Source organism: Xiphophorus hellerii, chromosome 2 (genome assembly GCF_003331165.1).
Source record: "Xiphophorus hellerii strain 12219 chromosome 2, Xiphophorus_hellerii-4.1, whole genome shotgun sequence".
Taxonomy (NCBI): Eukaryota; Metazoa; Chordata; class Actinopteri; order Cyprinodontiformes; family Poeciliidae; genus Xiphophorus; species Xiphophorus hellerii.
In genome coordinates this window covers 28222447-28281805 of record NC_045673.1, presented here as the reverse complement: position 1 = coordinate 28281805, position 59359 = coordinate 28222447, and the positions used below count along the sequence as shown (strand labels likewise).

General features: G+C 39.4%; 3 protein-coding genes across 3 annotated transcripts; 1 reads left to right on the top strand and 2 right to left on the bottom strand.

Moving 5' to 3' along the window:
• Window positions 1–2522: 2522 nt before the first annotated feature.
• Window positions 2523–7264, bottom strand: LOC116707950 (cytosolic 5'-nucleotidase 1A). The gene is made up of 6 exons (XM_032545662.1): window positions 7104–7264; window positions 5033–5146; window positions 3961–4096; window positions 3747–3869; window positions 3397–3527; window positions 2523–3031 (listed from the first exon to the last, which is right to left on the bottom strand). The coding sequence occupies exons 1-6, from the start codon at window positions 7137–7139 to the stop codon at window positions 2786–2788; spliced, it is 786 nt and encodes a 261-aa protein (XP_032401553.1). The 5' UTR covers window positions 7140–7264; the 3' UTR covers window positions 2523–2785.
• Window positions 7265–7347: 83 nt separating this feature from the next.
• Window positions 7348–36986, top strand: LOC116707940 (GRAM domain-containing protein 4-like). The gene is made up of 19 exons (XM_032545649.1): window positions 7348–7558; window positions 14607–14837; window positions 14928–15033; window positions 17087–17207; window positions 17282–17349; window positions 17961–18093; window positions 18210–18235; window positions 18518–18609; window positions 20741–20832; window positions 24314–24362; window positions 24500–24571; window positions 25696–25739; window positions 25837–25946; window positions 27395–27549; window positions 31490–31637; window positions 31772–31865; window positions 32065–32155; window positions 32480–32548; window positions 33041–36986. The coding sequence occupies exons 2-19, from the start codon at window positions 14652–14654 to the stop codon at window positions 33146–33148; spliced, it is 1764 nt and encodes a 587-aa protein (XP_032401540.1). The 5' UTR covers window positions 7348–7558; window positions 14607–14651; the 3' UTR covers window positions 33149–36986.
• A 1634-nt stretch (window positions 36987–38620) lies between these two features.
• LOC116707916 (cadherin-related family member 5-like) lies at window positions 38621–54118 on the bottom strand. Its single transcript, XM_032545620.1, has 15 exons — window positions 53971–54118; window positions 49788–49954; window positions 49640–49690; window positions 48293–48382; window positions 48086–48178; window positions 47874–47975; window positions 44967–45152; window positions 44711–44801; window positions 44498–44595; window positions 42749–42952; window positions 42052–42162; window positions 41902–41968; window positions 41259–41447; window positions 40698–40864; window positions 38621–39451 (listed from the first exon to the last, which is right to left on the bottom strand). The coding sequence occupies exons 1-15, from the start codon at window positions 54059–54061 to the stop codon at window positions 38894–38896; spliced, it is 2265 nt and encodes a 754-aa protein (XP_032401511.1). The 5' UTR covers window positions 54062–54118; the 3' UTR covers window positions 38621–38893.
• Between the last annotated feature and the right edge of the window lie 5241 nt (window positions 54119–59359).

The window sequence follows — 59359 nt, the reverse complement described above, 5'->3', positions numbered from 1 at the left end:
AAAACAATTTCCCATGTTGGAGCAACTCTTGGAATGTGGTTGTGCAATGTAAAAAACTTTCAACTTTAGGGGAAGCTGAAAGATACATATAAGTAGCCTCACCTAGGCCTGTTTACTGTCTGCCACGTATTCTTAAGAAGTGCATGTACAAATGAGGAACATTTACTGATAATTATCCCACCAAAGAGCAGGACATAGGTGTCTTCCAGGTCGAGCACAGACAAAGGGAGCTGAGGAGACAAGTCGTGGCGAGGACAGCCATGTTTTAGACCACTAAAGAACAGCAGGGGGTGTCTCTCAGACTCACCAAGAACAGTACAAACAACTGATGCTGAGACAAGTCGTAGGACGACGAGCAAAGAGAAGTGACTTTCTGGCTGAGTACAGACAAAGGCTAACGTAGCAAGCCGTTCAAACCACTAGGGTAACCCTGGTTTAGACCAAGTATAAAGTATGGGGGTAGAGGAAGCAGGTTGGGTTGACCACTCAAAGAGCAGAAGATAGGTGAGGTGGCAAGTCTAATTATCCCACGAAAAGAGCAGGAGGAGATAGGTGTCTTTCAGGCTGAGTACAAAAACAGGAAGGAAGGAAGGAGGGGGGAGGGAGGAAGCAGGCGATAAAGAATTATAATAAGCCAATAACACCTGCTCTATCTCATGACTTCAAGCGCTACCACCTACAGCGGGCAGAGGTGTCAAATTCATTAACATATAAACCCCTCCCCCCTCCCCAACACCCCCCTTCCCCTAATTATTCATAACCTGTCATATTGAAGTTTTATGGGAGGGTGTATCTATCATCTCTTGAGAGAAAGTATATGTTAGATTTATTTATTAGTATCTTCAAAATCATAAGTTTACATACATTTGCTCGTTGTGTGTTTGGTAGTATTGAAATTGAACTGTATGACCTTTTAGGTGTTCTTCCTCCACCTTCTCACTACAGGTTGATGAAATAATGACTAATTTCTACAGAAACAACTGCTGGAACCAATCAGGTTTATAGGCTACCCCACTCACACACACCATTTCAGATCTTCCCACAAATTCTCTACAGGCTTGACATCAGTCTTTATATATTGCTATTATATTTCCACACAATCTTCTATTTTATGAAGTTCACCAGTTTCTAATGCAGCAAAACAGACCAACATCATAATACTGCCACACGCCCATACTTCCCAGCTGGGATGGTCTTCCCCCTTTTTCTTCCAAACGCAAGAATTGTCATTATGGCCAAAGGAGAAAGTGCACAGGCCAACCCAAATGTTCAGTTAATCCATCAGACGTTCTCAGCGCTATAACATAGTCTGGGATTTCCATTCTTGCTTTAATAGATTGTAATCAATCTGTAAACTTTTGATTTGTAAGAGATTCATAAATAAATCTATTTTTATTAAAGAACCCAGAACCAGCTTTAAATTTATTTTTTTTTTACATCTTTTTAAATATTTGTTAAAACTGTCACCATGTAGTGATAGTATGATAATGCACAGATATGTGAAAAGCAGTGTTGTATAAAGTACTGAAATCTCAGAGTCAAGTAAAAGTACAAGTACCTCTCCAAAATACGACTTTGGTAAAAGTCGAAGTCACTGACTGAAATGTTACTTGAGTAAAAATCTTAAAGTATCTGAAACGTCTTGTACTTAAGTATGGAAATTACTGTAAAAATGGATGTACTCAAGTAATGTAATGAAAAGTACAAGTAAAAAGTAAAACAAGGCAAGTGTGAATGACATTTCTTATATTTTGGTAAACTTGTCAAATAAACTTAAAATAATGTACCCAACCAAGTGCAGGCAAAATGAAACCTGCTAATAAATTGTTCCAGTTTTAAAGAGTAGCACATGTTAATGGTTTGTGGTTTTGAACTTGCATGCCTTTCCTATATTCGTTAAATTTAGTCTAAATTGCTATCGCTATGGCTTCTGTCCCCCATTGAACTAGGGTGACCAGACGTCCTCTTTTTCCCGGACATGTCCTACTTTGCAGACCTAAAAAGATGTCCGGGGGGAATTTAAAAATTGTCCGGGATTTTGGTCAACTGCCTCAAACACATTACATAGCTTACAGTGCATTATAGGGCACGGCGCTGCGTGTCACGTAATCCCTGAGCCGCGTCAGTGCGGGCAGCACTCTTCTGTGTTCCTCCCTCCCGCGCGCTGTACGGTGTTCTGATTTCTGATTTCCCCAACACTGGGAGAAGCGAAACAGGTGTATCCTATTGGAGGTGATGAACAAGCCCAGGCAAGCAGGCTACGGACTTTGTTCGGTAGCCTACTTGCTAATCAGTAGGTGGGGTCAAAACACTTTGTTTCTCTCTCTCGCTTTTTTGTAACGAGTAACTAAACCACACATTGAAAATGTATCGGAGTAAAAGTACGCAATTAAGGTCGGAAATATAGTGAAGTAAAAGTGAAAGTCATCAAAAATTTTCATACTCGAGGAAAGTATGAAGTACTCCAAAATATACTTAAGTAAAGTAGTGAAGTATTTTTACTTCGTTACTATACAACACTGGTGAAAAGATTGAGCTTCTCCACCTCCTGCCTGAAAAAAAAACAAAACAATACACCCAATCAAAAGCGACCAATCAGAGTAGCATCACAGTCATCTTTTACCCAGAATGGAGGTTTAGGTTTTATCAAGCAACACAGTTCAGCTGTGTTGAACCTCCTTTGCATTTGTATACCTTTACGAACTTCACCGATTGTCTAATGCTGAGTTAAGTGATATCCACAAAATGTTCTCGAAGTTTCTGTGACATCCAGGCGAAGAGACAATCAGCCCTCCAGCAGGCTGAATCCATCGCTGAGCAGAAAGTGAGGTCGGAGCAGCGACAGGATGGGGCCACGCGGGGCCCCACCCAGGCAGTACGCTTCGTCCACGCTGACGCCCAGGGACCGAAGTGATTTTAGGGCACAGCAGCAGCTGTCTTTGCCACCATGTGATGTTACAAGAGTGAAGCAAAGAGGGCTGTCAAACACACCGAACTTCTGCCTCATCTGGCCTAAATGAGCTAAAAAGTTCTGTTGAGACAAAAGAAGAAGAAGAAAAAATCATTTTCAACTCAGTTTTCTGGGTAGACCTGCTGAAGATAACACACAGTGCCTACTCACACCCTCTTGTGGCTGTAATGTGAAAAAAAATTAAAACATATATTTAATTGGGGTTTTATAAGACTGAGCCGCCCCCCCCCCCAAAAAAAACCTTAGTGGTAAATAAAGAAAATCTAAGTTCTTTCATAGTTTACCTGTGAAGACCTCAGAGATTTGTCAGGCAAATTTAAATATACATACACACTTGTGGTAGTGATACAGGAAAATATGAAAAAGTAGAGCGAGTTTGAAACGTTACACAAGGCTCTGAAAAAGACACTTGTTAATGTTTGCACCTGAGCAGATTTTTTGCTTGCTTCTGTTGAACCCATGTTGGGTTGGATGATGGCCTTCTCACAGAATAAAACTCTGAGCTGTTCTGATGGACAGGAAACCGAGTTCTTATCCAGCAGTGCGGAGGGAACACCTGGAGCAATCAAAAGCACGATAACAGCACGTTAATCAAAAACTAAATGATAGACCAGTCTCCAGGTTACACTGATAAATGGAAGTTTTAATGGCTAATGCTACAACAGATGCTACTGTTCGGAAATGTCTGTCACTTATTGGTAGTGTACTCTGTGTTTTTAATATGGCTTGTAGAAATGACTGGCGGAAGATGTCATACAAGAAAAGACTTACTGACCCTGGTGTGTTGCCTGCAAGGCTTCGTTTCCATCTGTCGTAAAGAAGAGCTGAACATTATTTTGCACGAGACTCTCGATGTAGTTGTCCTCTGCTGAAAAGCAGAACCTGCTGATTTCCAGACCTACAACGGAGCAACAATAAGGCGTTGGAAAGCAAAGTCATCGGAGTGTTGCAGTGGAGATGTAGAAAGAGTAAGACTGAGGTGAGACTACCGTGATGTCTGGTGCTGTTAATGATGCTGGAATTCTGCTGCTGCTGCCAGCTGTCCGTAGTGATCAAGATGACATCAAACAGCTGATGTTCAGCCGGATTTTTCTCCAGCAGACGCTCATTCACTCTCTGCAGAACCTGAGGAAAACCAAATATCGTCACCTCACCACCAAAGCCCGACTGCAATCTTCTTACTGTCAAGGAAACCAGTCGGTTTTCTTTTAAAAACACAAACACAGCCGTTTTGTTTTTGCTTTTCTGTCACAAACTGATGCTTGAAGAAGCAAACAGCCCCAAACCCCCTCACTGCGGTCACCATGCATGATGTTCAGTGTCTGAAATGCTGTTTTAGTTTCAGATTAGATGTGACAGAACCTACACACTCCAAAAAAGGTCACACGCTTTCTGTCTCGTCATCCCACAGAATATCTTCCAAAAAGCTCTGGCGGTTCGCCAAGACGTTTCTGGTAAATGTGAGATCTGTAAAAAAGGACTCAGTTGTGTGGGTTTTTTTTTTTTATGTTTTTGAGATTTATCCTGTTTGTCACAAATAATGACGGACATTGACAATCCAACCTGACAGAACCTTAGAGTGCAGAGAAGAGTGATAGAAAATACCCCTACAAAGGTGAGCAAGAAAACCTAAGGCTGTGATAGCTGGGAGGCAAACTTTTTTTTTTAAAGGTTTTATTGGCTCTAGTGGCCTTTATTTGATAGCTAATTGACAGGAAAGTGGGTAATGAGAGAAGGGGGAAGACATGCGGCAAAGGTCGCCAGGCCGGGAATCGAACCTGCGACAGCCGCGACGAGGACTAAGGCCTCCAAATGTGGGGCGTGCTAACCCGCTGCGCCACCACAGCACATTCCAGAACTTATATGTTTTCATTAAAAAAACACAAAAACAATCACTACAACATCTAGCAAAGTTAGTAAGAAAGAGCATAAAATTGTTGGGCACTTTTTCCCTCAAATCCATATTTCACTCTTAAATGGGTGAGTATGCTTGTATTGAAGACTGAAACAATTAAACTTAAATTGTTTTAAAGTTAATTACTACTTTTCATGACTTCTCACCTGCAGCAATGGAAGAGCCACGCCCAGCCTGTAAACTGTGCTGCCATCTTCAGCTTCTGGTCCAAAAACTGCAGCAAAGGTCACGGCAACAACCACCGCCTGGTCCACATCTTTCTGCAAGAAGAAGAATCTCACTATCAGACTGAAAATATGAGATGAATCTGCTCACCTCTTACTAAAGGCACAATTGCTGTTTCATGGTAGTTTTATTTCCGGGACGTGAACAGACACAATCTTAACTAAAAATCCAGAAAGACAGCGTTACGTAGAAGTTACGAATTGATCCGCTTGTTATCAAGTGAAATTAGTATTGCTTACCTACCTACGCAAAGCATGATTTAGAAAGAACTTGGTGATGAGCATAAAAATCATTGTCAGCAAACACAGTATTAAGAAATGTCCTTTACTTAGTCAGCAGGTTTATACACATCTCAGGTAAAGTCTAGGCCCACTGCTTCTTACATAACATTTCTAAATCCTGTAGGTTTCCTGGCAGCTTTTTAGAAACTCAAAAATTCACCTTTCTCTAAGATATTTATGAAACAGAAATCTAGAGAGTAGATAGGTCACTGTGTGGCATCAGTACCATATTCTACAGCCATGGTTTTCTTTCCTTTCTTTACCCTGGAGGGGTATCTTGAGTTGAGCAACTGTAAACTACGAACCATCTCGGTGGTTCTGGTGTAAAAGTTTATGCTGCATGATTTTATGCAGATTTAAATTGTCTTGTACCCTGAATAGAAAACAGGCCCAAAGCCTAATATGGGGATGGTGGTCTTTGAGTCAATCGCTGCGTATTTCTTTGTCTAAACACAGCGAGTCAAGTCGAAGCCAGTTCAACTTAAAACTTATCTGACCACCAAAACTTTTCATAGTCAGTTAGATGTTAGCTGGGGATATATTGTTCAGCACAACCACATATCTGAGAATGTAGTTATTTATTTTACTTTGACACAGCGCAGAGACACACTGGACCTTAAATCCTAAAAAAAAAAACATGCGATATGAGCAGAACAAAAGTTTGATTTTGTTTTTAATTGTGAAACATACAAACATGTAAAATGACACATTTTTATAACAACACATGTTGTCCGAATACGCTTATGTTTGCAAGACTCCGGGCCAGCGTTAGAACCGTCTTGCTGCAAGGCAATAGTGGTACCAACTGCAAAACTCTGCAGCCTACCCTTCACCTCCCCAATATCTAATTTAGAGACTTACAGTTAGTCCAGATATTTGAACACAGACACCTTTTTCCAATTTTGTAGGGTTCTGTAGGACCTTACGGTACATTACCATAACAAAAATTAAATAAAACAATTCCGATGCAGTTGAAGTGCAGCTTTCTCAAGCTTCATACACGTTATTTCTAACACCAATGCTCTTAAGAATGGTTGCCAAGGGCATCAGGGAGGAGTACTGTTTTTGGGAGTGTCTGAAAATGTAGGAGCTTCTTAAAGACACAGAGACCAATTTCAAGGTTGGTCTCTGTGTCAACCTTGAACTTGACACAGGTTGACACCCGTGTCAATTTCAGGTGTCATAATTTGATTTCAAATTATGACATCAAATTTCTTTAAAGTTATTTATACAGCATTTTTAAAACAACTGAAGGTAATATAGTTACTTGACTGTGCTATAAAATGTCACTGTGTGCCTGGAAAATTCATTATACTCCACCCTTTAAAACAATCAGCTAAGTTGTTCTCTTTTTATTCTCTCCTCTGCCCTTCTTTCTCCGAGTTGTTGAGTTTCTCTCGTAATTCCTGTTGCAGAAGTCTAATCGTGACATGCAAATACCCATGTGGGCCTATTTGTAATTCTATATTGACGCCTAGAAACACAATTCTACGAAGTGATTTACGGCTGCAGAGCAGTCAACAACAATGTACAACTTCCGCACTTTTTTTCCAGTACAACTCGGCATATTCAGTGTTACTGTAAATGTGACATAGAAGAAAATGTTGCAGAGGAGAAACAAAAAGACAAATCCCGAAACAATGATTAGAGCGATGACTATTTTTACCATGACTCTAGCAGGGATACGTGTTCTTCAGAGAAGTAAACGCACCTGCTTCACGTCGCTGTTCGTGACGGTAGAGACCATTCTCACTCCCTGTAGGACCTCACGGTTGTTGGTGTTTTCCCTCTTAATTCGTCCCGCTCCGCGAAAACCAAGAGTCCAGTTATTCTGCACGAAGATCCCCTTATTTTGGTTCCGCCTGGACCCAAGGCAGCACGTTTGCTTTAAGGAGCGCACGACTGCGTCACTTCCTGGCCAAACAATTGCCTCTCGTCCCGCCCATATCAGTGATTACTGTGTCAGGTGGAGGAGCTCCGCGCTGCTGTATGAACAAACGCCAACAATTGGATTCGTTTTCGGGGCAGAGGAGGCATTCAGGTTCGGAGCGGCTCTCACACTAGTTGTTCTGGTTCGGAGAGCCCGAGAAGCGGCTCTGACCTTGTTTTTAGTGGACTTGGAAAGCCCAGGAGAGTGGGAAAGTTTATTTTATCTTCGACTTTCTGGTAAGAAAAATATCTATTTTTTTCATACCTTTCTGCGCTAACACATTTCTGTTTGACTCGGTAACCTGTTCGGGTGTGTCCCGAACCCTGTGGACTGGCTGGGCTCCTTCAGCTCCTTCGGGGCTTAGATCCCCTGCAGCTGATTGGCTTTCACTAAGTTAAATAAGGGGTGGCCTTCAGGTGACGTAAAGAAAGTCAGTAAACAAAAAAAAAAGGCTTGCAAATGTGTTCGTTTTTATATTAAACTTTTCCTTTGTCATTTTTCTCAGTTAGCTGGGTCGATAAGGGAGCAAAACTTTATTAATAGAAATGCAAAGATTTCAGGAGCTACAGTTAAAGAGTAATATTTGAGCATTTTCTCTGACTCCCCGTTGTTTATAATACTTAGGAAAGAGGGAAAAACTCATGTGCAATTATTTATGCACATGGGTAGAAATGCTTTGTTTATTGATACGAAACTAAGTGTATAGCAACATTTTGCAAATTAAGGGTGCAAAGTGCCAAAGGGGTGAACTGACCCGGAGTCAGAGCAAAAATATTGAACTAGAGCACACGAATCCAAAGATTGTCTATGGTTTTTAAGACATTCCTAGTTTAGCATTAGTTATTAAGGTATAACACTAAATTCAAACCAGCAAGCGAGATGTATCATTGTTCATGAGAACAAGAAGAAAAGACTTTAACAATAGCTCTTTTTTTTCTGTCTTTACAATTATTACGTGTAATTACTGTAGGATGATCCAGTCTGGGTTTGAATCATCCATTTTTATATTTATCAAATACCAGAGCTTGACAAATGATGAAAAGCTTTGAAAATATCCCGCTTTTGTGATTTCACACATATAATAGAGGTTTCATAGATTTGAGGGAGAAATGTCCAGTTTACTTTTGATCAGTCTAAATATTTGAGATTTTAAGCAGAGGAATCCATTGCGATAATAGCTGAATAGAAAACCTGTAACCCAGCCCTTTAGTTAAGTTGGGACTAAAATCTTGAAAGCAGACCGTTTTTTTCTTCCATTAGCCAGAATGCTGCCACTCAAATGATTGAAAATGAGAGGAAGCTTTTACAACGCTTTTATAACCGAGAGCTGCCTTTTCAACATAAATATATGTAAGGCCTTTAATCAAAACGTTAAACCTTAAATTTTACACTTAGTAAGTAAATATTGAAGAAAAGTTTTCACCGAATTCTACTTGAATCTTTCCTCCTGTTGACAACCATGAATTCCTTTCATCCTGCTGTGATACAGCTGAAGTGTTATAACAATAAATGAATAGCCAAAGTAAAAATAGACTTGTTTTTGTGGTAGTGATTAAGTCTGAGTAAAGGAACTTCTCCCAGTCTAGGACTGGGAGACGTCCTATGGCTAAGGTGGCTTTGGTATTTAGGATTGTTCTGCTTCATTCAGGTCGTGATGACGCTCTCTAATTGTTATTAATCGTTTTGTTTATGTTATTTTAGCTAGCTTTGTGAACAGTGACTCTGGATGGATGTGTCTCTGATGCACGTGGCAATGAGACTGTTGGAAAAGAGATACTTTCCTTTTAGCTTATGGTCGAACCGTAACATTAAGGTTCTTCTAAAGTCTCAACACTATAATGTAACGATACCACATTCAGACACTGCAAGCACAGAAGTACTCTATACCGTGTTGCAATAAATCATAATCGCCATCTAAATGGGTTAATCCATTGACTTTTCTGCTGCTTATCCAGGTCAGGCCACATTAATAGAAAGCACTAAAAATGTGATATAAAATGATTAACACTGGCCGTCCAATACCATTCATTCTGTTCCACTTTACTTTCACACCACTGAAACCAAGACAGGTGGACACTACCGAGTTTTCAACAAGAACTTTTACTTGTTTCACAAATACACGTCTAAAGGCTGAAATCCCATTATGCTTTGGAAGTAAACATGAGCATTTCCATCAGTTTTGCTAAAGCAGTGTTTTGAAGTCTCTCAAAGCGTCTTCAGCTAAAGCTGTGAAAGTGAAGAAGATGCGATGTTCAGCACCTTTAGTTGATGAGACGTTCTAGGTCAAGTGACAGAGTTTCAATTGTTGCGGTTTTCTCATACCACAGTGTCATATTGTCAATGAAACTGAAACTTCAACGAAATTTAAAAGACAAGAGACTGTGGCACACTTTGAAGGTTTCACATAAGAGAATATTGTTCAATCGGTTTTCTAAGAGATCTAAAGTTAAGAGGCTGAGCAATGTTTGGCAGTGATGGCACAGATCACAGATCATCTATGTCTTCTCTCTACCACTATCCAAAGGTTTAGCAATCTCTGGTGTCTGGCAGTAATGTTTCTGCAGAACTTTGCAGACCTGGTCCTCAACTGGGCCAGTTTGGATTATGGTGTGTTAGAATACTGTCAGTGCACCAGTAATAGAAATCTGTGTGTTAGTATGAGAGACAGCAAGCTCAAATCGTGGCACCGGCAGCTATCGTGGCACTTCGGGTGACAGCTGCCATAAGGTGCCACGGGCTCGGCCCCGCTGGTCAGTATTCTAGAGTCTGTGCTGAGACTCCTCAGTCGCTGCATGTTCTCCTGTCTACAGTCGCCTGTGGTTCTCAGTGATGTCCTTAACCTTAGCAGCAGCTTGTTTTCTTGCCATCATGATTCTGTAGAAGGAAACATCACTACCTGACATGCAGCCAGAACTTGTGTAATCATCTGCTAGTGTAATTATGATGTTTGATTTATATTTGACTGTTCAAAGGTGAAGCGTAAATACAGCAGGTGGGATAGCACATACAGCTGGAGAGCTCTAGTGTTGGGATGACAGTCATGCATGCATACGGCCTGCCGTATGCCTGTCAAGAATCAAAAGCCCTGTTGCATAGAGACAGTGGGTATGCACTGTATGCAACGCATAGGGGTGCTGGACTAGAGGGGGCGCCAAAACGATGTGGGGAAATTTTTGGCATTTTCTGTATTTAACAGCTGTAAGAGCATGCATGAAATGATCAGTAATAGAGGAATCCCCTGTTCCCTCACCACCCCTCTCGTCGCCCCTCACACATACATATACAGGTAGCTTGAGAACGCGCTGAGGCTCGTTTTTTTTTTTTTCTAAATTTGAATGGTAGTAATGCACTACAACATAGAGCTAAATATGGGCGGCAGAAAAAAAAAACGCCAGGGCTCAAAACAGAATAAGGAAGAGGGGGAGGGATGAAGATGTTGGAGGGATGAAGAAAAGCTTTTCAAAGTGTCTGAAAGACAATTGATAAGTAATGTCAGCGTATCAACAGGAGGGCTGTAAATATTCAGGTTATCTTAAGCTAGCCTAAAATGACAGGTGACTGTTGTTTTGTTAGGGTTGTCCCATAAACCAAGGGTTCGTCTCGTATTTGATTGTTAATTGTTGTGTGCCGTATTGAACCGATATCGGGCGTAATTTGCTCCGTATTTCTATACATGTCTGATAAACACACCTGTCACACAGATCTCAACAATAATGATCAAAACATAACACAGGAAATATTACGGCCAGCTAAAATGTCGTGGCGGGACCTAAATAGGACCCCGGACGCTGTTGGCATGGTTGCCTAGAGACGGACACTGCGCAGCCGCAGTGAGCTACTTATCCCGCGTCTTTTTAAAATGTCCACCGATTCTCCACCGTCCTTAGAAGCAAAACCTCTGGCAAAAATACAGGCGTAAGTAGGAAGACACACATTCCAGGCTGAACAACTTCAGTGACGTTAAATAGGAGCGATTTAAAAAGAAAATGTGTTGGCGATATTTAGTGACGCTGAACACACCGACAACAGAATGGGTCAGGAGAGGAACCCTGCAGACCCGCCAGAACCTAAAGAACCAGACATCAGCGTCTCTTCATCCCTCAATCATCTCCTGAGACCGAAAAATATAAATGGCAATTTAAATAACAAATCATACTAATAGATTATTGGTAAATAAATAAATATTCTACATTAGTTTTCTTAGGGTTTTCTATGTAGGACATTTTTTAAAAATCTTTTGTAAATACAGTGTTTTGTGGTCGATATTATTTTATTAATGTGGGTTGCATGTTTTTACATCTGTTTACTCTTGAGGTCGGTGCCGCAGTCATTGATGATGTGAGTATTGGTTTTAGTCATGTGACATGAATAGGTGGATGCTAATTATCACTGCTGACAGAATGGTTTAGCTGCTGGTATAGTTTGTTAATGTCTGTTTTATTCTTAATGTGGTTGATTTTTATTAAAACTATCCAGCTTTGACCAGTTAGAGCTAGATTGATTCCAAGTTCTGCATCATTTAAATTTAAACGGCTCTTATCTCAGGTGGAATTAATGCTGATGTTTTTTACTTGCTTGTGAATTGTTATACTTACATTTTTTTGCAATAGTAATTTTGAACCTTTATTTATTATTTCTTTATTTTCAGAAACTGCTTCAATTTATTTGCTCCGTTGACATAATTCTTCAGTAAACCTACGTAAACACCTGATGACCAGCGTGCTTTCTGACCGAAACCCTGTAGTGGTCAGTTTACAAAATCCAGCAACAGAGGTCGAAATCCTCAACAACCCCACCGATGTGTGCTGTTGCTTAAGTTGAGGAAGTGGAGACTGGTGCCAAGGCAGCACCACAAAACACAGGCAGCAGCCACTGAGCGCCCTGGGCAGGCGCAGAGTTATCTAGTGCAGCTGGTTGACTGGGGGGAATGCTACTAGGTTTGGTACTGCTGTTGCACCTGGTCATTTCAAAAACAGCAGGACGGAAGGACCGATGCATGACACTGACACTGTGGGTCACGCTCCACGTATGCATGTCTGAATGTGGCTTCTGTTCAGTCTTGTTCAAGAATGAATTATTATGTCAGCAAGACCTGTTAGACAGCTCAGTGAGTTTTAAGGCTCACCACGCCTTCGTTCCTTACAGTCTGAGTTCCTTATCAGACTGTAAGGTAACAGTCTGATGAGGCATCACAGTCTAATGAGGCATCACAGTCTGATGAGGCATCACAGTCTGCCTCTTCAGACTGTGAGGAAGTTATTTCGCAGTTTTCCTCTCAATACACTCAACTCAGTCTGAGCCCAGAGAGGAGAGGAGCTGATTAAACCTTTTCTCCTCCCTTATCAAACAAAAGCACAGTTTAAGTCCTTATGCGTACAGGTCATTGTGTGGAGATTTGACTTTCCTTGAATAAATAGATTTCCTAAGTAGTTGGATGTAAAAAGAGCCTCGTACGAGGGTCAGGGAAACGGTTAGAAACAAAAGCAATTTTGGTAACACTTTATTTGACGGGTTGTGAATAATTCTGTCATGACAACGTCATAAACATGAGTGAATATTTATGACTATTGTCATAAAGTGTCATTCGGTAAATCATGACACTTTTAATACAAAGTTGACATTATTCAAAATGTCTTCGTTATGACAGCTTGACATTAACCAAGAAATCATGATCTGACTTAATTTTTTAATAAAAGTATTACTGATGAAACTTTAAATGTAGCTTTATGTTATTAAAGCTAAAGTTTAATCAGTAATACTTTTATAACACATTTATGTCAGATCATGATTTCTTGGTTAATGTCAAGTTGTCATAACAAAGACATTTTGAATAATGTCAACTTTGTATTAAAAGTGTCATGATTTACCGAATGACACTTTATGACAAGAGTCATAAAAATTCATGAAGACTCACTCATGTTGATGACAGCTGTTATGACAGTCTTACTCACAATCCGTCAAATAAAGTGTTACCGCAATTTCTTTCTGAGTTTTTTTTTTTTTTTTTCCGCAGTGTTTTCTTTCGTCCTCGTGTCAGCGGCTACAAAAATAAAAGTTCAGGCTCAACTTATGCTACATTCCAGTTACTTCAGAATTTACCACTCAGTGCTAGGTGTGAGATCACACCCAAGGTGACATCATTCCACTTAATGTAGTCAGAGAAATCGGGATTTCAGCAGTAGACACTGTGCATAACACCTATGAATATCATTTTAAGTTTATTTACCAAAAGCATAAACCAATTTGAGTTTAGAGTTGCAGGTACGATATGTAACTTTTACAAGTGTGTCTTGTAAAATATATATTTGCACCACTGCAAACATATATAGCTGCTCCTGCTTCATGTTCGGAGCATGTACGGTCCAGTTAAACTAGCCTTTTTTAAAGTTACACAAATAAATGTGACAAATTGTGACATGGTAAGAGTATCAAGTCATTGCTTGCTTATCCCAACAAGCCATTCTGTGATTTAACAGAATATTGTCTGAATTGCTCGTCACTTATTGTGGCTGATCGTTTCACTCAAAGATTACCACTGCTGTTTAAAAACAACTCATGTCCCCATTGATTTGTTCTTTGATTCATTTTTCTACACAGGATTGTCTTCCATGGTCTCAGAAGCCTTGTTGAGTTGAACAGGGTGTTGAGATTAACTACCCAAACCCCACAATGCGTTTAGTTTTGGTAAAACTATTATGTGGATCAACAAAACAAAAGTAGGACTTTTTGAAAGATGTTCATTCCTTAACATCTGGAGTGTAGCCAACACAGCAATAAAACATAGTGTGATGTTCTGGTGCTGCTTTGCAGCATTCACTGGATGACACCATTAATTCTGCGCTGTGGCAGAAGAATGCCAGTTCATTAGTTTGTGACCTTGAAGTGAGGCTCACTTGGGTTATGCAGCTGAACACTGTTCCAAAGCACAGCTCAGGTTGCCTCTGAATGGCTCAAAGAAAAAAAATATGTTGGAATAGCCTAGTCAAAGACCAGATTTAAGTCCAGTTGAGATGCTGTGATATGATTAAACATGCTGGATAGCAGAGCATTTTGTAAAGAACAGTGAGCTAAAAGATTCATGGATCATACTGTTTGATTGCAATTGTTGCTGCTGAGAGTGGAACAGTTATTTTGGGTATTTCAATTTGGTAAAATGTCTTTGATCTGAAACATCTCAGTGTCACTTAAAATGCATATCAATCTTAGAGATACCAAGTCGAAGACAAAATCTTCCTCCTTCTTAAGCTGTCTTGTTTACCCATCCTCCTCGTTTTGGCTACTCAGGCATTCGTCATGTTCCGATAGAGACCAGAATCCGCAGCGGCCAACATGCTGAGGCGTCTCGACAAAATCCGGTTTCGGGGCCAAAAACGGGAGGAGTTCCTTGACCCGACCGAGTCGCCCAACACATCGGACACAGAATGCAGTGACGACGTCGCGGTGAAAACACGCTGCTTGCCCAAAGAGCAAGAAGAGCTGAGAGAACCTGAGTTAGAACAGCAGATGGAAGCCCAGGTGCAGGAACACATGACAAAACTTTTGCCTTTGATCCAAAGATAAAACTGTCTCATGTCATGTTGCTTATTTTGTGTTTGTTTGCCAAAGGCTGGTCCTGGGTCATTTCTGGCAGGTGTTCAAGAAGAGCCAAAGACAGATTTGAACGAAGTGAAGGGCCTTCTAGAAATCGCTTTGTTAGAAAAACACTTCTTAAGTGAGTATATTATGAGTATATTATGCACTTTACTGAGCCATACAAAAGTATTCATATTCTGAGTTTTAAACAACAGAGTATTTTATTGGGATTTTTATGACACAATAATGCAAAGTAGTTCAGAATTGTAAAATGGAGGGTAAATAATACAAAGAAATGTCAAAGTATGGTATTCATTTGTATAAAGCGCTCCTGTACTCCTGTGCTCTGACAGCCCTAAGTAAAATCCAGTGACTACAGATGTGTATGAAATGACAGATTTGACCCTGTTGAAGGCAATATGCTCTGCAATATGTTGTAGCAGATATACAAAGCATGGCACATCTTTTAGATTTGTATTTGTGAACATTTTTGAAAACTGCATAATTTTCCTACCACGTCACAATTATTCAGTACTTTGTTGGTCTGCCACATAAACACTGTTAAAGCCCCTCTGTTTCCACCACTACCCCCAAAGGGGCTCTTTTAATTTGTAATTAGTCATCAATTAATTGCGGTATTTTACTGCCAGGTCGTAATGCACAAAGACAAAAAAATAAGTCAGACTTTCCTCAAGCTGTCCAGGAATTGTTTTGTACCAATGCTGCTGACTCAATGATCAGATCACATCACAGAAAACTCATCCCACAATACAACTGCATGCTGGGTAATCTGTCAATATTTGCCTTCTTTATGTAATGCTCCAACAGCTATTTATAACACTGCAGTCCTCATTGTGTTTCACATTGGCATGCACAGGCGCAGACACACATTACCTCTTTCTATCTTCACAAGGACTTTGAATTGATTCCATTCATGTTATATTAATTTCTATCCCTGGCCTTTATCCTAAACCTCACCATTAGCAGTGCATGCCTAGCCCTAAACTTAACCTTCAGTCTCTTGTGCATCACTTAGTTACAAGACTCAATACATTCAGTTTCAGAGTTTTCTCAGCCCACGTCGATGTAATGTTTCTACATTGAAGAAACTTTATTGGCAACGTGTAGATTTGTTTTGTTGCTTTTCATGAATTTCAGAGCTTACACAATGTTCATAATGTGTAGAATTTGATAAGACACTTTATTTTAAAAATGATTGATAGAACAAGGTACTTACTAAAGTATGAGATTCCCAGCAGCCTCTTGGATTCATTGATAAATGGGGTCAGCAATCTTCCTGCTACTCCTGGAAACCTGTCACTTTTATCAGGAAATGCAGCAGTAGTCCATAGAACAGAACCAACCTTCTTTATCAGGTAGTTTAGCCATTTAGCCCTGAAAATGGTAGAAGAAATGACGCTCTCCACAACAGACTTATAGAAGTTATGCAGCATCATAATGGAAACCGTAAAGGATATAAGCTTCTTCAGGAAGAACAGTCTGCACACAGTCTTTCAGTCTCAGATTGTGGTCTGTTAGTCAGGTAGTCATAAATCCAGGTGATTGCTGAGTCCTCCACCTGTGTCTTCTGGAGTTTCTGACAGAGTAGATCAGTCTCAATTGTGTTCAACTCCAACGCAGCAGTAAATTCACAACAAAATGGCCAAAAGAGAAATAATCAGTTTGCTACCTTTTGATGTTTAAACTTTAACCTGATTAAAATGCAGCAGATGGACCGTAGAGATGTAGAAATCAATGTTGAAAAACCTTTAAAGAACTCCAGTTTTGTAAAAAAAAAAATAAAAATAATAAATGAATACAATTCTTCACACTTTGCAAGAATACATACAGAAATAGGATACTAAGAGTTATTGCTCCTACGTCTACAAGGTGTTGGCTCATGCGGTGTACTTAGTTTACTATAACTTGAGTTTACCCGTTTTGTAATTGGCCAGCTTCTCGGTCCATCTCTTCCTCACATCACATGAAACTTGTTAATAAATCCTAACTGGGAGAGAAATCAGATTTACTCCCTTAATGTTCTACATAAAACATATGATACCTCACCTTTCATTTGCATGTTATTAACAACAGATTTTTCTCATTAGTTATAAGACATTTGGAGGAAAAAAAAAAAGAGTTTTCTAGGAGTAGGTTTTTCTTGTCTTCATTATGACTCGTCACTCTTTCAGAGGAGGAGCTGAAGAAACTGAAGGATGAGTCCCACATAGATTCACTGAAACAAGAACTGGAGAAAGAGCGATGCAAACGTATTGAGCTGGAACAGAAGGTCAATGAGGCCGTAAAATTAGGGTGAGTTGTTTTAAAAGACTTTCCAATCCAATTTTCCTTTTATTTATTGACTGACATTTTATCTCTCTCCTCAGAGTTGAGGATTCTCCATCTCAGTCAAGAAAACCTCCATCTCCTCAGCCTTCTCTAAGCAGCAGCACAGGTTAGAACTCCCACTCTTTGTTTTGTCTTTTTCATATTGTTTTAACCCTCCTGTTATGTTTGTTTCTGAGGTACAGCAATAATGTTTGTGGGTCAATTTGACCTGGGGAGTGTTTAAATCATGCAATAGGGTCAGAAACCAAAGAATTCCTCCAAAACATTTTTGTATCTGATTTTTAACTCCAATACTAACTATTTCAATCAATATTTGTGCAACGATGTCTTTTTATTTCTCAGAAATTAAGGATCAATGACGACAATTTACTCATTTGGACATAAAAAATAGAATTGGACATTTTTAAATCTTTTTTTGCACTTTAACCTGACTGCCGGGTCAAATTGAACTGAACAGTATCTATGTAAAAAGTAAACTTGGGGGTGGTGCAAATGTGTAAGATGAATAAATTTTCAATTTATATGTAGAGTGAACCTATTAAGACAAATAGAAAAAGTTTCATGCAAAAAAAATACTTCCAACTATTTAAAAAATAAATGTTTGAACTTTAAAACGGGCCAGTTTGACCCGGAACATAACAGGAGGATTAAGTCTGGAAAAAATCAATTTCCCTATCAGTTTTTGGAATCACTTAGTCAAACCTCGTATTTTCTTAGAAAAACATAAACAGACCCTATGGAGCAACTTCCTGAAATGGCTTTACAATCGTTTCGGAGTTTACATTGAAGACTTCCGCTTCCAGCCAGAAGAGACAACTGTGGAGACGGAGGAGCCACTAAGTGGAAGGAGGTAAGGAAAATGCTAGAAATGTCTCTGAAAGGAGCATTTAGAGTGAAAAGGTTCTAATGAAAGTTGTATTTATTTTAAATCAAAAATTGATCTGATCTGTTGTTAATGACCCCCAGGCTGACTGAAAACATGAGACGCCTCAGTGAGTATTTTTGTCTTTGATCTTTTCTGCAGATAATTAGGAGTATGGTAGAGTATTATTTTTGTGTAGAAGAAAAAAATAATATGCTTGCTGAAAGATAAAAATAATAAACTTTCGAAGTCCTTTGATGGATCCCTGTGGAACCCCACATACGGAACCTTTTGAGTACTTTTGGTTACACGCCCCCCCAGATGCTTTGCTATACAACATTTTCTTTTCACAAAAATTAGCAGGAAAACTGATGAGTCTGATATGCTTTTCTGCCTGACCTTGTGTTTTTAGAAAGAGGGTTCAGACCTGTGACAAACTTCATGAGGAACCTGTCTGCCTTATCCAGTTGGTACTCTGTGTACACGTCTGCCATTGCCTTCATTGTAAGTTCACACACAGACAATGTCTCCGTGTTCCACTAAGCACCATACACATCTATTAAATAATAGTGTACAGACATGACATATATTAAAATATATAATTCATAATGGTCTAATGCAAACCTATCACTGTATACTGTGATATACAGTAGTTGAAAAATATATCATGCTATAAAGGTTTCTTATCAATGGATATTGATGATTATTGATTAGGTTTTTTGTTTTTAACATGTAATTCTGCCAGATACTCGTGACCTTTCCTGCTTTTCCTCTCGAGCTGTTGTTCTCCTCCATTCACTCCATGCCGTTGTTTTTTTATTTTTATGAGACACGGTGGTGAAACCCAACATTGCTCCCGTCCATGTTACTCAACAGGTTGTTGCTAGGTAACCAAAGAGTGTGTGAGTTAGTTGATGCCAACCTTACTTAGCTGGCATTGAGAGGCTGAGCAGCTTAAGTCGTTCCCCTGGCTACATCCTCCAGAATGCTGTGCAGTTCTGAATTTAAGTTCAGTGAAATTACTGAAAATTCTATTGGCCGTATTTTCTATTGATATTAATCACTTATATATGGTGATATAAATTATTATTCATGTATTGCCCAGCCCTACTGACACTGTATGAAAATTTGTAACCTTGTATCTGTTGATGAAAAACTGCCAAGAACTCCATATTACCTCTTATATAGCTGCAGAGATTCATAGCTCAGGTGGGTGGATCTGTAGAAAGAACAACTTCCCATTTAAAGTTGTCCACCAACCTTGCAGGTAACATAACAATTTGGTGAAAGGTGTTTTAGTCAATTAAAACTGTTAGGTCTATTTTGGTTCCCAACCTGCAAAGAATCAACCAGAGACATATATTGCTTTTCTACAGAAGAGGGAAGTTTGAGCCAGACGCGGAGAACCGCCGTTAAACACTGTCTGGAATCAACTCCGCGGGTTCTCAGTCCCCAACTGCCTTTTATTATGATTAAAAAGAAGGAGGTTGGGCTTTTTCACACAGTCACACAAACAATTGATCAATAACCTTTACCACAAGCTGTTCTGGGACCTTCTGTGGACATGCTCTTACAAGGGCACGAAGCTGACCTTTACCAATCAGTTTCACAGGCAGCTGATAATACAGGCAGCTAACGACGAAAGCAGCTGATAACACAGGAATGTGTAAATGTTTCTAGCCTCCAGGCAAACATCCTAAAAACAGTCAATAGTGTATCACAAAAGAAAGGAGTCAAGTAAAAATCACACAGAATAATAATATGAAAACATAACCTTTCAAATAAACTCATAAGTAAATGAACCTAGATAATAATTCTTCTAACAGAAACGACTTCTTGCTTTTAAATTTTTTTCATTTAAAAGAGACTAAATGAAAGAAATAAAACAAACAAAAATCTACTTTCTTACACATACGCGGATGAGCACTAATGTGTTGAGGAAGACACCTCCTCTTTGGATGCCATGAGAGTAGAAGTTAGAATAGAAGATAGAAGTTACTTCGATACTTATGCATGGAACACGAGTGGCAGGATTGGGCTTTAGTATTGTTTTCATCAGCAGGGGCAGGGATGCTGACAAACAGGTTCACTTCATAATTTTTTATATGGAATAGAATTTGATCGAAATTTAACTGAATCCCATCCGATCGTACAGTCAGATCCATCCACATACAGCAGCATATATATGTGTATGAGGCGTATGTGGTGGCAACGGAGGTAGAAATCCGTCTTGTAATCGGTGGGTCGCTGGTTTGAGCCCTCGCCTCGTACGTCTCTGTTGTTGTGTCCTTGGGCTAGACACTTCATCCACCTTTCCTGCTGATGTTGGTCAGAGGGTCGATGCTGCTGCATAGCAGCCTCTCTTCTCTCAGACTGCCCTGCTGTGGTTCCGATCCAGTAACTTGTCATCATCAGTGTGTGAATGTTTGCGTGTATGGAAATGGATGATTTCATTGTAAAGCGTGTTTGAACTTTATAAGTCAGTTGTATAAGTCTTATGTCATTTCATTTAAATACCCAAATTACAGTACAACACAATAGAGTTAAAGCCAGTCAGTTGTATAATGGCAGTTCTTGTTCTGGAGAAGCTTTTAACACGGTGCCTTACAGAAACACTGGCTGTGTGTATTGACAGGTGTACATGTATGCAGCGTGGCATGGCTGGGCCATCCCCATGTTCCTGTTCCTCGCAATTCTCCGCCTTTCCCTGAATTATTTCATTTCCAGGTGAGCTCCCCCACACATTCAACCACTCTCATATTTAAAGACAGACCCGGACACAGAAACAACTTTGTGTTAAACTGCAAGTCATGCTCTTATTCAGAACAGAAACTTTACTACAGCAGTTCCGAAAGATCAAATAAAATCCTGGTTTAAAAAAATAAAATAAAAAAGTTTTAGTACTGACCCTTTAGTGGTTACTACTTTACTATGTTTTTAACCACAAGGAATTAAAAAATGAGTATTTCCATAAGAAACTACACAAGCACATTTCCTAACTCTTAAGTATTTATTAAAGATCTTATTTTTTCCATAAAAAAAATAAATTAAGGTTAATTGCAATGTGAACAAAAAGGTAAATGAAGAAAAAAAATTTCAAAAACAGAAAATTAAAAGAAAAAAATAATTAGGAAAATGTAAAATTAAATTAAAAACAATTAAATTAAAGGTAAAATGGCAATGTGAGCAAAGGTTTTTTTTCACTCCAGCCTGTTGGTTAGATGTGTCCAAGGAAAAGTGGTCCATGGCTACTGGTTGAAAGTCATGGAGATGGAGGTATTATAATTATTCTATATTAAATATTATACCTATATTATAGGTATTATATTTTGGGATGACGGTGGTAGAAGTTCGCCTTGCAATCGGTGAATCACTGATTCGATTCCTGGTCCGGCCGCCCTGGTCTTCTGTGTCCCACCTTACAGCCTCGCTTCTGTTAACCTGCCTTGGGCAGCTGGAGCTCCAGTAGCTCACCATCATCACATGTTGATGATGGTGAGCCCTTTGAGATTTCAATTGGAGATGTAAAGGGCTTTGTAAATAAAACAAATGATTAGTGTTATTAATAATAATCATCGTAATGGTAACAGCACACAACAAAACAAAGCTCTAAACTGTTGTTTTTTACTCAGCCAACCCTTTAAAAGTGTGTTTTACCTTCAGTATCCTTTAGGCTCTGTGACTGTTGTTTGGTGGTTGTTAATGTTCAGTTTAAAATGGCAAAATATTTACGATAAACCGTGGTGGTTTTTGTTTTGGTTTAAGTACATGAAGATTGTCAGTAGTCCAGCTATTAATCTGTTTCACACAGACATCTTTTTTCCCGCACAATTAGCACAGCACGCACCAGATGAACACAATCTATACCGCCATCTATGGCCTATATAGACATGCTCCAATTGCCATGGTGATGGTGCGCTGGAATTATTAGGTAATCGTGCAGCTCAAAGTGGATATGGCAAGGGGATACTTCTCAGCTATTATTGAAATATTTGTATTTTATATATTTTTTTAATGTTCTCTCATTGTATCTATGCCTCCTTTTCCCCACAGTCATTTTTGCGTGCCAGTTTGCTCATGCCTTTGAAACATGCTAAATATAGATGCAAAATCAGCACCCTCAATCTGTTTCTGGTTTGATGAAACACATTTGCAAATGCTCTTGCCAGGATTTTGCATTTTCTGATGATCAGCATTTGTTCTGCATATTGATGAGGCCAAACATGCTAAATGGATTATGCCTGCTATAGTGGTCATTTAGCTGACCGCCATATGTACCATTACATTCAATATCATTTCAGATTTGTGTGTAAATTTTGTTAATTTTGTCTTAAAAATTGAACTATTGTTAAAGGCCAATATCAAAATCCCATGTTAAACCTGCTATTTTATCAGTACTTACCAATATTTACCAACCATGAGACTGCTTCCCAATCCAGCCATCAGTATAATTTCAATTCTTTGCTCTTTTGTCAAACTCATCTTCTTGGGTATCTGAAATATAAAAGAAATATACATTTTACATTCTCCTATGATGGAAACTTATGGCCCCCACAAATGCTTCTGTTAAACACCACAACATTAACATTTAAAGCAGGGGTGTCAAACTCAATTTCACCAAGGGCCACTTCAGCATATTGGCCACCCTCAACGGGCCACATTGACGGTATAAATCAGGAATGCCCAAGTGCAGTCCTCCAGACTGCAACTTTTAGATGCATCCCTGCTAAAACATACCCCGGACAAAAAGTTGACTTCCCTCATTAGCAGCAACTCAGTTCTGTAGAGGCCTATGAATGAGTCAATGATCCAGGTGTGTTAGAGAAAGAACGCATCTAAAGTTGCAGAGTGATAGGTCTGGAAAACTAGACTTGGGCAACCCTAGCATAAATGTATGAAAATACAATGTTAAAAATAAATTAAACAACACTTCATATTGTTAAATAACTGATTTTATGTAATCAAGTTTTAAATATTACATTTGAGTTTGCATGGATGTAAAATTACTGCTCAGTTTAAAAATTACAATATTTTTAAACTGAGCAGATTAAAAATATGCTCAGTATTTTTAATCTGCTCAGCTAAACTTCGCTCTTTAGCTTGTTAGCTTGTCGATGTTTCAGTTTTATTCGCTGGGAAAATTAATCTTTGTCTGCTTTAAAGATAAGCAGACAAAGAATAAAAACAAGTTTTGATATTAACTCTCAACTTCATTCACAAAACGTTTTCGTTATTTATTACACAACGAACATGCATTTCACATAAGAACAAAACAATGAGGTGATGTTGCCTGTCCTTGAACACAACGCTGATCCCTCTTCACCCTGTCACCAACTCACACACATCCTCATTGTGTTGTGTTCTGTAAATAAACAAAACACAAGCAACATCAATAAACTATATGCATATTCCAGTATACTGAGTTTTGGTTTTACATTCATTCTATTTTAATTTAGTTTGTTTGTGCTTACCAATGTTTTCTGGCCGGATGTCTGGCACCGTTTTCCCCTGGTCAGTTCGTCCATGTCTGGTTTTAGTTCTTGTGCTGTGGCAATCCGCAAAATTTTCGTCAGTAATGCGCGATCTGTGCTTGGTCTTGTTTGAATGAATTATTGAAAACATCTGTTCGCACAGATAGGTTTTTCCAAACATGGACAAAACACGAGCTGCATGGAGTCGAAGGTGTGGCATCAAATCAGGGGGCAGTAGACGGCAAAAGTCCTCGATTGAAACATCACGGAGCTTCGCTCTTTAGCTTGTTAGCTTGTCGATGTTTCAGTTTTATTCGCTGGGAAAATTAATAATCAGCTTGAGGTGACTCTGCTGCACTCTAGTGGCGAGAAGCCGTAATGTTGGTTGGTAAGAATCGGAAGGCATTATGGGATATGTAGTTTGTAGTCAATTCGTGCTCAAAACCTATTTTAAGTCAATCAATAGGGCTGTAAAACGGTGGTGGGGGGGAGGGCCACATAAAATGACGTAGCGGGCCACATGTGGCCCGCGGGCCTTGAGTTTGACACATGTGATTTAAAGCATAAACAAATAACACATGGCCAATGTTTGAAATAATTAATTACCTTTACATCCAATGATGTGAGAACTAACTCGTTAATCTTTTAGCCTCTCATGATGTCAGCACTATTAAACTGGAATAAGTTTGAGGTGGTTTCTTGTTTAACTCTATGTTCCCATGACAAATTGCTCTCAGAGGCTGGAGGATCCAGTGGAGCATCGTGCCTGAAGTGTCTGAGCCATTGGTGAGGCATCTCTCTTTGCTCTATCAGGCACACTTATTATAAAAGTGTTGGTTTTTTTTCTTTGCGCCTACAGAAGTTGTTGATTGAATTAAAATTGTTGAGGCTGGTTCCTGGCTCATGGCTCTAATGTTTTCAAGGAACCTCCAAAAGAAGACTTGACTGTATCTGAGAAGTTCCAGCTGGTTCTCGATGTTGCTCAGAAAGCTCAGGTGAGTGACGATGCACTAAGAGATTGTGTAGGTCAGAACTGAAACCTCTTGTTAAAATATTTCACTCATCTCTACGTCTATCCAATCATTGTGAAGCTTTGATGTGTTGATGGCAACCAATTCTAGTTTAGGGTCCATGATATAACAAGATGTAAGAACAGCATTCAGAATATTTATGTTGCATCGTGGTTTTACTTTATTAAATAAAGAGCAGAGGATACATCACACCTTGGTAGTGTGCCCTGTTGTTGGTCCAGTTCTTCTGACAGCTGCACCTGCGTCTTCCAAACGGCTGGGAAGTTTTCATGACCTGGGCGACACCACTCTTTCCAAACCTCAGTAGTGTTTTCCAGAATTCGGTGAATCCTTCCCAAAGAACCTGTATGGTACTTCTGAGTGTGTCATGGTGTAGTTTTTGGAGACCAACCCTGACTGTTTCCAAGCGAGAGAAGAAGTCCCCCCTGAGTTTCAATGAAAAAAAGTCCTGAATTCCTGCAGGTGCACAAATCGTCCGCTGGTTTTACCCCTACGCCCTGCCTCACCTTTTTCGTTTGAATTCCGGTCCAGTACAGAGTCAGTCAGTGAGGTTCCCTTCACCGTCTAGCACATCGGACACAGAGGCTTCAAACATGGTGCTTCTTTACCTTGAGACTCTTGGAACCAGAAGAGCCGTTTTGGTGGATTTCTGATCAGGGTTATCAATTGAGAAATGAGGGTCATACTGTAAAGTTCAGTGAGGTTTTGGGTGATGTCATTCACAGCCAAATTCAGCAGATGTGTGATGTAGTACATATACTGTCCTTAAGGTTTCTGTTCCAGCACACCTGCTTGCAAATAAACTTAAATATCAGACATGTTCGAAAATTATCTGATTACAGTCGAGAGCCAATTTTCTGGGTGCTGTGGTGGCGCAAGGGTTAAGCACTACCCACATAAGGAGGCCTTAGTCTTCGACGCAGGTTCAATTCCCGGCTTGGTGAACTTTGCCGCATGTCTTCTCTCTCTCATTACCTGCTGTCTGTCTGAGCACTTTCAAATAAAGGCCACTAGAGCAAAAAACCTCTTAAAAAAGCCAATTTTTCCAGTCCATTTTGACTGTTGTTGTTTTTCTCACATCCACACAGAATCTTTTTGGAAGGATGGCCAACATCCTTGAGAAGATAAAAAAGTGAGTTTGTTTCCAAAGGTTGTTTCAAATAAAGCTGAAGTAAAAGTCATTGAATAGAGCTCTGTACTATACTGAATGTGTGTTTATGTGTGTTTAGTCTGTTCATGTGGGTCCAGCCAGAGCTGACTCAGAAGCTCTACATGGGACTGTGGGTGGCCTTTATCTCCTCGTGCCTGTTGCCTTACCAGCTGCTGGGCTTCTTCATAGGTACGTTATTAGAAACACAAACTAGGACCAGCACTCCACAGAGACTTTCAGAAAGACTCGGAAACATATCAAACTCAAAACTCATCTATTCAAACGAGCATTTTCACTTTGGTTAATCTACACAAATGTTCTTTTTAAACATTTTTGCTACAAATTGTATTGCTTTTTTTGTTGTTGTAAAGGTTACTTTATGTTACCTGAATGGTGCCTTTTTATACATCAGAATTTTTTGAGCTCTGCCAGTTTCAGAATTTCTCTGCACCACAAACTTTGAGTGTGAAAGCTACACACTGTTTAACGCAGCTTTCACACTCAAATGTGTGGCCAGGAGCTGGTTCCTCTGTGTGGCCTTATAATTGATGATGAGGGAAAGAGTTGGAACATTTCTAATAGTGTTACAGGTCCATTACAATAAAACGAGGCAGCTGGTCATTAAACTGAAACTCCTGAATTTGTATTTTTTCTATGTGTTCACCTGGTAATACAGAGCAAAGAAACTCAGTCAGAATGATCTATTTTTTCCTGGAGGGCAGCTCAAGTTGTCTTCTGCATCACCATGTTTCAGAAGTAAATATGGTGATTCAAGTTTGTACACATCCTTTGTTTCCAGTTTGCATTTCCAGCATTACAGCACACTCTTTGAACACCTCCCTGTGCCTTAAATAGATTCAAACACAGAAATGAAACTTGCCTTCCTCCAGGATCTGGGCCATATGACCAAATTTTCCAGACAATCTGATTTATTAGGCCCGAGCAGCAAAGCGCTGCGAAGGCCTATTGTTTTCATACTGTTTATTATTTCATGTTCTCCCTGCTGGAGAAGTTGTTCACACTGCTTGTTACACTGGGTTACAAAAAATATTTTTTGGAAGTTGTCTCTTTTTCCCCAACTGAATTAGGATTATTTTTGCACAGTTGAATCCAAAAATGACATCCATTTCTCTCAATCAGGTCAGGTCGCTAAATTGGTGGCATTTTTGTGACATTATCAGTTCATTCACATGAATATTTCTCATCCAAAAAAGCTTGTAGGAGAAAAAAAAAAAGGTTTTCTAAAAGAGTGTTATTAATTAAATGTTACAAACTTGGATTTCTGTAAATTGAATAATAAACACTACTAATGGTAAGTACATGTAAATTGAACATTACGTCTTCATTGTGTAAAATTCTCCGTCTCTTTTCTGTCCTGATGGAATCTCTCCTCCTGCTCATCATTCACTGATCCAGATTCTCAGCAAACCGATCCAGATGTGAGAACAAGTCCTGCATTTTGATGCTCATGTTGCTCCATAGTTCAGAAAGTTGACCTGATTGAGCAAAACCAATGTGATTTTTTTAAATTCAGCTCATCAAAATAACCCTAAAACGGTTGAAAAACCCCAGGCAATCTGTTGGCTGTTTACCAGTTGAATGATTTTTTTTTCTTTTCTTTTTTTTTTGCCCCTCAGGTGTTTATTTAGGTATCAAGTTCTTCATCATCGACTTCATCTTTAAAAGTTGTCCCAAGCTACGGCAGCGCTTTGACACCCCCTACATCATCTGGACCAACTTACCCACTGACCTGCAACTGAAGGAGCGCAACAACACCACCCTGAACAGACGGGTCAGTCCCAACTCTAAAACACACACACACACACACACACACACACCCCCCCCACACACACACACACACCTTGTGGGCTGCATCCAGCCTGGTAGAGCTCAGGTGGAAACCACATCACAGGAGGAGGAAACCGTCCGTTGTGAACTTCCTGTTTCCTCTCTGCTGCATGAGAAACCTGCGCAGCTGCTGTCACCTCTCAGTTTGTCTTTATTCTTTCCTCTCAGCTGTCTGAGTGTGAACAGGTAGGATCTGCTGTCTCCGTGTTGTACAGTCATACTGTAGAGGTCGGTGGTTGCTATAGGTACACATGTAGATCCATCAGCAGCAGATGCTATACATCTGATGTCCTCATTGACTGTGTGTGTTCTTGTGAGCTGCAGGGCAGATTCACAAGTATGCGGCATAGATTGTCCTTGTAGACCTACTAAAACATTTTGAACTTTTTCACATTTTGTCACAGCACAACCACAAACGATCAAAAAATATATATTTAAAAATTCTAAAGTGGGGCAAACATTTACAGTTGAAACCAGGTACTTGCGTACACCAAATAAAAAAACACTTTTTTTTTTCTTGTTTTCTGAAGTAAAATCGGAGCAAACTTCTCTTATTTTAGCTTGGTTAAAATAACCAAAATTATTTTGAATTGCTAAATTCCAGAAAACTTAGCAGGGAATTTTTTTTATGTCCATCAGTTTTCGGTACACCCTGGGTGGTTCTCCAGTTCACCGCAGGGTGTTTGACCTTTACTTTATAACTTAGGCTCAGTCATATTGCGAGTGAATGCAGAACATTTGAGAACATCAATCTGCAAATTATTTAGATTTTGTCTGGACTTCAAGACATGCATCATGTCTTGAAATTTGGAACAACAAACTTCCAGAAAATTGTAAAACAGCTGAAACACTGACTTCCTTTAAATCTAGACTAAAAACCCACCTGTTTAGGATTGTATTTGAAATGTAATCAATTACACATTTAATGATGGAACTTCACTTAATGTCATGGTTTGATTGTTGATTCTACAGTATGTTGAAATTGCACAAAAATCCTTGAAGGACGATGGAGTCCCAGAGCGAAATTCCGTGAGAGGTGTACGGAGCCTAGTGCCGGATGAAAACCGGCGAGTGACTGAGGGTCACTGCACGTAACACAAACCCTGTAAATTCTAGACACTAACAGGTACCATAGAATTGCACAAAAATCCGTGAGGGACGGCAGAGTCCCTGCTCGAAATTCCGTGAAAGAGATGTACGGAGCCTTGTGCCAGAAGCCCATTAAATGCTGTTTACATCGTTTTAAACTGTGTGATTGTGAGCGTGAGTGGGAATAAAAATAGCAACAGGTATTTTGTTCCATATAACACAGTAGGAGTGTAACAGGTAAACCTTCTATGGATGCAAACTCGACTAAAAACCCACCTGTTTGGAATTGTATTGAAACGTAATCAATTACAAATTTATTGATGGAACTTGACTTAATGTCGTGTTTTGATTGTTGATTCTGTGTTGCATTGTGTTTCTGTGTTTGATATGATGTAAAGCACTTTGAAATGCCTTGCTGCTGAAATGTGCTATACAAATAAAATTTGATTGATTTATTGATTGATTGATCATTCTTTGAGCTAAAGCGTCCCATAGTGTCTCTGGCTGAATGTTTAGGGTCGTGTTGCTGCAGCAAGTCAAACCTGCACTCCATTCTGAAGTTACTTACAGCCTCTAACGTCGTAGGGTGGATTTACCTCCTCCATTACACTTTACCCAGCTAACTAAAAAAAAAAAAAAAAAGCAACCCCACAGTATGACGCTGCCATCACCATGTTTGATTGTAGTGTTTGTGTTTTCATAGTGATGTGAGGTTTGTTTTCCTTCACACACAATGTACACATAGTGCAAACAGTCTTCTTTGGTCTTTTATGACCAGATCGTACGTAGCTTGTGGTAACTTCCAAACAGATCATCTTATTGTTCTTGAGTGTATCACTAATAAGTTATATTGTACAGGACTTATAGGGATATTGTTTTAGGACCTACACTGCACTTGGTTTTATTTAGAGGCATTAAAGCGAGAGGGGTTGAAATTCTTCTAAGTCTTTTGTTTTTGTAAAGGACTGGAAATTAAAACCTGGTTTTCTTCATTCCACTTCAGAGTCCTGCACTACTTTGTGAATGAAATAAAACAATAAAGTTTGTGGTTGTTATCTGACAAAAATGTGAAAAAGTTCAACGGAATTGACTAGTAGACAATTCTGCTATTGATTGTCTCCTTGCTTAGTAGATTTAGTCAGCCCTGAGGAGTAACGCTTAATCCTTCCAGTGACTTTTTTTCCCCAAACAGGCAACTAGTAACAAACCTAGCAACTTTTTTTTCTGTGATATTGCAGACAACATGTGACAGCACCAGTTATTGTACACCTCTGCTTTGCTCTGAGAGAGAACCGAGTGCTGCTCTTAGCCCCTCCCACCTCCTGACACAGCAGTCGGGTTGGAACCAACCAGATAATTTCACTCTTAACCAACAAGACTGACGTTAATTTGCCAAACTATACAAATATACAGAAAATGTCACAATTTGCAGGAAAACAAATATCACCATTAAAGACTGTTTAACTGCAAAAAAAAAAAAAAAAAGGTTATTTGGGGTTTAGTTACTCTTTAAATTGGTGGTTTCAAACGGGTTTCCTTGAGGACCAAAGTCCTGCAACTTCTAGATGTTTTTTTGTCCTACACACTTGAATTAAATGGTGAAACTGCCTCTATCATGCAGTCAAGTGCTACAGACCTCTGCTAATAACCTGCTAGAGCCAGTGAGCTGAAGCAGAGAGACATCTAAAAGTTGGGTTGCAGGAAACCTGCCAATGAAGACTGGAGTTTGAGGTCTCTGCCTTAAACTGTATTCTGTTCTTCTTTGCCCTTCTGGCTAGTCTTTTATTTTTCTCTTCTATTTCCTTCTCATATGTTAGCCCTGCTAAAGTTTCACATTCCATAAAAATTCCAAGTTAATCCCTGTGTCATTAAAACATAATTGAAGTTTATTATTATTTTTAAAAGTTTTTAATTGATTTGTTGATATTTGAGAATTAAGCTGCTAAATTAGAAATTACTGAGATGGATGCATCGTCCATTCATCCATCTCAGTAATGGGTTGCTAGAGGCAACCACAGACGTGTCTCCATGGTGACGTCCTTCAGCTAGTTGTGAGGGATCCTGAGGTGTTCTCAGTCCAGATGGGACAGAAATCCCTCCAGCGAGTTTCAGGTCCTCGAGAATCAATTAATATTGATTCCTTTAAATGTAGTAAATTAAATAAATCCTTAAAGAGTACTGAAACTTTTTATTTGAACAAAGACTGAAAAGACTAGTTTGGGATTTTTTTTTTTTACCCCTCCAGGGGGTCTTTTTGTGGGCTCTAGTGTCCCTTATATGACAGTAGGCTGACAGGAAACAGGGAAGGAGAGGGGGGAAGACATGCGGCAAATGTCGTCGGGTCCGGGAGTCGAACCCGCGACGGCCGCGTCGAGGACTCAAGGCCTCCAAATACGGGTCGCGCTAACCGCTACGCCACCACGGCACGCCCTAGTTTGGGATTTTTAAGCTGGTTTATATCTCCTACCTTTATGCTAATGTCCTGCTAGACATTAGCAGAAAAGTTGCTAACTATTGTTTGAATCAACTTGTTTAAATTGATAACTGGTAACGAAAAAAGTTTTCACCACTCCAAACTGTAGGCTTCTTTTTCTGACATAACAAAATACTCCGGTGCAATGCAGTTTTTCTCACCCTTACGTCAGAAACATGTCTAGTGAGTTCTAATTCACTAGTGTGGTCAGAAAGTTGGAAGAGGCAAACAATGACAGCAGTGATCACAGAAACGACACCTTGCTGAAACAGTACGAAGAACATCTGCTAATTCATTTCCCCCAATCATCCCTCCTGTTCAGGTTGCCCCAGCAGGGGGCCGAGGGAGCGTTGGCAATGCTGCTCCTCTCGGTGCCAGCAGAGAAGAAGATGGCGGCCGATACCACAGCACAAAGAGAGGAGCTTTTCACGAGGTTTTCAGCCTTCCGGAGAGTGAGCGCCCCCTGTCAGGTCAGACGAGGAACAGCTGCAGTCATTAACATCGTTTTTTATTGAATTCTGGCTGTTCAGCACCACATTTATTGGTAGAGCAGACACTATTAATCCGCTTCCAGGAGATTTGTAATTACTGCTTCATTTGTCAGTGTGTGAGAACGGCTGGCGCTGCTGCCTGATCAATAGAGACAGGAAGACACCAACAGACTACATCCGTCACGGAGTCCTGTATGTTACAGAGAAGTAAGACCCCCCCCCCCCCCTCATTTGAGTCACTCTCGCATATCTCTTACTGCTTTCATATGCTTATTCATAAATATGATTTTTAACCTTTGTGTAATCAAACACCAACAACAAATCTGATCATTTCACCTGAGAATTTGACAGAAACCATCAGGTTTTTGTTGAAAAATGTTTTTCTTGGTGTCCTCTGAATTTACAGCCACTTATGTTTCGAGAGCTCCAGCTCAAGATCCGGTTCTTCAAAGAGGAATAAAGTCATCAAACTGACCGACATCATTGAAATCCAAAAAGTAGGTGTTTGTTAAAGGTGACTGATAATTGTTGCTTCTTCTGCTTTTGTTGCCTGTGAAGTTTCTTTATTGGAAGTAAAGAAAATCAGTTCAGTCTTAAGCTGGTGAAACAATCCATTACTTACGGCCCACAGCTCAGATGCGACTGAGAAATAAAAAATGGAACAGATTCTTTAAAAGTTGTCACAGCATATCTACAATTACATTTTATAATAAATTTCATATCTATCGATCTATTGTCAGGTAAACTAGACAGACTATTTTGTAAATCGCAGAAAAAGATTAAACTTGTCATTTTATTTTATACTTCTGTCTTCCACACAGTATAAGGTTTTGTCAGTGCTACCTGGTTCAGGGATGGGGATCTCCATAGCAACGCCTACCACCCAAAAGGTATGAGTGCAAATGTTCTGTCCAAACTGATACTTTTGATCAATCATATAGTTTAGAAACCTCGAGGCGTCTTTGCTAAGGTGGCTGTTGTCCAAGTTAGGTAAATACTGGGATTACATATTGCACATTGCAAATGAATGCCAAAACATGGACTCTTATTGTGAAAAATTCTGAAAACAACCTTCCACTTCACAATGATGCACTGCTTTATGCTAGTCTGTCACATAAACTCCTAATAAAACGCAGGTCTGGATGCTTCTCTAACTCTCTGTATCAATCTGATAGTTTTACTCTCTTTAGAATAATAAAATAATTGCTAAGAAAAGCTTTAAAAATACATCCACTATGTAAGATTTTCATTACAGATACGGCTGAAGAAAATCTAGTTTAAAATACGTTTTTTTTTAGTTACGCCAGTTTAAAAAAAAAAAATTGTAAGAAAAGGTTCCTTAAACGCAATCTGATGCTCTTGTCTTGCTTGTTTCTTTGCAGCCGTTGGTGTTTGGTGCCATGATGCACAGAGACGAGGCGTTTGATGCCATCTTCTCCCAGCACTCAAAGATGGTTGAAAAAGCTCGAGCCAAAAATCCAGAGACGTAGTGTGGGGTCGTCCTCAGCGTACTGTTAAGAATCTTTGTTGCTGTCCTTCGCAGCATGTTTTTCAAAGTAACTTAAAGTACTCCAGTACAGCAAGTTCCCTGCTGTTGGAGGTGATCCACTGTCTGTGCAATCTGGATCAGCAGAACCTCGTCTTTTGTCTGCATATTGCAAGTACAATGTGACTCTGGAGCTGATGAGACTGCAGGTGGTTTCAAATTCAGCTGTGCAGTGTCCTCCACAAGACGGCATCCTTAAAGCACTAGAACAGTTTCCTTCTTCAACAGTGATTTTTTTAAAAGTTTTTTTAAACACATTCTGTCCTCTTGATTAGACTTCTGGTCTGTTGTTTATATTCAGATTCAGGGCGATGTAAATACTTTAAATTAGGGATTTTTTTTCTCCCTTTTTAGGAGAATGGATGTAGTTGGAGGTGTCATAGTGTGTAGGTGTATTAGCCACCCAGTTTGAAACCTTTACAGGTTCACGATTATGTTTTAGCCAATGTTTCTGGTCATGTCCATTTTAGGAATTATTGTTTGTTCAGATACCAGGAGGATTTCTGTGTTTTATCTGCTTTAAAATCCACAGAACCAGGACCTGCTCCAGTCGTCCGTTTACAGAGCTGCACAATAAACAAAAGGTTAAAATGGGTACAGGAACATGTCAGCAGTTTTCTCAGTAAATATATTTCTAATATTTTTTGCTGAGATGAAATTCATACAAGATTCAATTCATTTCAGCTCGTTTAAATCGTTTCCCAACAAGCATTTTCTCAAAGCATTTTGCAAAAAAAGAGTTAATTCACCCTCAACATTAAGACGGATTCGAATTTGATCGTAGATATCAAAAAACGCTGTCAGGTTCGGGTTATTTTTTTAAGCTGGTAAAAAGTTTTCTATCTTGGGAAACCTGACTTCATTCATTCATTCATTCCTGATGAATGAGGAGTGAATGAATGAAGGATGAATTGAGAAATGTACTGGAACCTTTTCGATAAGGATCTGAAGATGAAATTATTTTGGATTTCCAATAAGCACACCAACTCAAACCCCGAGAAATTTCATGTTAGTACATTAGGAACATTTTTACTGAGAAAAAAACCCACTTGTATCAAATCACAGTTGCCATCACAATATGAATGTGTGCCATAATGCAATCCCAAAGTGCTGCTTAAATTCCATATTTAGGACACTATAATATTTTACGTGTTACGTATTTGTGCTCCACATGCCCCTTAACAGATTCACTCAGAAGAACATTCACGACTGCTGGCACAAACACCTGATGAAAACTGTATTCCTAAAATGATGTTTACAGAGATGGAAGCAGACATAACCAATATTCAACAATAATAACTCATCTTCTGTCTCCCTGTGCTGCAGCCATGTCTGCTTGTGCTGAGCTGTCACATCAGTGTAGTTAGCTCGTTGCTTGGAGAAGCATTCTAGATCAAATATTTCAAACTCATAAAAAAGTAAAGGCTAATACCTCAACCACTGTTCATTTCGACGGCATATTTTGAATAAATTTTAGTCTTGATCTGAATTTAGGCTCAACAAAAACTGCACTTCATACTGGATTAGTTACAAGCTGCAGATGATTCTATCTTACGGGAAGATGCAAACACAATCAACCCCACATCAACGCCATGAGGTTTAAGAGGCGCATATAAAGTGGAAGAGCCTTGAAGGGGCAGTATTATGTAAAATTGACTTTTTTTGAGTTTTACATCATGTTATAATATTAATCCCTCATCAAAATCATACCTGGAGTGTTACTTTGATTTTTTTTTTTAAGCATATTCGAGAAATCCTTCAATCTTCAGTGGCAGCCATTCAGCTGGTGACGGTTCAGCAGTGACGAAAATCACGGGCCAATCAACAAATACAGTCCAGTGTGATGTAAATCACTGGGGCAGAACCGGTTAAAGCCACATCCATAGAGAAAGGCCTTTAAGTGTTGAACTCTTTGCGTAGACTCTGGCAGCAATCTTTAAAATATGGGCTTTATCTCAGTCAACCAAAAAGGAAAAGAAACTCTGGGTTTATTGTATGTTTTTAAAATTCCTTTCTTTTCTCCTATTTATTTTTTTTGCCCCAAACATAACCCTGTTTTTCAGACTGGACTAGTCAATGTTAGGTGCCTCTTTGTACAGTGTGTCATCAAAATGGAAACACTGGTTTGTTGAATATGTAAAAATAATAAAAAATTACTAGTGAAAACGGTCACACCGTCCTGTTATGGCATGGTCGACCCTCCTAGGAGGCATGCCCCACACTTTGAGAAACCCTGTGGACTGTGGAGCTGGACACTGGGCCACTGTTGAGGAAAGCAGGTTGTCTGATGTTAAAGAGGACAGCTTTCATCCTGACACGTTTGGATCAGGAAGGCAACACTCAGTCTAGAGCATCAAGGACTTTTTCCCTGCAGCTTTATGACACCATATGTCTGTGTGAGAGCAGCTGATCAATCTTAGAAGACTACTCAGATAGCAGCGTCAGCTTAATCCAATAAAAGCAGAAAGAGTGTACTAATGTTTTTCAACCACAGTTTTCCGTTTTGGCTTTTCTCTTTAATTAATAACGAGACGGTATAATCTGTTGACATTTAATAATTTAGAACGGTTAATTTGTCTTATCTTCTGAAGCATAACTGAAAGAGGTTATATTTTTTCTTTACCAAGACTCTACGTGTCACCCATAATACTCCTTAGGTTGTATTGTAAATAGGAATAGGAAACATGTAGTTATCTTTTTTCAGCTGTAATCTGAATTTCAGAAGTGTTAGGATGTCTGGATGTCTTTACAGAGGACTGGGACTGTGAGGATGGGAAGGTCACAGCCAACATTTGATCGTGTTCTTTTGTTCTAAATGATTACATATACACAGGAATTCACTTTAAATACATAGGTTAGATCACAACAAATGTGCAGTACAACTTTAAATAAAACAATTTTTTCAGTGTACTGGGTTGTGTAGGTTTAGGTTAAATAATCTAATCAGAAGTCACTAATTAAAAAACACAGTTATTTGGTTTTTTTTTTAATTAAAATCACTGACAATAAGAAATGTAAATTTTGTTCATTCTGACTGCTAAAAGTACGTTTTTATGTAGTGCTTTGTGTTGAGAAACGTGAGGGACAACTTTTTAAACGTGTACCAATGAAACGGCGCCTCCTACAGTTGCATAATGTCATGTTTATCAGTGGGTTCATCTGTGGGAATGAAAAAAACGGGACATTTCAGAGGGGAGAGGGAAGGGCTCTCACTCTGGTGACTCAGTCATCCATGAAAAAATAGGAATATGAAGTTAAAGCAAAAATTTTGTTCTGACGAAAAGGTTCAATGTTTATGTTTTGAAATAAGAATAAGAGCGACAATGTTTCCTGTGTTTTTGCTACCAGTTCCTGATGAGAAGATGTGATTACATGACATACATGAATCAGTGATATTTCTATGCCTTATGTTTGGTTTTCTTGAGCAAAATTAGATTTTCTTTCTGTTAGTTTTAATTTCCCTTGTTTTCCAGGTAAAAAAAAAAAGACAATTCTCAGATGCCAGTTTTTACTTGAACGCCTCGTTGCCTCGTTGAGACATTATTCTCAGACTTCCTGGTTTAGTGTTAAAACTTACCGCACTTTTTTTTGTGTGCTCTAGACTTTTAATATTGTGTATAATAAGTTTATAATGTTTAATGTGGTTAAACGTGTTTGTCTGGTGGTTTGGGGTTTTATATGTTGTACTGATTGGAACTGAGTAACATTTTGTAATGGATCCATCTCTGTGGTAAAAACTTGTACGTTTTTGTATTTAAGTAAAAATGGAAATTCTGCACACACACTGTGCTGCTGTGTGTTTGTTATGCAAATGAAATATTCCCATTATTATAAATCAATTTGACCTGGAATGATTTCCAATTTAATAACGCATACTTTCAGCAGGTTGAAGGAACTGCCATGAGTGAAAGGTTAGCATTTGCGTATGCAAATATTTTTATGGCTGAATGGGGAAACATCGACCCTGATGCATGTATAATGCATGTCATAATAAAAACCTTTGCATTATTTCAGGTACGTGGATGACACTGGAGGATTTTAATAATTTTTTTACACACCCTAAATAATCACAATGCTCTAATCAAATTAAAGTCATCCGCCGGCCTTACTGCAGTGGATTTCTTGGATACCGCAACTTTTACAGGTCCAAGTGTCATCACAGCATTCCAACTGGATATTAAAGTTTATTTCAAAACTACCGATACACATGCACCGTTATTTAAATCAAGCTTTCATCCAAGGCACGCGTTTGCTGGGTTACTCAGGTCGATCATAAAGGTTTAAAAGAACTTCCTCACCAGAATCAAATTTTTGTGAAGCAACTAGGGTGTTGTTTGCGTCTTCATCCACCAGAGGGGAGCAGAGATTCTTCCTGAGATGCTTGAAGTCCAAAACCGGCTGGTGAGTTTTGTGGCAGTTCCTTTTATCAGTACTTACTTACCTGCTAATATTAATGTGGTTAAAGGTATCAGAAAGCATTTGGTAGAGTTTAAAACTGTTAGTTTTAAGGCTGAAACACAGGAAGAGCAAAGCTGCTTTCAAGAGGAACAAAAACCTCAAGGACTGCCTGTTCATGCAAAGGTCAGGTCAGACCAACAGCCTGGGACCACTGGTCCTGTGCAAATCTTCACGCACCACAAATTGGTTTAAAACCAGTCGTATCCCTACTAATGGTCTGCAAACACAGAATTGTGAAATCTGTCAAATGAGGTTTGTGGATGACGCGTCAAGTACTTTTGCTAGCTCGACTTACGTTACATGCAACAAATGTGTTGCATAAAAAGTTGAGGAAACCACACATTTTACCAAATCAATAATTTAATGTACATAGTTTGGACTCATAAGAGTTTTGCAGTACAATCCTTCCTGGACCATGGGTCAGAGGAGGACGGTTCCTAAAATCTGATTGATCAGACTTGAAATAAGATCATCACTCAGGTTGAATGATGTGTGAATATTGGAATTTGGGGGCTGACGGCAGTAGGGCCCATGCAAAATGTATTTTTACATTTTGATTTTAACCCTAACCTTTATGGTATAAACACTCAGCTTTAGATTTCTCTTGTGGTTTTGTCGCGAATATAAATTGTTCCAATGCTATGCTAAGCATAACTCCTAAGCTTCTACTTCAGTCCCCTTCAAAGAATGTTATCTGATTATGATATTTGACATTTAGTTTTCGGTTTGTAAACCTTAACGGTAGCGGTTTCAGACAGGTGGCACTGACAGACGTAGCCATCTAGCCGTGCTGCGGTAGGAAAATCTGACGAGGTAGCACCGATCGTCAGAATACCAGACTTTTCTGAAAAGGTCAGGGTGTCTGAAAAGGTCAGGGTATGGCAGCGGCTGATTAAAGCCCAGCATCATTCAGAAAACATGTCTGATGCAAACAGTGAGCCGCTAAGAACAAATAGAGAACACTTTGCATGTATTTAATCTGGTTGTTCCGCAACAGTTTCTGCATGAAATTTTTTACACAAATAAAACATTCATTGACAACTTAACAAAACAAATCACCTTTTCAAATGCAATTCACACTTTTACATCAAAATATTTTTCTTTTACAGGGTGTTTTTCTGGTCCATATTCGATGCTATAGGCTGATAAGATTAACAGTTACATGGATGATAAGTCGATGTACATTTTTAATATGGCTGGTTCCTGTTATTAGCTCACGTTTCAGCCGTTCTCACAAATCAAAGTTAAGTTCGTCGTCATTCTCAGAATCATCTGCTGGATCATCGAACTTGACACCAAGACCACTATCCAGATCCGTTTCAGCAAACAAGACTTTTGGTGATTTTCGCTGCAAATTTTTATCTTTGTCTCCTCTGCTGTCGGACGATGGCTCCTCATCTTCATCATCGCTGTGTTCATCTTGATTTTCTGGGATGATGACCACTTCCTCCTTGGCATTGGGATCAATGTCCTCTTTAAACCAGACAGACTTGTATCCCTCCTCCACTCGCCTCTCTTTGGTCAGGATGGGTTTCACCTCTTTTTCATTGTCTGCCCGATCTGAGCCGCTGTCGCTGGCGTTGTCAGAAAATTGGGTCCGTTGTCGTGCTGAAGAGCTCTGGCTCGCTCCTTCGGAGTGAGTGTTCTCTACTGGCTTTGGTGGATCCCAGCTAGTTAATACGCCTTTTCCCTCTGGACCACCAGAGCCTGTGCTACTTCTGTCATCGTCGTTGTTTTGGAAAGCCTCGTTTGTGTATTGAATTCCTTCTTTTTGATTGGCTTCACCCAGCTGTGAAAGGACAAAAAAGGAAAAGAGTTGAGTCCCTTCACGTCAGCCTTTCGGTTTGTGAGCTAGTGACTGGATTTTTAGTCTCTGTGCCACTAAAAATGTTTTCCTTGTTTTGTTTTTTGGTTTGTAAAATATGTTTTAGTGAGAGGTTCACCCTGAAGTCGTCATAGTGAAAGTAGCAAAAAGTGTAAACTTGAGGCCTAACAGTGAAAGTCAGAGACATAATAAGGAGTAGACCCTGCATTGGCAGCTCGGGCGCAGGAAATACGGCGGCCATCTTTGAGTGGTCGTCTCTCCTAATTGGCTAAACCAAAACATCAGAAGAAGCCTCAGCACTGTGAGATATTTTTGTTGAAATTTATGGACTCTGAATGTGAGGGTTCGAGGAATAACTTTTCACAATTAAGATGAACATATTATTGTTTTATGAATAGAATGTTACTTACAGTCTGTCCACAAGCAGAATGCCAACAATATTAATAGGAATAATGTTTGGTGTAATACCAATGTTGTGTCCCAGCTATGAAGGCTCACCAAGATTTTGTCAATTTTAAAAAGTTTTTTTTAACTGACACAAGACCACTACTGTAGAAATATAACAAATATTACTTTTATAATATTCACCTGCAAATTTTACCATATTATTTACATGTAACCATCACAAAATACAAAGAACAGGATGTCTGACTGGAATAGTTTAATAGATTATATGTGTGTATGTGTGTGAGTTTGTTTGTGGGGACCCACTGCTCCTCGTGGGGGCCAGGCTTTGGCCCCCACGAGGGGAACCGTTGTTTTTGGGTCAGGGGTCAGATTTAGGACTAAGGTATGAATTGAGTTTTGGTTATGGTTAGGGAAAGGTTAAGGTTTAGGCTGTAGAAATGAATGGAACTCAATGGAAAGTCCCCACAAAGATAGCCATGCAAACGTGTGTGTGTGTGTGTGTGTGTGTTTTTGTCAGATGAAGTGCAGTCAGAGTGCAGCTTCTTTTCAGGTGTGCTCAATATTTGGGATGTAGTGACAGCAAAAAGGGAAAACTCCCCTTTATCAGGAAGCAACCTCCAGCAATCAATAGCTTCACCTGTCACTCTTCTGAAGACAACCTAAAATAAAGTTGTTACTTTTTGGTACCAAAACCCAACGTGCCTCAAAGAAAGCTCAACAAAGATCTCTGGTTGGTTCCTTGCTTTAGCAGTGCTCTTGCCCTGCCGCTCTTGGGGGCTGATTATGCTTTGTTTTTACTTACAGAGCTCCGAAACATGCTGGCCTCTTGGATCTTCTTCCAGGCTGCATTTCCCCTCCTCATGCGATAAACAAGCAACCCGATGACCAGCACACAGAGAAACAAAAGAACACCCAAGGTTGCCCCCAATGCAGCCATGTCCACAATTCCAAACTCACCAGCTGGTCCCACTGCAACAAAAGAAAGAAACATTACAAAGATTTTCTTAAGGATTGTTTGAAAAATAAATGATCAGTGCGATGCGAGTCATGTTTTAATTGTGTTTAAAATGAACAGAAGACATGGATTAGCAACAAAATGACTCATAACTCTGTCGTTACGCTGGCCTGGACTGTCCAACTATGACTATATTAAAAAACTGTGTTCTGTGATTGGTTTGCTTTAATGCCAACAAGACTGTTGTTTGTCCAAGGTGAAGGACATTGACCTGAACAAGAAATGGGACCCGATTTCAATTATGTTGGGGGCAACTACACCCTGAAAAGATCATCTGTCATCCTTCCAGGTTTCTGTAAAGTTCCTTGTTTTTCTTTTAATGCCTGCTGTTGAGACAAACATTACCACCTGGGCGAGCTGTGCTTGCAGTTGAGGCTCCTTCTGTGGGCCCAGTGGTGACGATGGTGTCAGCTGACAGAGTGGAGTCACTGGTGGGCATGATCTCTTTGGTTGTCTCGCTATCAGAGGTGGATTTCTCTATGGCTGTTGTGGTCATAGAGTCTGTAGTGCTCTGAGGCAACGTGGTGGTAGAGAGACCTGAGAGGACAACACACTTTGAAGCATATTTATTTCAATGCTTCACCATGGACATAAAGTACTTTTGATATGTTCCAAGAAAAATGTGGATTTCAGATTAAAACAAAACAAAAAAAACCAACAACAACAAATGAACCTAACAATACTGATGTGCTGAAAGTCATTGAGAGCAGTGCAAGTCAAATAATATTGTAAGAAAAAATGTAAACTTCCAAACAGTCACGTACTCTTCTTAATTTGGCTCCTTGTTTATGAGTAAGGACAGATTGTTATGAGGGCAGACCAACCACAGAACAAAACCATAGTGAATGTGACCAAACACAAATGTCAAATATTCCCTTTGTTTCTTCGAAATAAAAGAAAAACGGTTGTAGCAAGATTTTTGGGGGAATATTCACAATGAGCCAATCGAAAACCTAAGTGACATGTTTTATTAGACGACGTTTAGACCTACCCAACGTCAGTTCAACTCGGAGCTCTGCAGTAGCTGTTTCATCATTAGAAACGTCTGTTGCCACAACCTGGAACATATAATTGGACTTGAGCAGCCAATACAAAGAGATCCCAGTCAGCCTGGTTAGCATCCAACTTCCCTTAAAATTACCTGGATTGATACTGAGCTCTCTGGCAGAGCTTTGGTCAAGAACACGTAGCCACCAATAATAGCAAAATCACTGCTGCCTTTGATTGAGTAGGTGATGTTGGGGTTTATTCCCTGTTTGAAGAGATTGCAAAGACATGTCAAAACATTTATTGCCTTTACGGTGATCTCTGAGAAATTAGGAGATGAAAAAAGATGAGGAATTTGAAGTAAGCTCAGTTTAGGGAATATGCTGAATGCTTATAGACATTAGGTCCTGCAGTGTGGCAGGGGTTGTCATCTTTTCAGAAAGGCATCCCAGGGTTGAAGAAAATGTTCAAACGCATTCTTGTGTAGAAAGTTTTGTGAAAACAGTGATGTCACAGCTTCACTTTGAACGTTTTGTGTTGCGTCCTGCATGACAGCGCCCCATTGAGGCCTGCCGGAAATGATTCCATATTTATGAAGGGCAATTACAAATAAAAAAAGTGTTGAAAGAATGTCAATGTTTACGAGGCCTTTACAAGGGTTTCAGGTTTTTCCATGAAATCCACAAACCGTGTTTCCAAAAGCAACAAAGAAACACATCAAATTTCTAAAAGCAAGAATTAAAAATGAAATAGTAATACATATCAGTTGATGCCCACATCATAATGTTTTCTCTCCATTATAACGTCTCACGTTATCCACTTCAGCCAGAAGGAGTGGTGAAATGATTTACCCCAGCGCCAATGTAGTCCTCATCTGTAGCAATGATCTGTAACGGCTGGTCCTTGTTGGTCAGGTCCATTGCCATAGAGCCCACTGAAGTGATCAGACCTTCATATAAAGCCTTCTGAAACTCTGGAGCATGAAGGCTGTGCACTTGGACTCTGAACGTCACTGTTGTGGTTGCGAACTGATGAGTGTTTTTCGTCTGAGCAGCCTGTGTGGGAAACACATTCCGGTTAAAAAGGTTCTGAGGTCTCAAATATTAAGAGTTTCTATGAGGAGAGACTTAAAAGTAAACCGGTGGCAGTGGTCCTAAAAGATCTTTACTGCTTGAAACTGTGAAGTGATCGAATGAAACAGAGAACTGTGTTTAGTCATTTTATTCAGGAATAAAATGATTTGATTTGATCCAAGAATAAAATGACTAAATGCAGTAGTTTTTAATTTGATTGCTTCGCAGTTTCAAAACATTATTTGAACATGTTTCTTTGTTGAAGTTGAAATTCAATTTCATTGCAAAAGTAGATTCATGGAAATAATAGAGCTGTATGTTATGAAAGTTGACTTTGTTCAGTGGGAGAAACTTTAAAAAAATGATCACCTCAGCTTCCCAAAGTGACTTTGGTTTTAAGGGCATAACAGAACTGAGAGCCAGAGCTAATTTAGTATTAACTACATTTTAATTGATTCATTTAAAACAGACCTTCTGGTCAAAAAGCCAGTAAGACAAATGAATCCTGATGAAATCTGGGAGCTCACTGTGATTGTCATTTGTGTCCTATCCTGTATTGTCAGCTGAAGACTACAGACATCAACAAACTGCAACTTATAAAGAACTTATTCATGAGACTGACATAGTCATAAAGTATTAGCTAAAATAACCTTAGGAAAGTTTTGGCAACTCAACGTTTTACTCAATGTATTTAACTTTTAGGCCAAGAAACTGATAAGCAGCCCCGCATCATGGTGCAACCTCTAATGTATTTTTCTATGGTATTCTCCTACCATGTAGAAACCAGTCCCTTGTTCTACATTTTGCTTTGTACCAAGTGTCCAGTAGCTGTTCTGGACACTCAGCTACTGAGAAATGACTGATTACTCGAGGCGGGGCTCTGTTGAAGTTTTAAACTTTACCCAATCGCTATAATTTGGCTCTGATGTGTGTAATGTGCCAGTTCTACGTAATGAAGCTTACCAGAAATTGTCCGCGATGTAAACAACCGTCCCCAACTGTTGAGCCCAACGAGATGGCTGCTAATGCTAATTTAATCTTTGAAATATTTGGAAGAGTGGCCGACACAGACTGAATGGCTTCACTCACCTCCTCCACTGTCATTGTCAAGCTACAGGCAGAGCACATTTCTAAAACAACACAGAAAACTGCCGTCATCGTTTATAACTTCTCCATCTGTTTGGCCCGGTTGAAATTCTACTGGAGAAATCCAGCTCAGTGGGAGAGAGCCCAGATGGAGCAGTGAGTTTCAAATTGAGTGGAATTATGTAGGAAGGCAATGAACTCGCTGTCAATGTATTTTCTGAGGTTAGGTAGTAAATGAGTTTTTTTTTCTGAAACTAGGTCAAAATTTAAACACACATTTTTAACTGAGGCATTTCTTGGCGATTCATCATGGAAGAATCTGCAGGTTTTACCTGCTTTCTTTAATAAGATGCCAGAGGCTTTATTTTGGGTCAAAGTTACAACATTACAACTTGAATAGAAGACGCCTTTGTATTCTAGAGTTAGTTGAATTTACTGTACCAGAACTGTCAGTGCAATTTCCCCCACAACATCCGCTGGCCGCAGCATGGTGATGTTTCCAGTGTTTGGATTAATAGAAAACAGGTCGTCCTCTTTTCCTGAAACACAGATTCAAGAAGCTACTTCCTCTTTCTGATACAGATTGGCTATCAGAATAAGCTTTTTGTCACCACGTTTGTAAAACATGCTCATGTGACAAACCAGGTCGCTTACCAGAAAAGATGGAATAGGTTATCTCCTCTTTTATTCCTAAATCTCCATCAATGGCATAAAGAGGTCCGGGCTTCAAAGGCAACACTCCAGTCTATAAAGGAATTGACAATATAAAGGTATATCTTCACAAAGATTACATAAGGGTTGATAACTTCAGATAATTGCAAGAAAAATACAAAAAACAAAGCAGGCCAGAGAAATGTATTAGAGAATACTCCATATGTTCTCTATCATCATTTCCTAGGAAATGACTTACCTCTTGTTCGTTTAAGTAAATTTTGCCAGTGTAGCCTGTATTCAGGCAAATCACTGCTTCATTTATATCATGCCTGGCACAAGGTTCGAACCATGGAGGTCGGTTATCAATGTCTATGATGGAGATCAGGATGGTTGTGGTAGCAGTGAATGATGGCCCTTCAGGTGGAGAAGTCAGAGGTGTATCCTTGAAAGAGAGAGAGTACCATTCAGCCCACAATTATACATGCCCACGGCAGACTTAGATTCAAAATGATTTATATTCGCCCAAATAGTTTACTTCTATTAGGAAATGATTCAGGCAGCTCTCAAAGAATGAACTATGTAAAAGCAGGATCAGCTTTGTAAGACAAAAAACCAACAAAAACCCCAACTGAGCTGTTTTAATTTACATTTTATTATAAAAATAGGTTGAAAACAATTTATATCATTCTCAATAATCATCAGAAAATTGGCATTACTACAATTAGACCCTTCCTATAATCACTGAAAATATCTTTGTGTGTTTGGTGTTTTGCTGATTTATCTTTGGTAATGAGCTCCAAGTTTTAGAGGTATGAGTCTTTAGTTCCCTCTAGTCTTTAGTTCCCTCTAGTCTTTAGCTCCCTCTACTGCAGTGTTTCTCAATTCCGATCCTCGGAAATGCTCTGCATATTTTAGATGTTTCTGTTCCAGTACACCTGATTCAAACGATTGCGTGACCTCCTTTGCATGCCATCAAGTGCTGCAGAAGCTCGTTAATCACCCAGGTGTGTGGCCGAACGGAAACACCTAAAACAGTGGTGTCCAAAGTCGGTCCTGGAGGGCCGGCATCCTGCATGTTTTAGTTCTCTCCCTGGTTTTACGCCCCTGGAAGGCCTAAGAAGAGCATTGACATGCTGAACAGGTTGCTACCACCACCAGGGACTCATACCTCTAAAACATGCAGGATGTTTTAGTTCTCTCCCACTTTGGGCACCACTGATCTAAAAACATACAAGACAAGGTCCTCAAGAAACAATGTTTTGCAGAGAGAAGAGCCACCTGGTGTTTAAACATGGTGTTTGTTAAAGACATTTCATACAGAAGTCCAACACCAAAACACTGTTTAGGTTCAGATTAGGAAAGCCGTTCTTCCAGATCACAACCCTTCAGGTCACAAAGAGGAGAGATATTTGCTAGCTGGAGAAAGTTATAATCAAACTACTCAGTTGGGGGCCTGTGAGATTCCCTCACCAACATCTCTTACCCTGGGCAACTCGGGAGTAAGAAGGTACAATCCCTCTCATTGAGTTGGGTTTCAGAGATCAAGCCAAAAATTGGCATAGCAAGGCTCCCGGTCAGTCAACTTGCCAAGCATAGGGCCTCATGTATAAACTGAATGTTTTGTCTCTGATGAAGAAAATTGTCAATAGAAGGACCTGGAGGGTGCTTGTGTTCAGAGACCATAGTGATCTGCTCGGACATGTTGATGTTGGTTTATTAGCGTTTAGATTGTCCAGATTGATCATCCTGGAGCCCTCCGCAGAACTTAAAGAAGGAACCGCGTGTTTCTGGTCCAATTGGAGCCGGACCTTGACTGGTCCAGCTCCTTCATCCTTCAGTCGAGCTATGCCAGCTTTCTGAATGCGTCTTTATGAATAGAAAGCATTTCCATTCTGTCAGTGTACAACTTCTACACATGATTCCTCTATTTAAAATAAACTTCTACATTCCCCATTCACCGTAAAGGACTCTCTGTCACACCGTCTTTAAATCCCAGCTGAACGCTCTGCTGGTCATACAAGCATTTGCACTTGGATTTCTTTATTTTTCTTTTTGTTTCCTATTTGGAATTTTTTCTTTAAAATTTATTGTTTTTATTTTTTGTGAGATGACCTTACGTGGTCCGGGGACCACAGTTTGAGAAACACTGTTCTAGAACAGTGTTTCCCAGTAACGTGTTTCCCAGTACCAGTCCTCAGGGACCACAGCGCTGCATGTTTTTGGTGCTTGTCTTCTGCAACACACCTGGCCTGAATAAATGGCTGATTAACAGGCTTGTGGTGCACTTGATGGCCGAGGAAGAGGTTGTGCAATTTTTTGAATCAGGTGTACTGAGACAGACAAACATGAAATGTGCAGGGCAGTGGTCCTTGAGAACTGGCATTGAGAAACACTGCTCTAGAGAGTCGTTCTCCTGCACACAGCATATAGGATTTAAATGATACTTCTTCTTCACTTCTTTTCCTTGCAACTGGTTTAAAGCTGCATATTGCCACCTACCATATAGGGCTGGAGTGTGTAATTTTACAGCTTGTCAGCAGAACAAAATAAACACAAACCACAGGAAAGGCTTTAGAGAAATGTGGTGGAGTAAAAAGCATAATTTTTATTGTTAAAATCTATAAAAGGTGGAAAGTCAAACAGATAAAATGATTAAATATCTGCTGTTGCAAGAAAACTGAATTTATGCAGTTTTAATAAAATAATGCATGTTTATTTTTATTATTATTATTTTATTTTACAAACTTTAAAGGGGCAGCATTTTCCAGGCACAATCAAGTAACTACATTATCTTCAGTCGTTACATAACTTAAAAGGAATTTGACTTAGCAATACAGTGGCTTGAAAATGGGCCTCTGTCTCTTTAAGAAGCTCCTGCTCTTTCCCACACGTTTCTCAAATAAACCTTTACCAACATTCACATGAGTGTTGGAGTGAGAAATAGTTTGTATGATAAGATTCGGGGATATGCAGTTCCACCTAATTTTGCCAATTAGCAAATGTTGAAATTAGCTATGCTTGCTAATTGCTTGCTAGAAGTTTTGGAAAGAATATGTGGCATTCTGCTAAGCTTACGAAGCGTTTTGGAGAAAAGGGTCCGTTTCCTCAACTCTGTCTCAGCAATCCTAAAAACTGTCAGTGTTTGGTGAATAAAAATACTTACTTGGGCTTCCAGTATCAGTCGAACCTCTTTGACTTTATCATAATCAAGAGGCCTATTGACAAGGATTTCTGGTGTACTTTGCGACCTCAGCTTAAAGGCGTCCTACAGAAATCAAACAGCACAACAAAAATGCATAAGGTAATTTCTACAATGGCATGGAAATGTATATTAAATATATTTAAAATAAACATTTTAAAAGTAAAACATCATACAGGTTCAGACTCAGATTTCAGCGTGTAGTACAGCACAGTTCCATCAAGGTCAATGGCAGGAAACTGACCCACAATGGTGTCTATCCGAGCCAGCTGGATAGAAACAGACCACAAAAGATGGAATGTTAAAGGTCAGGAGAAATCTAGCTACAAACTGCGTGTCCTCAACAGTTATCTGCATTCTGCAGATGTTTGTCTAAATCTTACCTCTTCAACATTTTCCTGGTACAAGTCCTTCTCAAAAAATGGTTCGTTGTCGTTCACATCTTGCACAATTACCACGATAGTTTTTGAAATCTAGAAAGAAAGAAAAAAAAAACATTTAGATTTTTTTGTTTTGTTTATTGTCTTCTTCCTGTGAGCTACTGTAACAGCAATTGGCATGACGCTCTGTGACGCTTTGTCAGCACCTGGCCAACTGGCAGCTGCTATTTGTCCCGAAGCACGCGCCCCTTATCTGGAGGACCTGAACCTCCATCAACATTGCTGGGATTCATCATCGCCAATGCGCTACGGTCATAAAAATTTCGAGGAATATTATAGGAAGTCATGGTTGTCAGTGGGGAACATGCAATCCTGACAGCCATCACCCAGAGTGTTTAGAGGGCGGAATGCAATTTATTACATTTCCAAAGCCCAAACGAGTCTGGAATAATGCAAGAGGTGGATCAAGGCCTGCAGCCGACCTCATGAAACTGTAATCGACAGCAACTACCAGATGATTGTCTGCACAAAGGCAACTCCCATGTTTTTTGTCATAATGACACTAATGCATGGGGACGGAGTCGGCGTTGGGTCAATTAATAGGTAGTTCAAAAAGAATCAGAGAAAGAAAGTGTGTTATGATGATGAAAGTGTAGAACATTTAACTATTGCTACACTGCATCAACATGTTTGATTGTGCTTTATTTACATCCTAATTATTATTTTAATTCGTCACAGCTTCTTGCTATGCTAGTTTTTTTTTTACTAGTGTAAATGTGGAAGCTGTGATTGCCTTCTTGTTTCTGGTGAAACATTTAAATATTTTTCAGTTCAGTTTACTTATATGGCACCACATCACAACAAGTGGAATCTTTTTTTTTTTAAAAAAGTCATTCCAGCTCAATCATACATATAGTCCAATAAATCCCAGTTATCAATAAGTGAATTAAATTATTTAAAGGAGTTTAAAATGTTTTGTCCAAACCCAACAGACTGAATCAAACTCGATCCAACCGATGTACAGCTCACTGTGCAATGACAACACATCTAATCTAATTTCAGCTAGCCTAATTATAGATCAAATTAACTAATATTGTGAATAACTCAACATACCCAAGTAAAAGTTTGAAGAAAAGTCATGGAATTTGAGAAACTGCGAGACGTGACAAGGAGCTACTTCTAGTTTTAGGATTCTCTGAGAATACGGACCCTGTTCCTTACAGAGCTGAGAACGTCCTCACACAGACTTTAGCATTTGATAAATAAATAAAACATGACAAATAAAACAACTGCCTGTGCGCATAATATTAAAGCCGTTTGATTTTTTTAACAAACAGAAAATAGTCTCACCGATGCACTACCCAGAGTACATCTTATAACAACAGCATAGGTCTGTGTCTCCTGTAAAAAAAACAACAAAAAAAACATTATGACAAACATATATATTTATATATATATATATATAAATATATAGTGGTACAAATCTTGCACAAATTACCTCACGGTCCAACACTTCAGTCGCTATCAGCTGGTTTCCATTAATGCCAAATGGCACGTCTGTGCTTGTAATGGCAATTGTCTCTCCAGTTGTGATGGAAATTGTTGTCACAACATCACCAACATTGTTGTTTTCTTGAAACTGTACTGGGCTTTCAAAAGAACAACCTGTTGTGAGAGAAGCATATTCAGCAGGGACTGATGGAAAGACAGTTCTGGATGTCATATATACCGTAGAATACTGTTACTGTGGTTACAGTACTTTGAAGGGACATTCATGCTGTCATTATTATGAGGTTTACATAAAAAAAAATCTTTATGAGTTATTAACATCCCATAATAATCTATCAACATCACTGGTTAATAATCAAGCTCATTCCTTCAACAATAGAACTTGTGCAGCAGCTGCAGCCTGCAGCTCACACATTTGTTTTCTTTCACTCTTCATATGAGATAAAAAAAATTGTCGCTACGACTTGAATCTCAGACCATGTCAAGTCTTCGGGGCGCAAGTTCAGGTTGGTGAATCAAACGTGAGTCGCCATCTCTGATGGATAAATGGATAGATGAGCAAAGGAGTTGGTGATGCCAGAAGTCAGAGGAAAACACCCAGACTGGTTTGAGATTATAGAAATGACTGCCTGTATCAACCATGGTAGACAGATTATAATCTCTGAACAACATAGTTTGTTGTATAAACAGTTCAGGCTGCTGGTGGTACAATAATCTGGAAGGTATTTTCTTAACCCTGTTTTTGCCCATATTTACAAACTGAGCAAAGCTTTCTACGCCTTTATCAGTGTTTTCCAACGTTTAAGCGAGCGCCAGGCTTGCATCTCTCACTCTGCCATGTGTCTTCCTTATGTTTTGTCCAGGTACAATCAGGAGCAGCGCTACACATCGTCTGAGACAACGAGCTGAAATAAACAGGCTTCAGATTGAGAATGAGGAGATTGTGAATCAGAGCAACAAAGTCTTTGACTGTTCAAACTCTTTTCTGCTGGTGCTGAAAGTTAGCAAGAAGACGAATTGGGTGACAGATGGAAACTAAATTGGACTATAGTCAAATTTATGACTGAGGATAGATAGCAGAGTTAATGATTTACTAAATGTTTCTGTCATTTAGTTGAAATGTCCTGATTAATCAGAATTGATTGTTGATGCACTCTGAGGAATGTGGCTTGAGGGGAGAGGAGGGGAAAGGATACGTTCCTCTCGTTCCTTTAGGATGTTTAAACTAAATGCACAGAGAATGGCTTTAATTATGCCAGTTTTGTTTTATGTGCGTTGTTTTGCTATGTGAATGTAGATGAATGTGTACGTGTGTGTGTGTGTGCATGAACATATTGTTTACCTGTGTACCTGAGCCACAGATATCTGTAGGATGCCAGACAGGCACTGATAGAAAATACCAGAATTACTCGGTCAGATTCTGGCTGTAACCGGATTACGATCATTTGGCTGCTGAAACAGGTTTACTGTCCACTCACTTAACAAAGCACAGTTAATAATATGGTTTAAATCACCTTATTGGATCTAATTATTGTTCCCTAAATAATTGTTCCCTGCATAAACTACATATCACTCTCGCTTGCTCCTCTCCTTTTTCTGTCTCTCTGTATGCTCCTCATAAACATCCTGTTGCAATATAATGATGACAATATAAAAAATATATCAGAAGGAAGTCTCCATAATAAAGTCTTTGCTGTCTCCTTTCAGGGTTTATTTGGATACAGTGCAGTTAGTTAAGATGCATGCGATCACTCAGCATGCATTTAAATATCTGGACCTTGAAAACCAATAACCCAATACTAATGTTGATGCCAGGCTGAACAAACCTTTGTAATACCAAACCTTGTTATATTGCAGTTTTTGTTTATTACAGTTTGCACACTTTTAGCCCCCATTTAAGGCACAAAAGTGGGGGCTTATGTGCCCCAGTTTTGGGCATGGCCCCCCATAACCTTTTGTTATGGGGGGCCATGCACCCCTTGTTATGGGGGTGCATGGCCCCCCCCCTTGTTATTTTATATACACCGTGTTCCAAATTATTATGCAAATTGGATTAAAGTGTCAGAAATATTAAAATTTTTGTTGTGCTATTAAATTTATAGATGGTTTTGTGTGTCAGGGTTCTTTGAATCACTATCATTAATTTCAGAGAGCTGGTTGATTAGTTTGTCTGCTGAGCTCAATTAAAGGAAATCTACTTAAGAAGGATGTTCCACTTTATTAAGCAGGCCGCAGATTTCAAGCAATATGGGAAAGAGAAAGGATCTCTGCTGATGAAAATCATCAGACAGTGTAGTGTCGTATGAAAACATTAGATATTAACAAAAACTGAAGCGTTATCGTCCTGTGAAGAGATTTGTGGCTGATTCAGAACAAAGATGGGTTTGTACAGATAAAGGCAAAATGAGGAAGGTTTCTGTTAGATAAATTCATCCCTCTGGGAAGATATTCTGACATCCTGCAAAGAAATTCAAGCAGAAACTTTCCACAAACTCACAAGTTCAATGGATCAAGAATTGTGCTGTGATATCAAAGAAGGTTCTATGTTAACATGGAACTCGGTCTGTTAAGATGTTTTTGATTGAAACAGCTTTTGATTTTAGTACATGTGACCATTTAATGCTGCACATTCAAAGAATGACCTTTTGCAGTTCTTTATAATCCATAAAATGTTTAGAAAATCTGCTGTGCATAATAATTTGGAACAGTTCATTTTGAGTTTTTTATTTTTGAAAGAAATACTGTTCTCATGGGGAGCTTTGTTCAGTAAAATTTGATTTATACTGTAATAGTTCATGACTGGAAAATTATACTGACCATCATTTGCATTGACCATTTAGGAAAATCTCACTTGCATAATAATTTGGAACACGGTGTACTTATTGAAGTGAAAATGCATGCAAATATTAATACTCTAAACTGCACTGTGGTGGCGGCGGTAGGAGTTCTCCCTCCAATCAGTGGATGTTGGTTTGATTCCAGCTTTGCCCCATGTTGTTGGTGTCATTGGGCATGACACTTCATCCATCAATGTGCCCTTTGAGATCTCAATTTAATATAAAGCATTGTAAGTAAAATCTATTATTACTTTTAAATTTAGTTGATAAATTTATTGGCTCAGTTCCCATGGTTCCTAATTGTTTCCAGTTTGTTACACTAACGTTTGACTGAGCAATTTTTCAAGGAGAAATTTCACAGCTAGACTCAAGGCAACCTGCCATGGCATCCCAAATTTTGGGGGATGCTGTTGTCACCTCATTCTGAGGTCTTAACTTCAAGCAAATGCTATCAAAGCATTAAAAAAAAGAAAAATCAAAAGTACAATCTTACTGGGTCTGATGAAAACAGGCATGAGGCCATTTAAACCTTTAGTGGGTTGAAATTACAAATGTGACTCAAATGGATTACAGTGTTTTAATTCTGTAATCACACAATTTTTAATATCGTGTGAATGTTTATGTGAATGCGAGGTGAAGGACTGAGTGTAGTGTGAAGCGTTTGGGTCCTCTGGATATAATAAAGTGCATTACTAATGCAGGCCATTCACTATTGGCCTGCATTAGGCCAATAGTGCCTATTGGGTTTCACTGTTTACAGATTGTGAATCTGGAAAGTATTTTATCCCTGGAAAATACTTTCATGGGGCAAAGTATTTTTGTCAAAGCTATAAAAGTTATGAGATATCTTTGTGTGCAATGCTGAGCTAAAACAAGCATCTTTACGGGAGCCGTGGCCACTGCAGGCTGAATGAGCAGATATGATGTCGTCCATTTAGGATTGTTAGAATTGTTTTGGTAGTTGTAAAACACACAAGCATTCATCAAATCTTGATAATATGTGGAACGAATGCATGGACATTTAAAAATTAGCTATTTTATTCAGGATAAATTGGTTGTTTGCTCACCAGCGGTAATTACCTCCGCCCTTGGACTCTGGAGGATAAGTCCATGATGCGCAATTTCCTGTTTCAAACACCGTCTTTACGTTGCTTCCTTGTTTCCACTTTTTCATCTAAATGTACAACACTTTGAAGTTCTAACTGATCTAAGGAACTCTCCATCGGTCCGTGTGAATTAATGACCCATTAATAACCCCGGCTGATAAATTGTGCATCAATCAATCAGAGACGTTATTAGAGACGTTAAGAAGAAATCAAAGACAACAGAACTTACTTTGAGATGTGGCGTTGGACGCCTGAAGCAGAACCAGAAGTAAGCAGATGAAGAACTTGCCCACAGAAAGGTGTGGGTCAATACAGTCCATTTTTCTGTCTCTGTCCTCCTTGTATGAGCTGGTCTCTGTGTGTCTCGTTGCCCTGCTTATCTGTGGGCTGTTACAGCTGCAGATGGACTTTTGCCCATCATAAAAAATGAGAATGTTTGTTTGCCAGGAAACCAGGAAACAATATCTGCTTCTTTGTCATTTATTTGGCTGGACTAACAAAAATAAAATATAACTTAAATTATTGGGTTCTTACATCTTCACACTTTCTTCATCAAAATAGCCTCCACCCTGAATTGCATTTTTCTTTTAGCACAACAGGACAAACATAATATGAACATATAAAACAAAAACAAGCATTTGCTGTTGAAAAATGTATTCCTCACTTAAGTTACAAAATCTTCTTTGAAACGTTTGTCTGCCTTTAACCTAACAGATACTCGCAATAGAGGAACCAGTCACCTCTCTCGCTCAGTTCCAACATTCTTAAAAAGAGAACTGCGTATTGTGCATGTTAAGATAATTAACATAGATTAAAAATAATTATGTCAGGTTCACTTCAGGTTTGGGCAATTAGAGTTAGTGAGTCGGGTTGGATCGGATTGGACACGATGCTAATGGTAATCTGCAACCTTTAGAATCCAATGAACCAGCTACGCCCTCAATCCAGATAAATAAAACGGATTTAGATCCACGAATATTACCTGACCTTTTGAAAAAAAGACAACTTATCATTTTTTATAAATATCTACTGTAGGAAATCTGTTGTACATTTTAAAGAGCAAATATTTTTATTACCAATTATAGGTTTTAATATAAAGAAAATGTATTTGTTTTTGAAGTTGATGGCTACATTTTCCTCACATCCAATGTTTTTTTTACACATAGTTTCCAGCCTAATAACAAAAAAGAAAATTGATCTAAAAATGACTTGTACTTTGTGCCATTGTGTTGCGGAAGTCACGTTTAATAATGCCGTGAGAAAAACTGAAAAAATAGCTAAAATCTGGATTTGTTATTTATCATTTATTTGCAAAACTTCAGTTGTTTCTTTAACATTATGAGTGAAAATTTTAAGAGCGATTGTGGAGGGACCACACCGCCTGTTTTGGCTCCTGAGTGGATGGGCTCTATTCAGGACCCTACTTATTCGCCACTTATTCCTCAGAATGTAGCCCATTTGTATCCACAAAATTCACAAGAATATATCATGTAAGGAGTTTTATTTTCAAAATTCCTCTCCCCCCTCGACAATGGATGACTAGAGTTATGTACATAAAAACTTTCTAAACACCTGCAGTTTCTTTTGCCATCAGTTCTCAAGAAGGAGGTTCTGATTCCCTTATTGGCCTGGAATGTTTACTGACGTTAAACAGTTTGCTCCAGAGTGTCCGCATTGCCAAGTTGCTAAAAATGTAACATCAGAGTTTAGAAGTTTTATGAGTCATCTTTGGGGATTATTGCCAAAAGAGATTGCTGCAATCTTGGAACCATCGTGGAATGGGATGGGAAATGTTCCTGTAATTGCTGACATGTTTAGTGAATGTATGCCACCGACCCATCGTTCCCCAGTTTTTGCTGACTGAGTTGGTTCTTCAGGTCTGGTTGTTGAGGTCCATTCATATTCTTTGTTGATTCAATAGCTCTCTCACTTGTACGGGGTGAAAAGGTCGTGCACTTACTTTTGGAGCATATGGTTGAGCTGCGCTGCAGAAAATGCAGCCCGACTCAACAGTTGAGCTGAATTATATTGAGCAGTTGAATGTAACTCTTCAGCTGCACATTTTACCAAGGTCTCAGAAATGGGTTTGGGCTTCTTGTCTTCTACAAGTGCTTTTGTGTTACGGCACTCCCTTTCAACAATGTTTCTATTTTAGTTTCTACTCTTTGTTTCTATTCTGATGTTTCGCTGCGAACCTCAGCTGCCTGCAGACCTTTTGTTGGCTTGCATTAAGGTTCCTCTGATAGGTGAGGAACCTTACCTGTTGGTCAAGCACCAGGAAGAAATAACCATGGTTTTTCATTGTGCTCAGGAGCGCTCACTGGTGGCTGCAGGGCGTAAGAAGGTGAGTTTCCAGTTGGTTTACCTTCATGATCACAGTGTTTAGAGGTCATCATAAAATCAAGCCACTCTTGGACCCAGTTGTCTACCAGGTTCTGAGAACCCCTACTGGTGGAGAACCTGTTTACACTGTTGCCTCCTTTTGATGATTCACAGAGAATTCAGTTTTGTTGGGTTGAGCCAGAGACCATCTGAAACTCGTCTGACAGCAGTCCATTCATCCTCCTTGCAGAGAGATCTATCAAATCCTGGTCAGCCACTTTTGTGTCTCACTGGCCTGTAAGGGGCTGGACAGAGCGCAGCACTGATTGATGAGTGGAGCAGACTGCTTTATGTTTAGGCAGGTCACTGCTTCTTGTGCTTCTGTTCCTCTTGTCAGGTGTCAGTTTGTGTGGCTGGTGTTGTCATGAAATACCGCAGGTGCTGCTGATGTATTCAAATGAATGATTTTTGAATTTTAAATACCTGTTGTATTTTTCTGCAGTATTGTTACTTCACCTTCATGGTTTTCTATCTTCTGTGTGTTTTTTCTTATTTGTTGGACTCGGCGGGCTACTGTTCCAACCAACCGGGATTACATGGTGGCTGCAGACACTAGTGGAGTTTCTCCTGCAGTCTTTTACTTTCAACCTTTCAGCAGCCATTAGCTCTTGACCCACTATCTTCGTTAAAAGTTTGTTGGGGATCTCTGGGACTGTTTTAGTGCGGTTTAGATCTCACCTGTCAATTAGACACTTAGGTTTACAAACCTACCGATCTGTACATGGGATACCTGAAGGCTCTGTTCTGGACCCACTCTGTGGACAGGACTGTCTTACCTGCACACAGATACACTACTGAATTTGTGTTTAAAAATAATATCTTTCAGCTTAGTCTTTGTCTTTTATTTTTGTTAGAATTATTTTTGTAATGTTTCTACCCTCTTTATAAAGCACTTTTTGCCTCATTAGAAATGAATAGTTTTACGTTGTTGCTTAAAATGACTATTTTAAGTAACAAAGTATTTGTACAATATACTTTTAAAGCAAGCCTTGGCATTAATTATATTTCGAGTGTTTTTCTTGTCATTTTAGACTTTGCTAAAATGATCCTTGAGCACTATAAGCCTGTGCTTAAAGAACACAACAAAATATTTCAAAATGTGAGTGAATCACCTTACAAAATGATCTTTAGACACATTTTAATAGCAAACATATTTGATTCCACATGAAGTACAACAGTAGCAGATTTCTACAGCACTTTAATAAACATGTTTGTCCATGTAAAAAGCTTAAATCTCTCTGGCTCTGCCTAGTTCCTTCTACAGGTCAGTCGGCCAATTGTTGTAAACAGAAGGGCACATGTACTGTTTGAGCAGCAGGTTCACTTTTTCCACGTCTCCTCCAACACCACTGTGAAAAAAGAAAAAAAAAAAAAGAATCCTGAGTTAGGTTTCTTTTGTACCGTCTCATTATTTTCTGAGGCTTTTAATTTGAAACTTGAGTAGGGAACATTGAGTGTAACAGAAACTGTGATGATAATCAGTGGGGCAAAGTCAGCTGACATTTACAAGTTTTATTTTCTTCTTATCTGTCTAACGTATGATAACAGTGCTGATGACGTTACTGTACCCACAACTGGCGATTGTCGAAGTTACTTCCTTAAGTTGTTGACCTGTTCATACCAGGCAGTCAGTTTATTAGGTTTTATTCTGTGTGTTCAGTAGAGTTGTACCTACAATTATCCAGGCCTCATTAAAGGGAAGTTTATTGGCAAAATCCCAAATTGTGTTGTGTAATTTGTAATAAGCAAATTACACAGCAATAGATTGTTAAATGAACTAAACGGTACATGGCCTGTGTTTGTTTAGCACTTTATCGAGGCTGACTCTGCCAGCCTGGTGTTGGTCAGTGGCCTCCTGGACCTCTGACCACCACCAGTTGATAAGGCGGGTGAAGTGTCTTGCCCAGGGACACAAAGACTGAGATAGAGCAGAGGTTCAAACCAGCAACCCACAGAACGAACTTCTACCATTGTCGCCTACAATCGTCTTATCTTGCCTACAGGATACAGAAAATGTATCCTTCTTTCAGACTGCAGTCTCAAAGTGATTCACCTAAGAACTCACATTTACAAATCAGTTGATGTTATGATTTTGGCCCGTCTGCCTGCTCATATCATCTGTTGCACCTGTTCACCTGCCTCCAAGTACAGCTCTCCTGCTCTGTGGGATCTGTAGTGTGAGTAGACTTCAGATCCCGTCTTTGGAACCTTAGAGGTTTCCTTGCCTGATTGATCTTCACCACGTTCTTGTCTCCTGGATTTGCCTTGCCCTGTTCTGCCCTTATCAGGTACCACACCAGCTTCTGCTCTCTGAACAGAAGCTTGTGCCCCATGACTATCAATCCACAGCTAGCCTACAGATTTGTCCGCCTGATTCTTCCTGCTTGTGTATGACCCCCTGCCTGTCCGACTATCCTGTCTGTTGCCAAAGTTTTCCTGTTCCATCTTATCAAAGCTACCTGTCCTAGTCAATCTTTTACCCGCAGTGACGTTGCATATCCAGCTGGATCCTTACAAAAACTCACTGAGTTTTCTGCCGTTCCCTGAATCTTCAACAGCCACTGACCAATTTATCCACCAGAAAACAGGAATTTTTCAACTTATCTGCTCTGTGTCTGGTTGAAACTTCAGGTCCCCTCTCTGAAACCTTACAAGTTTCAGAGAGGGCTTCCTAGGTTGCGTTAGGTGTTCTTGAGATGGAACCCCTCAGATTCCCCGAAGCCTCATTGACCAAAGATGCCTACACACTAAAACTCGGTGTGTACTCTTTTCCACACCAGTCAGGATGTAACAATGAAATAATCAAGGGAATATGTGTACACAACTTCCTTTCAGCATTTTTCCAGGTTCTGATAGCAAATCCACAGAAATCTCCATCAGACCCATGGTCTGGTGATGGGGACATTTCATTAGAATTTTGAAATATGGTTAAGTCAAAAGAATTGACCAAAAAGTGCAGAGAATATTTCACTTCCAATAAACAAGAAAAGGCTATGCCACCTGGTGGCAGAAAGATGTAACTTTTAAAAGTCTGCCGCCAGATTCTAGAAGAGGCAGGTGGGCAGAAACCATCCGGTGAATCCAAAGTAAGTCACATTCTATACACTGAAAGACTCCATATCTGCACAACTAACCCAAAAGACAATCAGCTCCGATTTGCTCACATCAATATAGATAAATCCGAGGTTTAGGGATTCAGAACGGCAATGTAATTTGGATCAGTGAGACAAAAAAAG

Bases quoted from the DNA above. Each gene is read 5' to 3' on its own strand.
- LOC116707950 (XM_032545662.1), bottom strand. From the start codon at position 7,139: ATGGTCTCTACCGTCACGAACAGCGACGTGAAGCAG. The intron at 4,097-5,032 runs GTGAGAAGTCAT...GGTTTTCCTCAG, and splicing joins TGGCTCTTCCATTGCTGCAG to GTTCTGCAGAGAGTGAATGA. The intron at 3,032-3,396 runs GTGCAAACATTA...TTGTCTCAACAG, and splicing joins CAAGCAAAAAATCTGCTCAG to AACTTTTTAGCTCATTTAGG.
- LOC116707940 (XM_032545649.1), top strand. From the start codon at position 14,652: ATGCTGAGGCGTCTCGACAAAATCCGGTTTCGGGGCCAAAAACGGGAG. The intron at 18,094-18,209 runs GTAAGGAAAATG...AATGACCCCCAG, and splicing joins GAGCCACTAAGTGGAAGGAG to GCTGACTGAAAACATGAGAC. The intron at 24,572-25,695 runs GTGAGTGACGAT...ACATCCACACAG, and splicing joins ATGTTGCTCAGAAAGCTCAG to AATCTTTTTGGAAGGATGGC.
- LOC116707916 (XM_032545620.1), bottom strand. From the start codon at position 54,061: ATGGACTGTATTGACCCACACCTTTCTGTGGGCAAGTTCTTCATCTGC. The intron at 44,596-44,710 runs GTAAGCGACCTG...TCTGTGTTTCAG, and splicing joins AACCTATTCCATCTTTTCTG to GAAAAGAGGACGACCTGTTT. The intron at 41,969-42,051 runs GTAATTTTAAGG...TATATGTTCCAG, and splicing joins AGAGCTCAGTATCAATCCAG to GTTGTGGCAACAGACGTTTC.